Source organism: Grammomys surdaster, unplaced genomic scaffold, assembly GCF_004785775.1.
Source record: "Grammomys surdaster isolate TR1022 unplaced genomic scaffold, NIH_TR_1.0 125276, whole genome shotgun sequence".
In the NCBI taxonomy this organism is placed as follows: Eukaryota; Metazoa; Chordata; class Mammalia; order Rodentia; family Muridae; genus Grammomys; species Grammomys surdaster.
In genome coordinates this window covers 814,193-886,281 of record NW_021620156.1, presented here as the reverse complement: position 1 = coordinate 886,281, position 72,089 = coordinate 814,193, and the positions used below count along the sequence as shown (strand labels likewise).

Genomic DNA, 72,089 nt, shown 5'->3' with positions numbered 1-72,089 from the left:
TTTCTACATGTTGTGAGACATGGGGTAGTACCTCTCCTGATGCTTCAGCAAGAACCTTTGATGAAACAAATGAGGCTGTATTCATTGAAAGCTTTTGCTGCTTCTGATATAAGCATCTTCAATAAGTTTGGGAGCTATACACTTGGCTGTAAATGGTTAAATTAGAATCTGTATATTGCATGTAATACTTTTTCGGTACTATAAACATTCTCTTAACCTTTCTCTTTAGTTAATATGAAAGGTAATTCTTCTAGCTCTACTCTCCTTACTCAACCTGTGCTGTATAATTACTCTCAATTCAGATTTGCCACTAATGGTGTCTTCGTACTTGTGTTGTTTTTCATGGATGTGACAGAGTAGGCTGCCCATACAGAACATAATACTGAGGAGTTTTCAACAACAGGACTAGTCACATCCAACTCCTTTTTGTTTTCCTTAAAGGAGAGTGCCAAGATAATGGGAATTTTGTGGTAGAAATATTTTTTAGTGACTTTGAGTACAAACATATTTTAAATTTCCACAGAGTTGAAAGATCCATGTCTAACAGCATGCCTTGTCTCCCAAGTCTCTTCCAGGCCATCATTAAATATTCAGGAACTCCTGCTAGACAAATCTTAAACTCAAAACTTCAAAGGTCATTGGCCAATCTATTTACCTCTACTGGGTCCTACAGTGAATAAAATTTTGGTGGTAAATAAAATTTTACCTTAATTCATGTATGTTGAATGGAGCAATAAAATGTGTCATGTAAGAAAGATTATAAATTCTGTTGTTCTGTACATTTTGACAAAAATTTAGAATCACTGTACATAACATTACTGTACCAAGAATTATTGTTTACTGTCTTCATTATCTGTTCAAGAAGCTACATGATTGTTATTCTGTACAGATAAAAGCAACAGGGTTACCACATTCACAGTACTTATGGTTCCACCAGACTCATCAATGAAGGGAAAGCCACCCAAACAATTCTGATTGTAGTATTAACATTTATAACTTTTTATATCCCTGTTTTCATCTTACTAGGCTTCATGGTTCTTTCCCATAATTCTAGTTGGTGGCTAATAAAATTCACAGCATCAATTCTATGTGATTTTCTATTTTACTTCTCTTTGTCATGACATGTGAGTCCATAGTCTCCACATACTGCTTTTGCTCAATAAGGACTATAAAAATACCAGAACCTTATCTTAGATATATATATTAGAGCTTTTATACTTATTATTTAAAACTTAATTCATTCATGTCTTTTAAACAATCAGTCCTATAATGTATGAGGGAAAGTTTTAATATCATGAACCTTTCAAGGACTGAGAAGCATTTCAGGGCTCTGGTGGTTAGAGCCTACAAGTGACTCTATACTTCTATTCCTTGAAATTTCTAAGAAGTATAGCCATATATTTTGACCATATGAACAGTGAGAATTGTGGACTCCATCTCAATGAATGTGTCTTACATCTAATCATAACATGGTTGCTTATTTTTTATCATATTTATGTGCATTGTTGAAAAAGTGGGAAAGTAAATTTTGTAGTTCACAGGATTCACAGGTGAATGATATTGATCATATGTTTCTCCAGTAGAGTTCAGAGAATGTTGAATACTAGCCAGTGAATATATACTTCAGGTCAGTACCTGCTGTATTTCTCCAAGTTTTATGAGTCAAAGATCTTCTGATACACCTTCTGTGTAACAACCTATGCAAGTGCAAGTCAGACAATATCCCAGCACTGGAAGAAGGGGGAGATAAGCATTAAATCCCAACACTACATAGACTGACACTGTCATGTAATAGCTGCTGAGAATGAAAGACTTTTGGTTTGCTTTAACTTTGTAACCATCTGTTCACCATGTATTTTGAACACACTCAAAGCTAGGCCTTACGTTTAAGAGTAATGAAGCAAAGCAAATTAGATAAATTAGTAGAGACTTGGTGGTGAAACTGAAAATAAAAAGATGAAGAATGGTGAATATGATCAGAATATATGTATGAAAAATTCATGAAAAATATATGTATAAAGAATCAATGAAAACAATATTAACAAATGATGGAAGCCACTTGTCTTATTAAGGTAATTTGTAATACGTGTTTTCATATTTATTTTACTAATATTGATTTGTAGAGGGTGAAACCAGACGTGAATGCAGCAAGTTTTTAAACCTCTTATAACAAATACCTTGTTGTTAGAAATTTAAGTAGTTTTTCTTGAGGTTAATTGAATACTTTAGATCCCACTGCCTCAAAGAGACAAATTGGGAAAGAATTATATGTAGATAGTACTGAGAACTATGACAGTAATCAATGTATAGAAAATACCTGCAAGACTGAGAAAGTCATAAGCAAAAAATTATGTAGTAAGAGTAGAGACAAAATCTGAGGTATAAATCTTCCTTGTTTGGTGAGAAGATTTATACTCAAATTATCATAAGAATGCTTCATATTGTCAAGAGACCATCATGATAAGTCAACTTTATGTTTTATATTTCTTATAAGTGAATTTAGGGAACAATTTATTTTGAAGTGAACACTTATATTAAAGCTTTCAGACTTTTTGAGCCACAGTACTGAGACATCAAACATATGTCTATGGTATACATCAGACACTCTTATCAGGATATGTGGATGCTTACAACATTTTATGGGCATCTCATGACACTTCATAACAAATACAATTATTCTTGCGGAGGTCTTGAACTTTTCACAGCTTTTGCATCCTGAAACAATGATAGAAACTTCCTTTCAGTGGCCTCTCATTGACCATGCCTGAGGATGTGATGTTAAATTAAATATTAGCATCATGGATTTCAGAAGAGCTGTCATCTACTGGTGACATGGTCAGAGTGACAAAAGATGGCCTCCTTTTCCACCCTTCTACCAACTCTTGAATGAAGAATAGGAGGCTACAACAATGTAGGTTTATTATTGGTTGCTATATTGGCTTTTGATTAAGGATCAAAGGATTAAGAATTTTACTTGGCAGAACTGGGAATCATTCATATTTAAGGATGTGATAAGTAGAATTACATTATATATTAAAGAAAATCTCTCTTATATCAAGGTATGCTTGTGGTCAATTATATTTTTTAAAGTTTTTATTGTTATTATTATTATTATTTACTTATTTGCTTTACATCCCACACATATCCCCTCTCTCTGTCACCACCTTCCATTCTCCACTAAGAGCATGGGCACAGCCCCTGGGTATTCCCCACACTGACGCATCAAGTCTCTGAAGCTAGGTGCATCCTCTCTCACTGAGGACAGACAAGGTAGCCAGCTTGAAGAACATAATCAATGTTCAGTCAACAGCTTTTGGGATAGCCCCAGTTCTAGTTGTTTGGGACCCATGTGAAGACCAAGTTGCACATCTGCTACATATGTGCAGGAAAGACTAAGTACCACCTCTGTATGTTCTTTGGTTGGTGAATCAGTCTTGAAGAACCCCACAGGTCCTGGTTAGTTGATTCTGTTTCTCTTTCTGTGGAGTTTCTATTGTCTTCTGAGCCCACAATTTTTCCTCCTACTTTTCCATGAGTTCCCAAGCTTGATCCACTGTTTGACTGTGGGTGTCTGTATCTGTCTGAGTCAGTTGGTGGGTGGAACCTCTCAGAGGATAGCTATGCTAGGCTCCTTTCTGGAAGCATAACAGAGTACATTACTAGTGTCAGGAATTGATACATACCCATGGGATGGGTCTAAAGTTGGGCTGGTTATTGGTTGGCAGTTCCCTTAATCTCTGTTCTGTCCTCAATCCCTGCATTTCTGTTAGACAGGATAAGTTTTGGGTTGAAAGTTTTGTGGGTGGGTGGTATTCCTATTGTTCCACCTGGGTTCCTGCCTGGCCACAGTAGGTAGCCTCTCTAGGCTTCATATCTCCAGTGCTATGAGTCACTGGTAAGGACATTCCCATTGATTCTTGGGTGCCTCTGCTATCCCAGATTTCCATCTCTTCCTGGAGATGCACTCTACCTACCCACACCCATTAGTTGCAAATTTCCTGTGGAAGTTACCTAGATGTACCTCTATTGAAGAGTGGATAAAGAAAATATGGTACATCACACACTGCAATACTTTCCAACTATTAAAATCAGAGATATTATGAATTTTGCTGACAAATGGATGGATCTTGAGAATATCATCTTGAGTGATTGAGCCTAGTCCCAAAAGGACATGCATGATATGCAGTCACCGACAAGTGGATATTAGCCATAAAATGCAGGATGACCATGCTATGGTCCACAGACCCAAGAAGGCTGGGCAGGAAGGAGGGCACAATTGAGGGTGCTAGAGTCTCACTTGGAACAGGGAATGGAATAGCTGTGGAAGGAAGATTAATGGAGGGAACCAGGTGAGAGAGGAAATCAGGAGGGGGAATGGGAGGGTTCATGTTCAAGTGTGGGGAGGGGCAGGATGGATGACTTAATGACCATGAGAATGTTTGTTTTCTATTTGTTTTATTTTATTATTGTTTTGTTTTGCTAAGCTGAAAGATTCTATTCTATGTTTATCTATCCTATGTTGTGACATGAACTCTAATAAAAATTTATGGTCAGTGGCCTATTCTTACTTTGTGTTGTTTATTATGGCGGGGGATGGATTGGAACAGGTTGAGTGAATTTCCTGTAGCAGAAAACACAAAAACTCTTTAACCACTGCAGTAGCTACAAGGTTGGAAGAACTAATGTAACATTGTCATATAGTTGAGACTGTGAGGAATAGTATAGATCAGAAAGCCATGCCCTGTACCTCAAAATATGGAGAGGTTTAAAGACATCTACCAGAAGTTTAGAGACAAGGATCTTTCAAGGGGGCTTTCCTCTTGTGATGAACTTTCTCTATTTAGATTTCACATCCTAAACGTTCCAAAATTTCTCTAAATGATATACTATCTAAAACCATTTATTCTAAACCTGAATTTAGGGAGAATTTCATTACAACTATATCTGTCAAGAAAATGAATGTTTTGTTGAGATGATTTAAAGGGCAAGTAAAACCAAATGAGCATAGGAAAATCCAGCTATTAATGTTGAATAGCAAACATGCCTGATTGTCTTAGTTTTCTATTCATCTGACATCGCACCATGACCAAGGCAAATCATAGAAGAACACATTTAATAACTTACACCCTGCCTTGTTTGATGTCCACTTGACACAAGCAAGAGTCATCTGAAAGAAGGGAACCTCAATTGAGAAAATGCTTCCATAAGATCGAGTTGTAAGACATTCTGCTAATTAGTGATTGATTAGGGAGAGCCCAGATCATAATATATTGTGCTATACCTGTGTAACGGTACTGGGCTCAATAAGAAAGAAGGTTGGGCAAAGCCATAGAAGCAAGCCAGTAAGCAGCAGCCCTCTATGACATCTTAATTAATCAGCTCCTGCCTCCAGACTCCTACCATGGAAGGGTTCTTATCCTGACTTCCTTAATGATAAACAGTGCTGTCAATGAGTAAGCTGAATAAACACTTTCATACCCAATTTGCTTTGGTCATGGTGTTTCATCACAGCAATAGTAACCCTAAGGAAGACAGAGGTTACAGTTTCAGGGGTTAAATCCATTGCTCTAATGGCAAAGAAACCTCCAGCAATAAGATATCCATAACATTGTGGCAGTAGTTGAGAAACCACAGCTGATTCACAATCATGCAGCATGTGGTATGTGACAAAAAAAGAGCAAAACAGCAAATTGGGAATGTTGTGGACATTGAAACCTCAAAGTTAAATGTAGTGACACATTTTCTCCATCAAGGCTGCAGATTCTAATTCTTCCCCAAAAGTTTCAACATCTGGGTACAAAGCTTGTCATTCATTGTGTGCATTACTTACTTTTATTGTCATAAAATACCAAGGCCAAGAGAACTTGAAGTATGAAGAATTTGAGTAGCTCTATAGTCCCAGACAGAGTACACAATAGATGAATGGCAGCAGGTGGATGGAATGGGAAAATCAATGATTACAGTTTCATCCATACTTTAAACAGAAAGGTGTGTCAAATGGCTTGGGAATGTATATTCTGAAAACTTCCATAAATGATGAACTCCCTCCATTAAGGATTTATCAACTGAAAGCTTCAAATCCTCCCCCCAAAATGCCTGTGTCTATGACAGAAGTACACAAATGTTGAAGTTTATAAAGACATGTCTAAATCAGACCATTAGACAACCGTAGTATTATGACCATCTTGTAATTCAAATTGTGTTGTGTTGAACATCATCATCATCATCATCAACAACAACAACAACAACAAAACACCTTTATAAACTTTAAGAGTCTTAACATGATTTGAAATTCTGGAATCAAAAGTCTGCTTGGTGACCCAATGTACTCTCTTAACTGTGAACCCCAATAAAATACAAAGAGTCATATAGGACTTGTTACCCTCCTTGTATATATCTCCACTTGGCAGATATATCATGACTCTGGCATTCCAAAATTTAGAGAACTCAAATGAAACCTAAGCTCCGTTTTCACAGATTTTAGGAATGTACTTGGCCTCATTCTTATTTCTCTGTTGCACATAATCTTTCCTCAGTAGATGTGGAAAAACTTAGAGCAAGAATGCAATAATTATATGTATTTTAGTTTTTATGTTCCCAAAGATAGTATCCCATATATGACATTGCCCTTTTTGCATGGAGCCTCATTCTCCTAAACAGCTTTGTGATGTTGAAATAATTGCTTTCATGGAGTAAACAACCACGTAACCTTTCTCATTTCATAAGTTAGAGAAATAATTTGGTGGGATCTTCCATGGGGATTGTGTCTCATTCTTCCATTGCAGATTATGAAGGCTCTGTATATAGGATCTAATATCTTTTATGTTTCCTGTCTCTACTAGTATATGCCTTGACTGTAACATTACATTTCATAGTACTTATTTGCATCACATTGTACATTTTGAATTTCTGCCTTACCTGCTCTTTTTTTGGATATTTTTTTTATTTGGATGACATTTTTTATGGATGACATTTCAGATGTCATCTCCTTTCCCCTCCCTAGAACCCCCTATCTCATCCCTACTCCTCCTTTTTGCTTTATACCATTTTAATTACATGCATGTATTAAGGTCAGTCCTAGGTTGAGGGTCAAACAATACAATAGATGCAAATAGTCAAGGAACAAGCAATACAATAGACACAAATGGTCAAAAAAACAAGCAAGCTATTAAACACAATTATATGTACACTCTCAGAATCACTGTTTCTAAGGGCTTATCAGGATGACCATAGTATCTGAGCCAACTTCCCTCTCCTAGCCCAAAGTCATTTTCATGTCTGGAGCCTACTTCCTTGTTCTAGCCTAAAATTTAGATTCCTGTCTGAAATTACTTTTTTGTTCCAGCCTAATATTTACATTCCTGCCTAAAATTATTTCTTTGTTCTAGCCTAAGATTTAGATTCCTACCTGAAATTAATTTTTATTCTAGCCTAATGTCAGATTTCCAACTGAAGCTTACTTCCTTGTCCTTGGCCAATGTCATATTTCTGCAAAGCAATCCATTTCCTTGTTCTTGGACCATGTCAGATTCTTGCCAAGCTTCTGATTTGTTTGTCAGGTGAAGGTGTTCTCTGGAAGAATTTCAAGGTTGATCATGTATACTATTATATCATCTGCAAATAATGCTACTTTGACACATTTGTTTCACATTTATATCCTTTTGACATCCTTTTGTTGTCTAATTTCTCTAGCAAGAACTTAGAGTACTATATTGAACAATTACAGGAAGAGTGGGCAACCTTGTCATGTCCTTGATTTTAGTGGGACTGCTTCAAGTAATTTTTCATTTAATTTGAGATTGGTTGTTGATTTGCTGTTTGTTGCTTTCATCATGCTTAGGTATGGGCCTTGAATGCCTGATCTTTGCAAGACTTTTAACATGAAGGGGTGTTATATTTTGTCAATGACCTTTTCAGGATCTAATGTGATAGTTGTGTGATTTTTTTCTTTAAGTTTGTTTATATAATGGATTAAGTTGATGGATTTCTGCTCACATGTCTTTTTATTGGTGAATTGAGTCCATTGATGTAGAGAGATATTAAAGAGCAATGATATTTGGTTCATGCTATTTTTGTTGTTAGAGGTTACAGTATTGTGTTTTTCACTTCTTTTGAATTTGTTGTCAGATGATTAATTTCTTGTTTTTTCTTGGGTGTAGTTTTCTTGTTGTGTTGGAGTTTTCCTTCTATTATCCTTTGTAGGTCTGGATTAGTGGAAAGATATTGTGTAAATTTGTTTTTTTTTTGTCACAGAATATCTTGCTTTCTGTATCTATGAGAGTTTTGATGAGGATAGTAGTCCGTCCTGGCATTTGTGTTCTCATTGGGTCTCAATCACATCTGTCTAATAACTTCTGGCTTTTAGAATTTCTGTCTTTTAATTGTGTTCTGAATTTCCTAGATGTTTTGAGTTAGGAGCTTTTTGCACTTCATATTTTCATTGACTTTTGTGACATTATCTACTATGGTATCTTCTACTCCTCAGATTCTTTCTTCTGTATCTTGTATTCTGTTGGTGATGCTTGCATCTCTAACTCCTGATCTACTTCCTAGGTTTTCCATCTCAAGGGTTGTCTCCCTTTGTGCTTTTTTTATTGTTTCTAGTTTCATTTTTTAGATCCAGGACAGTTATTTCAATTCCTTCACCTGTTTGATTGTGCTTTTCTGTTTTTCTTTAAGGGATTTATGAGTTTCTTCTTTAAGAGCTTTTACCTGTTTACCTGTGTTCACTTGTATTTCTTTAAGGGAATTATTTATGTCATCCTTATGGTCCTCTATCATCTTTAAGAAATGGGATTTTAGGTCAGAATCTTGCTATTCAGGTGTGTTAGGGTACCCTGGGCTTGCTATGGTGGGAGAACTGGGTTAAGATGATGCCAAGTGGCATTGGTTTCTGTTGTTTAAGTTCTTCTGCTTGCCTCTCAACATCTGATTATCTGTGGTATTAACTGACCTTGCTATTTCTGACTGAAGATTCTTTCCTGTAAGCCTGGTTATGATGGACATCCTTGAGTAAGGCTGTCTCTGGGAATGGGATGGTGTCTGGAGCACCCAGTCTGTGAGCACATGAGCATGATTGTGATGGACTTTCAGGGATTCAAGCTATCTCTGGGTGTGGGAGGTGGTCTGGAGTCCTGCATCTGCTGGGTCCCATGGGGTTCCCAGTTAGGCCAGGTACTGGGGTAGGGGGTGTCTTGCCTTCGAGCCTGGTTGTGACAGACCTCCTGGGAGGTAAGTTGTCTTTGGGTATGAGCAAGGGGGTGGGAAGCTGGAGTGCCTGAACTGCTCCCAGGTTGTAGTTGTGTTCAGGAAGGAAGATGTTAGGAAAAAAAATTGAAATAAGTCCTAGCAAAGTTTTTTTCTGAATGTTCACACTGTCTGTTGTTGACTCCCTTTTACATTCTGATTTTATTAATTTAAATACTATCTCTGTGCTTTTTGGTTAGTTTGGTTAAGGATTTGTCTATCTTGTTGATTATCTCAAAGAATCAGCTCTTGGTTTTTTGATCCTTTGCATTGTTTGCTTTTTATCTAATTGATTAATTTTAGTCCTAAGTTTGATTATTTCCTGTTATTTACTCCTCTTTGGTTTGTTTGCTTTGTTTTTCTGGACCTTTCAGGTGTACTTTAAAATTTCTAGTATGAGAAATCTACAATTTCTTTATGAAGGCACTTTGTCATAAGAACTTTAATCTTATTACTGCTTTCATTGTGTCACTCGAACTCAAGTTTGAATATCTTATACCATCATTTACATTGAATTCTACAAATTCTTTAATTTCTTTATTAATTTCTTTTTTGACCCAGTGATCATTTAGCAGAGAGTTGTTTTGTATCCTTGAATATGTAGGTTTTCTATTATTTCTCTTCTTGTTGAAGTCAGGCTTTAATCCATGATAGTCTGTTAAGATGCAAAGGTTTATTTCAATATTTTTCTATCTGTTGAGGCTTGCTCTGGGACTGATTATGTGGTTAGTTCTGTAGAAGATTCCTTGAGCTTGTGAGAAGTGGGTATATTATTTTGTACTTGAGTGAAATATTCTGTTGATATAATTTAGGTCCATTTGAATCATTGGTCCATTAGTTTTATTATTTCTCTGTTTATTTTCTGTCTGGATGACTGTTCTTTGTTGAGAGTGGAGTGTTGAAGCTTCTCATTATTCATGTTTTGGATTGAATGTGTGATTTGAGATTTAGTAGGTTTCTTTTATGAATATGGATGCCCTTGCATTTGGGGCATAGATGTTCAGAATTGAGAAGTCTTGTTGGATATTTCCCTTGATGTATATAAAATATTCTTTCTAGTTTTTTTTATTATTTTTTTGTGGAGTGTCTATTTTGATAGACATTAGAATGGCTACTCATGCTTGTATCTTGTCTCCCTTTTCTTGGAAAACATTTTTTTTTATCATTTCATCCCTTTACTATGAGGTAATCTCTATCATTGTTGCTGAAATGTATTTCTTGTATAAAAAAGAATAATTCATACTGTTTTTGCATCCATTCTGTTAGCATGTTTATGTAATGGCCGTTTCTTTTGTAACGGCCTTCGGGTTCTGTTACTTTGTAAAGGCCGGCCGGTTCTGCTGCTCCGGTCCGCAGGTCAGGGTCTAGCAAGAGAGAAAGTGGGGATGGAGGAAGGGGAAAAAAGGGGCAAGAGACGCAAAAGATAGATACAAGCCAGAGTCCGGTGGAGTCTCTTCAAGTCTTCTTTATTCTCCTACTACTTACTACCTCTACCTCCTACTTTCAATCTCTACCTTCTACCTCCTCCTTTCTATCTCCTCCTCGACTCCTCTACTCCTCTACTCCCCTATAGAAGGGAAATCCTGGGTATTTATACCCTTTACCACGTGACTTGCCCTCGTGGACAATCTCAACTGAAGCCACTACGTCACGTGCCTTGTAGCCATGGATACCAGGAGCACCTGGCAGCTGGGGGCACTAAACAGTGTAACAAGATGTTTATCAGAGTGCGCTCAGCTATTGCAGGCTGTTGAAACAAGTCTCTTGTCAGGGTATATGGCTCGAGATGGCTGTAAAGATGATAGCCACTTTCGGCTAAGAGTCGGCTCCCAACATGTTTATTTTTTTTAAATTGGAGAAGTGAGTCCATTGATGTTGAAAGATAATAAGGAACACTTTTTCCTCATATTTTGATGTTGGTGGCAGTAGTGTGTGTGTGTGTGTGTGTGTGTGTGTGTGAGTGTGTGTATTTCTCTTCTTTTAGTTTTAATGGAATGGAATTATTTACTGTTGTGTTTTCTTGAGTGTAGTTAGCCTCACTGGGTTTGAATTTTCCTTCTAATATCCTCTCTATGGCTGGCTTACTTAAAAGATATTGTTTAAACGTTTTTTCATAAATATTTTGGTTTCTCTATCTATAGTGATTGAAAGTTTTGCTGGGTATAGTAGTCTGGCCTGACATCTGTGGTCTTTCATGGACTGCAAAACATTTTCCCAAGACTTTCTGGTATTTAAAATTTTTATTCAGAAGTCCGGTGTAATTCTGATAAGTCTGCCTTTACACATTACTTGACTTTTTCCTCATGCACTTTTTAAATGTACCTTTTGCTAAGTATCTTTCACCTTTTTTATGTGAAATTTGTATTCTGATTATTATGTGGTGAGAGTATTTTCCTTTCTTGTTCAATTTATTTGGTGTTCTGTAAGCTGCTTATACATTCATAGGATTCATAGGAATCTCTTTATTTAGATCATGGAAATTTTCTTCTATGGTTTTGTTGAAGATGTTTTCTGGGCCTTTGAGTTGGGAATCTTCTTCTCTTCCTATCATTCTTATGTTTGGTATTTTCATAATGTCCCAAATATCTATATGTTTTGTATCATGAACGTTTTAGATTTTGCATTTGCTTTGACCAGTGTGTAGATTTCTTTTACCATATCTTCTATACCTATGATTTTCTCTTCCATCTCTTCTATTCTGTGGGTAAAGCTTGTAACTGTAGTTCCTCTTCTCTTTCCTAGGTTTTCTATCTCCAGGATTGCCACAGTTTGTGTTTTCTTTATTGATTCTATTTCCATTTTCAATTCTTGAACACTATTTTCATATCCTTCACCTGTTTGATTGTTTTATTTTTCATTTTTCACTTATTTCTTTATATTTATTTCCCCTTTAAAGGGCACTAGCTATTTGAATATATTTCGTGTATTTCTTTAAGGGATTTTAAGAAAAATATATCTTTAAAGGACTCTTTCATCTTTATAATACTGGATTTAATATCATCTTCTTATGCTTCAGTTTCATTATGATATCCAGGGCTCGCTGTAGCAGCATTTCTGGGCTCTTGTGGTACTATAGTGCCCCTTATCTTCTAGACTGTGTTCTTACACTGCCCTTTAGCCATCTGGTTTTTCTGGTGTTGGCTGGATGGTTCTGGTGCCAGCAGGACTCCTTGAGTAGACTGAGTTAGTTAGGGGCCAAACAATGGAGGTCAGGTGGCCTGTCTCTGCTGGCTGTGACTCAGATGCACCTGATTGGTTCCTGGGGACCCCACAGGCCTCCACTGTGAAGCATAGTGTTCTTGAGTTCCTCCATGTCTCCTTGGGAAGGCAAAAAAAGCCCAGAGCCAGAAAATGGAGGTCAAAGGACCATATGCAGCTCAACTTTCCTGGCTGTGTCTCAGATGGACCCCACTGTCATGGGCTTGTTCCAGCATTTTTCCAATATGATTGTCTTCAAGACAACTGTGGGAGTCTACTGAGCAGCAGGATGCTCTTAGGGTCCCACAAGGCTCTTTTGGATTAAGAGGAAGCCCAGTCCTAGACAGGGTACCCCATCCATGTAACTTATCTCTGCTGATTGTGCCCCAGGTGGACCAAAGTGGGAAGAGATTGGTGGCACATGTTCCAGACTGGATAGTTTCTACAGATCTGGCAAGGAAGCAGATTTCTCTTTGGGTTCCCCGACAGTCATCAGGATGGCAATGTGAGACCACAGCCAGAAAATGGAGATCAGGGGAGCATACCTACTCACCTCTGCTATCTGTGCCTAAAATGGACTCTATTTTCGTGGGATTGGTGAGGCAGTATTCTACCCTGGTTGTTCTTGGGGTTTTGCAGTTTCCAAGGCTTCTCAGGATGACTCATAAATCCAGAACCAGACAATGCAGGTCAGGGTACCGCATAGCAACTCACTTCTTTGTACTGTGCCCAGCTTTTCTTATAAAAGCCTTTTCCCTAAGATTTGACATTTCTCTCTCTCTCTCTCTCTCTCTCTCTCTCTCTCTCTCTCTCTCTCTTTTGGAGGGGTCTGGGTTACGACACTCAAGATATTTTCTAGCCTGTTTATCCTTTGTATAAAGGAGGGCTACTGACTTTTTTTTTTTTTTTTTTTGGTTTTTCGAGACAGGGTTTCTCTGTGTAGCCCTGGCTGTCCTGGAACTCACTCTGTAGACCAGGCTGGCCTCGAACTCAGAAATCCACCTGGCTCTGCCTCCCAAGTGCTGGGGTTAAAGATATGCACTATCACCACCCGGCCAAGATTTAACATCTTATGTTTTGTCATTATTTACTATTTGTCCACAGACTTCTACATAATGCCATTAACTGAAAATAAAGAGTAAAACTGAGTCTGTTTGGGTTGTTTCATCTCCAAACTCTATCTCAAAGCATATAAGATATTTTGACAAATAAAATAATTGAAAAGCAGCAATATGTGGTCTCTGAAAGGTGAAATGAACTGAGAGGATAATGAGCATCTATCTGTTTTAACTGTGAGTTAAAAAAAAGTCAATGATTATAGAGTCATGGAATGTGGGACAGGAGTCACAGGATATGGGGAAAGGCAGTAATTATTTTCACTAGTAATTGAAAATTCCTGATTTCAGCATAATGTTTTTCAAGACTGTTGGTCAATGAGAAAACGTGATAGCTAAAACATGTGGTTATTTCATGGGGATAAATACAGGCCAAGGAGAAGGCAGACATAGTTGGTGTTTGGTAACCTTTGAAGAAGTACCTAAGGATAAGGAGGGTCTAGATGAAATCCTTGACATAAATAAAATGAAGGTACACCTAATAAAAATAATGGGATGTTGATTAAATCACACATTAGAAGAATTGGATGGATTTAAGTTACAAATAAAGTATGCAATAGAATTATAAAGAACACGTGGTTGTCATTTTGTCCTATAGACAGTATCCTATACCTTACAGGATCTTAGCAATTTTATGAGGTCCCATTTGTCAATTCTTGATCTTAGACCATAAGCCATTGGTGTTGTATTCAGGAACTTTTCCCCTGTGCCTAGGTATTTGAGGATCTTCTCCACCTTCTCTTCTACTAGTTTCTGTGTATCTGGTTTTATGTGAAGGTCCTTATTCCACTTGGACTTGAGCTTTGTACATAGAGATAAGAATGGATTGATTTGCATTCTTCTACATGCCAAACCAGTTGAACCAGCACCAATTGTTAAAAATGCTGTCCTTTTTCCATTGGACAGTTTTGGCTCCTTTGTCAAAGATCGAGTGACCATAGGTGTGTGGGTTCATTTCTGGATCTTTAATTCTATTTCATTCATCTTCCTGCCTGTCTCTGCACCAATACCATGCAGTTGTTATCACTATTGCTCTGTAGTACAGCTTGAGGTCAGGGATGGTGATTCCCCCAGAAGTTCTTTTATTGTTGAGAATAGTTCTAGCTATCTTGGGTTTTTTGTTGTTCCAAATGAATTGGCAAATTTCTCTTTCTATCTTTATGAGAAATTGATTTGGAATTTTGATGGGGATTACATAGAATCTGTAGATTGCTTTTGGCAAGATGGCCATTTTTACTATATTAGTCATGCCAATCCATGAGCATGGGAGATCTTTCCATCTTCTGAGATCTTCTTCGATTTCTTTCTTCAGAGACTTGAAGTTCTCGTCATACAGATCTTTCACTTGCTTGGTTAGATTCACACCTAGATATTTTATATTATTTGTGACTATTGTGAAGGGTGTCATTCCTAATTTCTTTCTCAGCCTGTCTATCCTTCAAGTAGAGGAAGGCTACTGATTTGTTTGAGTTGATTTTATAACTATCCACTTTGCTGAAGTTGTTTATCAGGTTTAGGAGTTCTCTGGTAGAAGTTTTGGGTCACTTAAGTATACTATCATATCATCCGCAAGTAGTGAAATTTTGACTTCTTCCTTTCTGATTTGTATTTGTTTGACTTCTTTTTGTTGTCTAATTACTCTGGCTAGGACTTCCAGTGCTATATTGAATAGGTAAGGAGAGACTGGCAGCTTTGTCTAGTCCCTGATTTTAGTGAGATTGCTTCAAGTTTCTCTCCATTTAGTTTGATGTTGGCTACTGGTTTGCTTTTACTATGTTTAGATATGGGCCTTGAATTCCTGATATTTCTAGGACTTTTACCATCAAGGGATGTTGAATTTTGTCAAATGCTTTCTCAGCATCTAGTGATATGATCATGTAGTTTTTTCCTTTGAGTTTGTTTTTATAGTAGATTACATTGATGGATTTCTGAATATTGAACCATCCTTGCATTCCTGGGATATAGCCTACTTGATTATGATGGATGATTGTTTTGATGTGCTCTTGGATTTGGTTTGTGAGAATTGTATTGAGTATTTTTTCATCGATATTCATAAGGGAGATTGGTCTGAAGTTCTCTTTCTTTGTTGGGTCTCTGTGTGGTTTTGGTATGAGCTTAATTGTGGCTTCATAGAATGAAGACCCTTGAATACCTAGGCACAGGGAAAAGTTCCTGAACAGTACACCAATGGCTTATGCTCTAAGATCAAGAATTGACAAAAAGGACCTCATAAAATTGCAACGCCTCTGTAAGTGTCCTCTGGACCCTGTTAATAGGACAAAATAGCAATCAACAGATTGGGAAAAGATCTTTACTAGTTCTACATCCGATAGAGGGCTTATACCCAATATATACAAAGAATTCCAGAAATTAGACTCCAGACAACCGAATAACCCTATTTAAAATGGGTTACAGAGCTAATCAAAGAATTCTCAACTCAGGAAACTCGAATGGCTGAAAATCACCTAAAGAAATGGCCAAGAAGCACCTGAAGAAGTGTTCAATATCCTTAGTCATCAGAAAGATGCAAATCAAAACAACCCTGAAATTCCACCTCACACCAGTTAGAATGGCCAAGATAAAAACTCAGGTGATAGTAGATGCTGGTGGGGATGTGGAGAAAGGCGAATACTCCTCCATTGTTGATGGGATTTTAAGATGGTACAACCACTCTGGAAATCAGTCTGGTGGTTCCTCAGAAAATTGGACATAGCATTAACTAAGGACCCAGCTATACCACTCCTGGGCATAAACCCACAAGGTTCTCCAACATATAGCAAGGACATATGCTCCGCTATGCTCGTAGAAGCATTATTTATAATAGCCAGAAGCTGGAAAGAACCCAGATTTCCTTCAACAGAGGAATAAAAATGGAAAATGTGGTACATTTACACAATGGAATATTACTCAGCTACTAAAAACAATAAATTTGAGAAATTATTAGGTAAATGGATGGAACTAGAAAATATTATCCTGAGTGAGGTAACCCAATCACAAAATAACACACATGGTATGCACTCACTGATAATTGGATAGCTCAAAAGCTCACATTATCCAAGATTCAACTCACAGACCACATGAAACTCATGAAGAAGGAAGACCAAGTGTGGGTGCTTTGGCCCTTCTTAGAAGGGGTAACAAAATACTCATGGGAGCAAATATGGAGACAAAACATTTGACAGAAACTGGAGGGGCTGTCCATAGACTGCTCCACCTGGCTATCCATCCCATTGCAGTCACCAATGGTAGACACTGATGTGGATGCTAGGAAGTGAATGCTGACAGGAGCCTGATATAACTGTATCCTTAGAGATCTGCAAGAGTCTGACATACACAGAGGTGGGTGCTCACAGCTAACCACTGAGCTGATCATGAGGTTCTCAATGGAGGAGTGAGAGAGAAGAATGAAGGAGCTGAAAGGATTTGCAGCCCCATGGGGAGAGCAGCAATATCAATCAACCAGAGCTCCCAGGGTCTAAACTACCAGTCTGGGAGCACATAGGGAGGGATCCTTGGCCCCAGCTGTATTCTTAGGGGAGGATGACATTGTCAGGCATAAGTGAGTGAGGAAGTCCTTGGTCCAGTGAAGGCTGGATGCCACAGTGTGGGGGAAATCATGGGTGGGGAGGTGGGAGTGGGAGGGTGGGTTGGGACATATCCTCATAGAAGCAGAAAGATGAGGGATGGGATAGGGGATTCCTGGGTTGGAGGGAGTGAGGAAAGGGGATAACTTCTGAAATGTAAATAAAATATCCAATAAATTAATTAAAAAATGAATATATGAATTATGAGATAGAATATGTTGCCATATGAACTCTTCTATTCTAAACCTGACTCCATTGTATAAGATACTATCCAAGAATACAGATGTAGAGTTGGATCATGAACAGCCAATTGGACAATATTCTGTCCTTTGATCTGGGAGAGATACAGTGAGTGCTGGATATCACTGCTCTTATAAACTCTGATTTTATCTTTTCAAAGCTGTCTTCTGCGTAGTGTAGGAGTCAGGAGAGATTTCATCCTCTCTAACTCACCAATAACATTTTCCAACCAAAGAAACAATAGACTAACTGAAGGCAATCACAGCTACGAAGTGGATAACATTCTCACACATTTAAAGTTATATTTAAAGCATGGGATTAAAATCTACAATGTAAGAAAAACATTTAGATGGAATAAGAAAATATCAGAGGGAGCTCTGTAGGCTTAGATTTTTGAACTCCTACTTTTAACAAGGGTTCTCAAGTGCTTTGACTCCCTTTTAGCCCACTGTCCAAGTAGTGGAGAAGAATGGTAAATGAGACAAGGAGGTATAAACCTGTTTTAGAAGTAGTTTTTTTTTTTCAGGTAATTCCAATATCTGACAGGATATCAGTAATCCAGTTCAGTAGTCTTAGGATACCAAACACAGCACGATCCAGAAGAAACAGCCATGCCTTTGTCAAATTGGCATGAGTCAGCAGGAGCAACCAGGACCAGATGAAATATCAGGAGATGTTCTTTACCATGCCTCTCTCAACAAAATGAAGATCAGCAAAGACATGAGACCAAGGAAGTGTTACAAGGCTAGTTATGTAAGTGTGTCATCACCGTCCATTGAAGCCTATTTATACTCTCTCCAAACATTACACACACTCCCATGGGTCTTGTCTCAGCAAAACTCCACTTTAGTCTTTATCACATGACACAACCAGAAGTTTCCACTTCAGAGCCCAATCTTTCTAAGCTTTTGATGAATAGGTGATCACATTCAAATACTAATAAGAAGTTTGTATTATTTGATATTTTCATGGTGAACAACTTCAATGTTTAATTTTCCTTCCACTAACTACAAGGGAATTTGACCCTTTTATTGACTCCTTTCAGATAGTTGGATCGGGCCTCCCAGCCTAGAGGAGATGTCAAAAACAAAATAATACAAACCAAACCAAATCAAACCAAAAACAGATACCTGTATAGAGTAAGGACTGCTGTTATTTCATCAATGATGCATTAATAATTTCACAAAAACTATGAAAAGTTCACTCCAGCTTCCATTACGAATATGACTGCTGCTGAAGCCACAGAATTCCTTCTCAAGAGGCCTTGACCTAGGAATATTTTCCAAGCCAGAAGAACTGTGAGAAACTTTCTTTCAGCCGTAACCTCCTAAAAACATATCCTAATGCTGCTTCTGCAGACTGCAACAGCTACTTTGCACTTTCTCATAGCCATATTGTATATTGTCTGTGCAAAATAAATTTTGATTAACAATGACTTATCATAATCAGGTAGTGATTGGTTCTTATGTAGGGATAATAATTAGTCCATGAATAAGAGTTGATAGCCATGCATGTAGTATTGGAAGCCATGAGCATACAGGAATATGATTGGAAAAACGTAATTTGTGTGTTCCACGTTATGTGTTTTAATGCTAGATAAGCAGGCTGTTCCTAATATTTTTAGATTAATCTGAGAGAATTCTCTCCTATTTCTGATGTGCATCAATCTACCATGCTGTAAGAGAAATTTCATGCATTAAAACCCATACACTACTTTCAAGGACACACATCTGACCTATAATCTGCTATCTCAAGTTAGGTCCCTCCACTACAGTTTCTAAAATCTTCACAAACAGTTCCATCTACTTGGTAATGAGGGTCAAAAACATGAGCCTGTGGAAGGGACATTTGATCTTTAAGTTGTATCAGTAAAAACATAGGCTTATTGGGATATGTAGAAATGGAGAGGGAAGAAATGTGAGAACAGGAAATAGAAGAGAACATGGAAGAGCAAGAGATAAGAGTGGATTAAAGGAGGACAGGAGAAGGGAAAAAAACCCTCTAGAGCCATTTATCACAGTCATGGTCCATGGTTGGAGCATATGTTAAAGTATGGGCAATTAAATATGCCTGAAAGTTGAGTATTATGATATCCTAAGTTTTCCAGTCAAGAGGACATCATGGATGGGACAAGATATTTAGGCTGAGGGCAGATATGATGCAAGGTGAAACCACTAAAATTGTCTTGGAGTTGTCTCAAGGGGCTAAACAAGGGTCTTTCTCAGAAGGATGACATGGTTAAGGAGACATCAAGTTTAATAGGTCTGTGAGGAAGCCAGGGATCTTGAGGTATCTAAAGTTTTAAAGGTCTTAGGAGATGGTTGATGAATGATAAAGCGGGTTTCTTTGATCATTATATCTACATCAGGTCTATGACCCGTCCTCCTCTGATTCAGGTTCCTAACTGTACTGGACATTGTCATCAGCAAGACTTATAACATTATCTTTTGCAGCATCTTTTGACATGATAACCTGGAATATTCTAGCTATAGATGCAGTATTGAGTATTGAAAGAACAGAGTTTTTATTTTAACCAGATATCTGTTGAGGTTGTGTCACGAAATACTCAGCTTGATGGTGGAATCAATCTATTGAGTACAGCAAAACCCAGTAAACTCACTATTTTATAGATCATCACAATGTAATAAAAATGCTCAAAATGTTTACTCATAATGTGGTAAAATAATGTAATTGTGTTGCAAGATGTTATGTCTGGAATGGAGAGATGAATGTGGTTAAGATACATTGTGTTTAATGATGTAGGAAGCTTTTAAAGAAAGAAAGCATCTTCAATAAATGGTGCTGGTCTAAGTGGTAGTATATATGTAGAAAAATGAAAAAAAATCCATATTTGTCAACTTGCACAGAACTCAAGTCCAAATGGATAAAGGATCTCAACATACAAACAAATACACTGAGCCTAATAGAAGAGAAGATGGAAAAGAGCCTCAAACTCATTGGCATGGGTTTGAGGTAATGAGGGGATTTTCTAAACAAAACTCCAATGGCTCAGGCTCTAAGATCAAGAACTGATAAATGGGAAACTCATGAAATTGAAAAGCTTCTGTAATTAAAAGGACATAGGATGAATACAAAGTGTACTTTCCAATCTTGTTTGATAACTTTTGGTTGAAAATCTATTTTATTGGATATTATAATGGCAACTCCAGTTTGTTTCTTGAGACCATTTGCTTGGACAATTTTTTTCAACTTTATACTCTGAGGTAATTTCTGTCTTAGTCTTTGAGGTGTGTTTCTTGAATGTAGCAAAATGTTAGATTCTGCTTGTTTAATCAAGCTGTTAGTCTAAGTTTTTTTTTTAATTGAGGAATTGAGTCCATTGATGCTGAGGGATATTGAAGACATATGAATATTAGTTTCTGCTGTCTTTGTTGTTGGAGGTGGGCTTATGTATTTGCAATTCTCTCCTTTTGGGTTTGTTGTAATATGATTAACTTTTTGGAGTTTTGTTTGTTTGTTTGTTTGTTTGTTCTAGATTGTCACCTTTTGTTGGAGTTTTTCTTCTAGAATCCTCTGTAGGGCTACATTAGTAGATAGATATTGTTTAAATTTGTTTTTCCCCCTTATGGGATATTTTTGTTTCTCCTTTTATGATGATTGAGGGTTTTTCTCTATATAGTAGTGCAGGCTGTCATTTGTCTTTTCTTTGGGTCTGCATGACATCTGTACAGGATCTTCTGGCTTTTAGAATCTCTGTTGAGAAGTCTGATGTAATTATCATAAGTCTGATTTTATATGTTACTTAGCCTCTTTTTTTAAACTTTCAATATTCTGTCTTTGTTCTGTCCATTTAATGTTTTGACTATTAAGTGACAAGAGAATTTTCTCTTCTTGTCCAATCTATTTGGTGTTCTATAGGTTTCTTGTACATTATATCCATCTCTTTCTTTAGGCTGAAGAAGTTTTCTTCTTTGATTCTGTTGAAGATGTTTAATGGTCGTTTGAGCTGCAAATCTTCACTCTCTTCTATTCCTTTTATTCTTAGGTTTGGTCTTTCATTGTGTTCTGAATTTCCTGATGTTTGGGTTAGGAGATGTTTTATGTTTTGAATTTTCTTTGACAGTTGTGTCAATATCTTCTATATGAGATAGAGTCACCTGAGAAAAAGGAATAGCAATTGAAAAAATGACATCATCATATACTTATTTTTTTTTAAAAAAAGTTTTAGTTATTTACATGCCAAATGTTACCTCCCTTCTGTCTTCCTCCAAGAGTTCTTCACCCAATCTTCCCTCCTATTTGCCTCTGAGGAGGTTCTCCCCATCTACCTACACCACCCACCCACTCATCCCACACCCTACTCACCTCCCCTTCAACTCTTGACTGGAGCATCATGTATCTATAGGATTAGAAACAATTCATCCAACTCAGGCCATACATGGCAGTCCTCTATTACATGGCTTGTGGCCATGAGCCACCTATTGTATGCCCTTTGGTTGGTGGTTTAGACTCTGCGAGTTCCCAGGTGTCCAGGTGAGTTGAGACTCTTGGTATGCCTTTGTGTTTGCCATCCCTTCAGCTCCTTCAACAGTTCTGGTAACACTTTCATAGATGTCCCTGACCTCAATTCAATGATTGGCTGAGTTTCTGCAACCTCTCTAAGTTACCTACTGGTAGAGCCTCTCAGAAGACAGCCATGCTAGGCTCATGTCTGCAAGCACAATGCAGCATTAGTAATAGTGTCAGCATTTGGGGTCTACCCATTAGATGGAATTCAAGTTGGACCTGTCAATAGATGGCCTTTCCTTCAATCTTTGCTCCATTTTTGTTGTATTTCTTTTTGACAGGAACAATTCTACATCAGAAAATTTGAAGGTAAGTTGCTGAGACTATCTCTCTACTGAGGGCTCTGTTTATCTACTGTAAGTGGTCTGTTCAGGTTCCATTGCCCCACTATAGGGCATTTTGGCTAAGGTCATCCCCATTGAGTCATGGGAGCCTCTAACATTCCAGGTCTCTTGTATTTTTTAGAGGTTCCTCCCTGACATACCACAGCTACATATTTCCATTCCTTTTCCTGGACCTCTAAGACTCTCTTGTCTCCCCTTCCCCCATTACCTAACCCTGACTCCTATTTTTGCACCTCCTCCCTTCTCCCACCTAGCTTCCTCTCTACCTCTACTTCCCATGATTGTGCATAGCATGCATGTCCTTTTGGGTCTGGGTTATCTTATTCAGGATGATATTTTCTAGTTCCCTCCATTTGCTTGCAAAATTCATGATGTCTTCATTTTAGGTAGCTGGGTAGTGACAGCTCTGGTGCTGCCTGTGGTACTGAGCTTGTGCATAGGCCTGGGGGATTAAAGAAAGACTCAGACTTGGGTCATCTATTTTTATTTTATAGGCAAATAGTGTCTGTCTTAGGTCATCTTCCATCAATACCAATTACCTGTCATTGGGAATCTCTGCCAGCCTCAAGGCTCCTGTCTTAGGTAGGTAAGGACTGTAAAGGAGTTGCCTGTCATTTACTAACTCTTCTTGGTAAAGGCTGTGCCAAACCTGGGCAGAAGGGTTCTCTCATGCCAGCAATACGAGTACCTGCTTAGTAATTGCCTGGGACTGGATCTGCTGTCTGTAAAAGTGGCAAAGAAATATCAATCCTGCTGTGGCTGCCCCAAAGGATAGGACTCCCAAAGACAAAGACCTCTAGCCCATCCTTTAAGGAGCCTTCTGGCCAGTTTGAGTTCTGCTAGAAACTTTTCTTCATAGAGAGGCTATATACAAGTAACATTAATAACTGATCAGTAACATGAACAATTGTTGGTTTCTCAAAATTAGCAGCAGCTTTTCCAGTAGTCTTGTTGGTGGGAACTATGACCAGCCAGGTTGAGCTGCTTATCTCCATTGATATCAGAATTGGGGGGTTCTTCATGAGGCCCCAGTAGGTCTCCACTTGGGTGAGGCTGCATAGTGGCAGGGCACACACAGAGCTCAGAAATCCAAACAAGACTTTCAGCATCTTTAGAAAAACACAAACAGAACCTTTCACACTGACTAACACAGAATGAAGGCCTTGCCAAACACTTGATGACAATTCTTTCCATTTCACTAAGCCCAGTGCCTTCTGGTCTCATTTCCAATGTCTGTCTGCTGAAGACAATGTATCCTTATCCACTAATAAAAAAATTAAAAATTATAAAATAAAGGGTAATCTTGCATGAGGTGAGGTAAACCCCTCCCTTTTTGTTTTTTCAAGATAATTTTTCAAAGTTAAATGTGTTCTTTCTCCTATAGCCTGGCCTTTAAGAGCTGAGCCTTCTCTCCAGCACTGAGTTACTAGTTAAACCAACTTTCTATTATCAAAATTGTGAATTTTAATCATACCCAATAAATACTTTTTAAACATAAAGCATAGTACAACAATCATTCAAACAATTAAATAAAAACAGACAATTAACAGATTGGCATGCCAAGGGCAAACAATAGACAGGGAAAGCAGAACTAAGGATTTCTTCAATAGGACCCAGAGAGAAACCAGGACGTATCCCAGGAGGGCTCTGAATTGCAGTATAAGGATGGAAACATGATGGGCAGAATTTTTGCTGCATTATCACTGATTAAACTCATGATGTACTCAATATTCCAGGAATAGAGTGCCTGTTCTGCCACCTGGAAGTGAGGGCTGGAAACATATTTGGCTAACTGTTGGAAAATAGGCTGCATGATCTTCACAATTCTGATGGTTCAATTACATCTAAAATTTCTTCTAATTCACTTAAGAACATTACTTCTTTTGGACTGTGAGTCTTTGGCCAGTATTTGAGAAGTGCCATTACTACTGGTTCAGTGAGAGTGCTGTTCTTCTCTAAAAACTGCATGACACAGTACGCCAGCTTGGAATGGTACACACTTAGGGACCTCACTTTGTGCAAGGGTAGCAACACCTTCAACAAGAAAATGTTGTGCTCTTCCTTTAGTGGTAAGGCAAATCCATTAATTATACTTCCAAGGATCTCCAGTAATTCTGTTATGCCACTGTGGTGCTCTATCTCATAGATAAATCTATAAAATATATTATTTATCTGTTTTCTGATGTAAGCACGCAGGCCTAAGAACTGTACATAGATTCTGTGCAGGGTTGTTTTTAGAAAATCTCTTTCCCAAGGATCCTCGTTGTCAAAGAGTTCTAGAAGCTGCAATAGAAACTTCTGATCAATATATTTCTTTGCTATATTGGGTTGGAAATCTGGAGACTCTAAAAATCTTAAGAAAAATTCATAAACAAGCTGCAGATGAGGCCAGGCTGCTTCTAACATTGTTTCATCTCCTCCTGGGTTGAATTCTGCTCCCATAGGATTGGAGGAGGGTGCGAGGTTCAAAACATACTAACTACAACCATGTGGATGGCTTTGGGGTAAATGGGCTCTGAGATCGCATTCCAGTTGTGTGTGATATGCTCCACCATTTCGCTTAGCACAGTTCACTTTACTTCTTTCCACTTCAGGTCACTCAGTGGGTAAGAAGCAAAGTCAACGAAGGCACAACACTGATGTAGCTTCTGGATGAAAAGCTTCTCTTGACCTGCAGGAGGAACATCTTGTAAAGATGGGAGTTTTTGCTGTTCTCTATTACTGCTGGCATTAAACTGTGAGGAGTTCTGCCATTTGTCTTTCTTCACAGGGACTACGATTGGCTGAGGGATTTTATTTTAGTAGATGTCGAAGACTGGACAGCTGCGAGGCTGTTTTTCCTGCTGGCGTTCTCTGCTTCCACTGTATGTTGTCCTTCTTTTGAACTTTTTCTACTTTTCACCAGTTTCATGGTTCTTTCTCTTTCTTGTTTTTATTCAGCATGGCTGGTGTGGGCCACGGTCTCTGTAGTTCCTGTAGCCACCCACCACCACTGCTGCTGCAGAAATGTCCCCAGCCTGGCCATTGTGCTCTCCCAGCTGCCACCGCTGTCACCCAGGGACTGAGTCGCTTGTCCACTCTCGCTTCCCCTTTTCCCTTGAATTTCTTCAATTTTTCCTTTTGTAAAATTTCTCTCTCATCCTCAGAACTGGAGCTATTCTCCACCTCATGCAAGGATTTCTTAGCTGCATCATCCTGTGCCACTACATGTAGGAAAGAACTCCTAGTTCCCATGGTACAATCAAAGTGGTCAAACTCATGTAGTGCTACTTACTACTTTCAGTTTACTCACTGAGCTGGCCGGCTTTTTCCAGTAATGATCCCGTCAGGTTCTCCTCTCCTTCCCGCTCTTGGTGGGACCTCCACTTGACAGCTCAGAGCTGCCTGCAGTACTGAGCTCAGGTGTAGGCCTGGGGGATTAAAGAAAGACTCAGACTCGGGTCATCCATTTTGAGAGAATGTCAATGCCTTTACTGGCCAGGTTCAATATATACACCAAGCCAGGGAAGGAAAACAAACTCAGGAAAAAATAGGAAGTCAACTGAGGGGCAATGGGATGTCAAGTGTAAATTCCCTTCCTGCGGCATCATCCTTCAACAGGATATTTTGTTGAATGTCAAGTGTAAATTCTCTTCCTGGGGAACCATGCCTTAGTCAGGATGTTTTTGATCTTAGAGGAACTGCAGAATGTTACTTAGTAGACAGCAGCACACAGAAAGTCTCAGCCAGGATATAACAGCCCTTCAGGATCCTACAGGGTAGCATTCCATTGTGTAATTGAACCACATTTTTTTTTTTTTTGTATCTATACTTCTATTGAGGGACATCTGAGTTGTTTTCAGTTTTTTTTCTATTACAAATAAGGCTACTGTATACATAGTGGATCATATGTCTTGTGATATGGTGGAACGTTTTTTGGCATATACCCAAGAGTGGTATAGCTGGGTCTTCAGATAGGGCTATTTCCTATTTTCAGAGAAATTTCCAGATTGATTTTCAGACTGGTTCTACCAGTTCGCAATCCAACCAGCAGTGGGGCAGTGCTCCTCCTTCTCCACATCTAAGGGTAACCTGTACTATCATTTGAGTGTTTGATTTTAGCCATTACGATTGGTGCAAGGTGAAGTTTCAGGGTCATTTTGATTTGCATTTCTCTGATGAGTAATGATGTTGAACATTTCATTAAATGCTTCTCAGCCATTTGAGATTCCTCTGTTGAGAATTCTTTGTGTACCCATGTTGGGTACATTATCTCCCATTTCAGCCCACAAGGAAGCCTTATGTGCCAAGGGCTGAAATTCAGAACATTCATGTTCTTTTTTTGGTGGCTCAGCTCTAGATGCTGCCAGGGGTAGAATTTAGTTACCTCTGTTCATCTTCCTGTAGAGTTGCTATCCTCTTCAGGGCTTTCAATCCTTCTACAAACTCTTCCATAATAGTCCCTGAGCTCAGACTTATGTTTGGCTATTGCTGGGGACTGCATACAATAACAGGGACTGCCTGAAGGAAGCCAGGATGGAGATGTCTCATTAGCTCACAGCAGCTCCTTGTAAAGAAGATAGTGTCTGTGACCCTGAGAAGTGGGAGACACATCCCTCCAGTGGACCTGCTATCTGAAATAAGGGATTGCCTGTAGTAGGCCAGGATAGAGACATTTCAGTAGCCTGTGGCAGCTCTTTGTAAAAAAAACAGTCATTCCCATTTCTCCTAACCTTAGCCCTGGACAACCACTGTATAGATTTCACTTGTGCATGATTGTTTTTCAGTTGATTTTGGTGTGCATAGTTATTCTATTATTTCTGACTTTCTTATTTCTTTCTCCTTCTGCTCTAGTGAATTCTGTGAAACTCGATGTTCCTTGATGTAATGATTCTCAAACAATTAAAATTGAGGCATGAGGAACAGCACAGCAAAGTCCTAATATCCCAGGTCCATGCTATGTGTTCTCATATAGGAAACAATGCAATAACTGCACAATGGTGGTTCCAGATTAATGCTTGACTTGCAAAGAAAATTTGAAGAAATTATTAGAAAATGAAATAGAGCCAATGTGGGACCCCCAAAAAGGAAAAATCTATTGAAGTTATGAAAAATATTTTGCATAACATTTAAGAGTGGTTCCTGTCTGAAGCCTACTTCCTTGTTCTCGGCTAAAATTTAGATTCCTGTCTGAAATTACTTTTTTGTTCTAGCCTAATATTTAGATTCCTGCCTGAAATTACTTCTTTGTTCTAGCCTGTCATATTCCTGCCTGAATCCTACTTCCTTGTCCTTGGTCAATGTCATATTCCTGCCAAGCAGCCCATTTCCTTGTCCTTGGCCCATGTTAGATTCCTGCTAAGCAGCCCCAAAGGCTCTCTGGCTCTCCCCTTTTTTATTTCATAAACAAGTCTGAGCCTGTCTTAGGTCATTCTGACAAGAATGCCTTCCTTATCCATCATTGAATATGCATTATCCAAAGCAATGCATTTCTGTCTTAGGTTGGTAAGGCTCTGTGTAGAATCTGGAAGTTAGCTCAGATATTTGGTCATCCTGATAAACCCTTAGAAATAGTGATCATGGGATTGTTCACAGAACTGTGTTTAATGCTTTTTTTTTGTTGTTCTTTGCTATTTGTGGTTATTGTCTTGCTTGTTCCTTGATTATTTGGATCTCTTGTATTGCTAGACCCTCAACCCAGAACTGACCTTAATACATGCATGTAATTAAAATGGTATAAAAGCCAAAGGAGGAGGGGCAATGTGATTGGGGGTTCTAGGGAGGGGAAATGGGAAAGGTGATGACATCTGAAATGTAAATAAATAAAATATCCAATAAAAAATAAACAACAGAAAAAAAGAGTGGTTCCTGGATAAGCAAGTATAAAATGTATAAAATTATATATTAGTAAAACTAAGTCAAAACACTGGGACTCTTAGGAGAGTCATTGTGTGCAATACACAGAAGTAGAAAGCTAATGGAACTACTGAGCTAAGGGTTAATTTTATCCTTTCTGATCACTTCCCAGAAGCTTTGTCCATGTCATTTATCATTAGAACTTCACAGGAAAATGGAAGTAGCTCACCTCAGAGCTCTGAGGTCTGAAGTATAATAAGTTAAAAGTTAAAGTTTAACTAATGATAAATTTGCAATTTGTATTATTTTGGCTACAGGCCTCGGAATAGGGAAGCTTGAAACTTTGGGGAACAATTTTAATTCTTAATTCTTTGTGGGTTGTAGTTATGCTTATGAATTTTATTTGGTAATGATGATACAATGTCTTTTTTCCTGTCTCTTCCAACACCTGAGAATGTTTCTTGGACCCTCTTTCTTGTTTTACATTTTTGGGTCTGTAGGTTGTTTCATTGTCATCCTGTACTATATAGCTAATATTCACTTAGCAGTGAGTATATACCATGCATTTCATTTTGGGTCTGGATTATCTCACTCAGGATATTCTCTAATTCCATTAATTTGCCTGAAAAATTCATGGTGTCCCTGTTTTTCAATAACTGAATGCTATTCCATTGTGTAAATGAACTGCATTTTGGATCTACTTTTTTGTTTGTTTGTTGAAGGACATGTCCATTTTTGCTAGTTACTGGCTATTACAAATAAAGGTGCTATGAACATAGAGCAGTATGTGTCCTTGTGGTATGGTGGAGCATCTTTTGTGTATATACCCAGGAGTGGTATAGCTGGGTCTTTAGGTAGAACTTTACAGAGAAGTTTCCAGATTGATTTCCAGAGCGATTGTACAAGTTTGGTGTCTCACTAGCAATAGAGGATTGTTCTACTTATTCTACACCCTCACCAGCATGTGCTATTGCTTCTTATTTTTTTGTACTTAGATATTATGATTGTTGTAATATGGAATCTTGGGTCATTTTGATTTGCATTTCCCTGATGACTAAAGATGTTTAACATTTCTTTAAGTACTTCTCAGCCATTGAACATTCCTGTTTCAGACCTTCACACTATGTTAAATATGGGGTTAGTGAAGATCCTTTCCCAATATGTAGGCTGCTGTTTCATCCTGTTGACAGTGTCTTTTGCCTTACAGAATACTTTCAATACCACGAGGTCCCATTTATCAGTTGTTGAACTTAGAAACTGAGGCATTGGTGTTATGTTCAGGAAATTGTTTCCTGAATGTGTTCAAGGCTATTTCCTACTTTCTCTGCTATTAGATTTAGTGTATCCTATTTTAAGTTGAGATCCCTGATCCACTTGGAATTGAGTTTTGTGCATGAAGATAAATATGGATCTTTTTGCATTCTTCTACATGCATACATCCAGGTAGATCAGCACCATTTATTGAAGATTCTTTCTTTTTCCACTGTATAGTTTTGTTTTCTTTGTCAAAAATGAAGTGTGTGTAGGTGTGTGAGCTTATTTCTGGGCCTTTGATTAGATTCCATTGGTGAACCTGTTTCTATACACAAACCATGCATTTTTGTAAAAATCAATATTGCTTTGCAATCCAGCTTGAAATCAGAGATAATGATACATGTAGAAGTTCTTTTATTGTTCAGGATTTTTTTTTTAGCTATTGGGGGATTTTATTTTTCCATATGAAGCTGAGAATTGCTCTTTCAAGGTATGTAAATAATTTTTATTATTACTTTTATTTTTTACAGTCTAACTTTTGCCACCCTCCTTGTCCCCCTCCCACAATTTCTCATCCCATTCCCCACTCCTATCCCCTATCTCCAAGAAAACTTCCCCTCTGCCAGATCTCTCCAAACTCTGAGGCCTCACAAATAGTGAGTGTGAATGCAAAGCATACTGTTTTTCATACATTCAGAATAAACTATTATTTACCATTCACCTCGAAAAGAAATTATCTTTTGTAGTATCTTTCACCAGAGAACACTCATGCATTGCTTGTATGCCATAAAAATTGTATAGCCACTATTGAAATCAATAGGGCAAGTCATTAAAATGTTGGAAATTCATGTACCATAATATCCAACTATATGACTCTTTGGTGTATTCACAGGATACTTCACCGGACTCAAGGGCAATTGCTCAAACAAATTCATTCCTGCTATATTCATAATAACCAGAACTTGGAAACAACTCAGATTCTTCTAATACAAATAAGAGAGGATGAATAAAATGTGGAACATTTATATGATAGGGACTGACACCCTGAAATTTACCATCAAATGGGTGTAGCTAGAAAAAAATCCTGTGTGAAGTAAACCAAACTCACCCCCAAAATATGGTCTCTCTCTCTCTCTCTCTCTCTCTCTCTCTCTCTCTCTCTCTCTCTCTCTGTGTGTTTCACTCTCTCTCTCTCTTTCACTCTCTCTCTGTGTGTGTGTTTGTGTGTGTATGTGTGTGTGTTTGTCTGTGTGTGTGCATGAGCACTAAGTAAATTATTACTATGCTATGATGCATAGGAGAGGTCAGATGTAAATGAAAAGATTTGAGGGAACACATGGATCTTCCTGGAAAAAAAGAAATATAATAGATTTTTATGGGTAAACTGGGGACAAGAGGTAGGAAGGGATTGTGGGGTGGAGAGGAAAATAGGAGATAGGGTAAATGGAAGAATGTGGGGAGAGATATGTAGAATTGGGGGCCTTTGAGAAATGACATAGAAATTTTGTGCAGTGAAAATTTCCTAAAATATATTAATGCAATCCTAATGAAGTCTCCAGATAGTGATGGAGATTGAGTCCCAACTGGTGATCTCTTGTCACCAAACAAAACTTCCATTACTGGGACTGAGTTACATCCAATAAAATTGTTGAAGAAATGGTCCTAGAGAAACTGCAAATAACCCAAGCTGTTGCCAAGATAATAGATTGTTTTCCAGAAACTGACAGCAAGGCACCATTGCTGAAGACAGTACACATTCAACTCATAGGACATGAAGAAGAGCTGATGCTGCATAGAGCTTTCATCCTTATGTTTAAGTGTCTTTGACATGGAATATGCTCTTCAGTCTACCAAAAGAGAAATGTAAACACAAATCAGGGCAAAGGAAAACCTTTGATGTACATTATATCCTACCAAAAGTTTGTGCTGTGGTATGGTGGCACAAAACTTGTTGGAGTAACCAACCAATGCGTAATTAGACTTAAAGCCTACAATATGAGATGGAACCCATACCTTCCCCTGATGAAACCCTTTTCCGATGTTGCTTGGGTGACCATTAACAGAGACCAGATATCCTAGAGATTCAGAATAAAACCAAATAATACTGAAAGCAATAATAAAATGACTCCTAATATTATTCTATACATTTATGTCAAAGCCTTATTCAGCCTTTGTCAGAGAAACTTCCTTCTGTAGGAATCAAATACTGGGCCCAATATCCAGACATTACACTGCAAGATAGAACTTGGCAGCATAACTATAAATGGGATGTCTCCATAAAATCCCTTCCTTCACAGCTCAAAGAATCCCATAAAAGAAGAGGTAGAAAAAATATTTAATTAGCAGAGGGTTTAGAGGACACGCGAAGATAAAGGCCCTCTAAATCAAAGAGGAGCAAAGCTCATATGAACTCACAAGGGATGAAGCAGCAAGTACAGGGCTGACATGAGTCTACATCGGGTCCTTGGTGTATTTATTATAGATTTCAGTTTAGTATTTTATAGGAATACTGAGAGTGTGAATGAGTGTCTCTGATTCTTATGTCTTCTCTTGGGGATCTTTTCTTTATGTTGTATTTTCTTGTTTAAGTTCAAAGAGATCCTTCCTTTATCTTATTATATTTTATTGTTAGGTTTTGTTATTACAACTTAGAAGTCTATAATTTTCTAATGAGATATAGTAAGGGTATGTATTCAGATGAGAATGGAAGTGAGAACAACTATCAATAACATCAGGAGGGTAAACTGTAGTTAGAATATACTGTGTAAAATGTTTTTAATTAAAAAAAAGAAAGACATCTCAAACACTGATAATGGAGAGCACTATTATGAGTACTTTCTAAAATAAGAGTCTGTTTGTGATTAGATTAGACTAAAGCTTACACATCAAGCATCTCATATTTATGTCTTTGCCTTCAAAGATAAAGTTCAAAATTTCTATGAGAGTAATAAATTCAACCTGGTGACCTCCACCATCATGTGCTTATTAGCAACAGATCAACTCTGCTCATATTCATACTTGATTTTTCTGGGTAGCACTATTAACAAAGCTATCAAAACATTACTAACGTTAATGAAAGACATTTAGATATACCATGAATGTGTAGAAGAATATCTGCTGTAAGATCCAGGTTAAAAAACATAAAACAGGAAAGCAATGATCCAATATCTTAAAAGTTAACACAGAGATAAAACTATGTACTAACACCTCCAATTTCACAAATAACTAAACAGAGCTATTACTGGTGTAATAACTTAGAATTGCCATAAAGCTAGTTGAAAATAATGTATATTTCTCACTTTGAAGGGTTTATTTAAAACAAGTTCTCACTTTGTAATCCAGGATGATCAGGAACCTTCCACAATCCTCCTGCTTCACAATATGATTTCCTGGTACTGTTATGAACAGCAAATATATTGTGTCTTGATATTCTAGATAGGTTTCATTAATTATTCTAGCTGAACTGTAAGCCCATAACTTCTTGTTTGTTTAATTGAAAATTAGGTATCATGAAAATAGAATCTGAGTTCAATAAAAGCATCATCAAATGTGCTTGCATTGTTGCTGATTACTCTAGTTGCAGACCATGAGCCCAAGCCTGAACAAGCACCTGTGAATATCAGTTGGGATGTACAGTTAGAGCTCTTTATTAAGTTCATTAGAATATTGAATTTAATATTTATTTTCTGTGTCACATGAGTACTCAGATTTTCCTACAATGTCTCTACATGAGTTCTGTGTTGACTGAAACAGATGGACAAACTCAGAGCAATGATATTGATGAAATCACTGACCTAGAATTAAGTAGTAAGAAATCTAGGAGTAAGAAAAAAATCAATAGTAATTTCTACAAAATAAGAATGGCACCCTGGAGACATCTTTAGAGAAGGTGGCTACAAAGTGAAATGCACTCAGTGTTACACAATCAAGTGTAGTGTTTCCAACTATCCTTCAGAGAGACAAGAAAGCAATGATTCAATAGACAGAAAACAAAAATTTCTATCAGAACACAGAGATGAATGTATAACTCCTACTTCCCAATCTGGGAGTCTGTTTGACAGCTTCCAGTAACTGACATGCCTTGTGAGTGATAAGATTTTGCATATGAGCACATAGTGAACCTGCACTTATCCAACTATAAGGTACTTTTACTGATATATACTTATAATTTTATCATGTTAAGAAGTTTTGTGAAACTAAATTGAAAACTGCAAACAAATGTGTTATAATCCTGCTATATTTATGTTCTGGTACTTTCTCTAATTTGAATAACTATTTGATATAGACACATGGTTCTGCTTATTACCAAGACAAGAACTGAGAAAATTCCTGGTAAATGTCTTTCTAGGCTGTTAAGTATTTTTTGGGAATGAGAAGATTTGAAACACCAGGGTGTATGCAAAGGAAGTTACCTAAGTTTGAGATTAAGAAGATGATGTCAGCTACAACTTCAAACACTCAACTTCCATAAAAGATTTTTCACATAAAATGCATTTTATCCTAAATTAATGTCATAATATAAAAATACAGTGTTAAAGTTTTAATCTTGTACTGCTAGTAAGTGTCCCTGTATTACTAGAAACTGTCTCAGTACAAGTTCAGTTTCCCTCAAATATATTTACTTGTTCCAGGAAAGGAAACAGTTGTAAGTATCAAATAAATGATTCTACTTTAACATTCATTTATAAAACATGAAATCTAACTTGCAATAAGATATTGTGGCATATAAGCTAAGTCACTTCTCTTGAGATCTCAGTGTATGTGCTTGTTTAAGGAAACTCTGAACTTATTGTAAACTATGAGTGTGGTAGAAAGTTTTTCTCACAAGTTGCACTTCTAAAAAGAATTAGTTGAACTATCATAATTGGATGTACTTGAAAACAAGGGTATAAAGGGAATGCCCTCACAAGTCCACAGTATCTCTGTGGGAAACATGGAGTCCTGGGAAGAATATACTGGGCTCTTTAACATGATGAAATATAATAAGACATAAGACCAGGTTTATTCCCTTGCTGCTCTTATTTTGTTTAAGCTAACTGTAAATACCACTTCCTAGAATGAAAGATACTCATCTGACTCTTTCCTCTGAGGAATAGTAGGCGCATGTACCTGATTGTATAATAGACAGCATTGGGAGGAAGGGTGCTATTAGGGATAAAGGTCTGTGACTTAAGTTCCCTTCTGAACTACAAATTTTTGTTTCATTTGCAACAATAATGACGGCACCATCATTAGTAGGCAAAAGCTTTCTAAAACTTTTGATTTCATAATTACCAAAACAATTATGAGTGTCTTCTGAAAGTTTGCAAAGCAAAACTATTCTTAACAAGGTTCTTGTTGTTTTATTATCTCCCAAAGGCTGACATACTTAATATGGAGTTTGTAGGAAATAAAGAAATCTGTCATGTGAGAGAATTGTTTTGAGATCTGGGCTTCTCTCTAGACTCCAGCCTTCACAAAGTTCTTCTATCCAACAACAAAGTCAAAACTTCCTAACACCTAAGTTATGGGACTTAAAATCACACCACAGTAGATAATAGTCATTTGTGAATTCTTGGCAATCTGATGGTGAATTAGTAAAATGAGAAGCACAATGCTGTAATCTACAATTAAAATTATTATACTCTTCATACAATGCAAAATAACTGGTAATGCTGATATTAAAATATTCTGGAAGTTGCAGCATCATATCTGAAAATACAGGGTCTGAAAAAAGCCCTATCCTAGAGGAATTTATATGTTTACTATTTCTTAAAAATTATTCCAGCATCACATGCCACATGAACTAATATTACCTTCTTAATATAGAAGTCTAAAATGGATGAGAAAAAATTCTAAAATTAAAGAGGAAAATGATAATTATTCATTGTTCAATAATTAATAAAGAAAAAAGTTATTGGCTTAACATTTGCCTTCTGTCCACTCAGTGTCTACCTTAGAAAGTTTTAAGCCAACAGAGAAGTGAAATACTATCTTTTTGACTCATCTATAAGTCATTTTTCTTTTGCTGTAAGTCTATAATTAATTATAATGAGTTGGAAGCACAGAGAGCTATTGTGCTCAGGCTGTTGGCTTACACAAAGAAAAGGAGAGTAGTTGAACCCAGGCAAGGGATGAAGCATATGGAACAAGAAGCAGAAGATGTTCTAAAACAGAATCACATATTCTCAATGACTGATCTTCACTTCATCCAAAAACACTGGACAGGGTGACAGAGCACAATAACAAATTGGGAGAGTGAAGTAAAAATCTCTTCAATACTTAGGGAAGTGGGCTAGATGGGCTCACACAGATGTACTCTTTTAGGAAACAGAACTACTGAGGGCAGCTTGTGAATGATAAGAGTGTTAAAGAGTGTGAGTGTTGTTAGGCATTTAAAACACAGTAAACTGAGGCTCTACCAGCTGTGAACAAGTACTCTTTTTTTATTCAAATTGAGCAGCTATACAAGTCAACAGGAGGAAATTAATATCTGAACAATGATCATGGAAAATGTTTTTTTCTGTCTGTAGCTAAGGACAAAGTTATGATCTGTGTTACTGTGTTTAAAAGCAACAGAAGAGGCAAGAGTGGATGGTGCACAGTAGTGGAAGATGTAGCAACAGATCAGTGATGAGGAAGAATGGGTAGAGTTGAGACCTATGGCCATGCTTGTTTCACATCTTCTAAGAATTTTAGATACCATGTGTTCCATTACTCATTTAAAGTAAACATCCAATTTCCTTATTACACACGTTGAAGTTTTATAAATATTTTTATTGTTTTAATATCTTAAATGCACCATAGTTTTTAGGTGTTCCCCATGATGTACTTATAGAGAGTCTTCATAATCTGATATTGTGTAGCAATTTTCCTTGAGAAAAGTCTCCATCTTGAATGGAAGAGTATAAAGAATCATGATGTTCAAAGAGAGATAGAAGCATTCCATCCTACATGGAATCTTGTAAACAAATCAAATCCTTCAGAAAGTCTCTCAGACTGATGGATTGTTTAGACATATTCTCAGATAAACTGAGTTGCCTTGAAGAAGCAATGACCAGTTGACCTGCAAAGATGAATATAAGAACAGCTGACTTAATGGAAAGAACACTCTCCCACTTGTTGAGATGTGCAGTGCTCTCACATTTACAGTTTTTAGGATATGTCACTCATATTGGTCATAAAATTTGAAACATTTATGATGTTGTAGGTAATGCTTTGCCTGTATTTTTCTGAGTAACTCCAAAAGATACTTTGGTTCTCTAAATTGGATTTTGGTTGTAACTTTATTTTGGTCTGTTATCAGTTTTCTATCTAGAATGAGTACACATTTTCTCATTCACATCTCTACTCGAGATGATGGGGATTACTTAAGAGTTACAGGTAAGGAAACTTGCTAAAGTACAGATGGCTGTTAGGACCTCACAACCAAAATTCCCAGCCAACTGAAAACAAAATTCAAGAGGACTCTCACAACTCTCAGTGGAAAAAGGGAAATGTGAAAATTTTTGTATTTTCATGATTCAAGCTGATATATAAATGGACTGTGTATAGACAGTACCATACTTTATTTGGTATTTGGTCAGCTTTGAAACACTCCATGTTCAGATAGTCCATCAAAGTTCCCTAACATGTACATACTTGTCTGTTCTGTAAGTTAAATCATTTATACTGAAGTTTTCACTACTATGCTATTATTTCATTTCTTTTTTTTCTTTTGTTTTGAGGTAATTCTTCATTTTTTTTTCTATCTGGAGGACCTCAGTCCTGTCTCAATTTAACTTTAGTCATTCCAGAAAATTGATTTAACCACTATTTCTATCTGTCATTTTCTTGACTACATCTGGTCCAAATTCAAACATTTAAGCCTATGAAATTCTCCTATACCCTCTATGAATAACAACCATGAAAGTCAAGTTTCTTTCAGGAATTTTTAAACTCCTGAAAAACTAATAAATACCCACCATTTATAGGCCCTTATCTTGAACATTGACCCATACTCCATGACTCTATAGTAACTTGCTTTTACCTTGGTCATTTTTGCCTATTGAAAATCACTAACTACTTAGTCTAGCTTAGTAGGAGAGTTCCTTGCAACTGAGAGACAATGTCTCAAGAGCAATGAAGTTAAAAATATCTTAAAAGGATTAAACAAAGATGACACCTGCCAGAGAAGTAGGTAGGCTGACTGCAGATTGTGACCTCCTTTCCTGCTCCTCTAGATCCAATGGCCTAGTCTCATTCCCAGTTTCGTAGCTGAAGATATGTGGTTTCATTTTCCTCTCTGACATCATCAATGAGTAGGATCATGAAGATCATCTCCTACAATCTTTATTCACTAAATTCATACCATTATTCCAGCCTCTAACAACAGCAGGCATTCTCATGGAACACACAAACTAAGGAAGTCATGGGAACAGGTAAGCTAAATGATGGTGCTAATCACTCTCCCCTCTCCAACAAATTCAATCCCCAGTCTCATACCTGGATTGGCAAAAGAACACCTGGTGCAGTCTTCCATCCCTCTGGCTTGATCTTCTGTGGATTCTACAGACCTATCTTTACTATCCTCACTCCACCTGCTTTATTCAAGCCCTGAACACCAGTAGGCACTCCCTAAACTATAGGCTACTACTGCCAGCGAACCAGGTAGAATGACAATAGATTTTTACCTCTCTATCTGTTTCTTCACATCCAGTGCCCCAAGTTTCATCATCAGGCTTGGGTTTTCCGTAGAACCCAACTGGATGCCTCCTCTTTATCCTACCTTTAATGCATCCTACAGATCTTACCCTTCTAACTACCTTCCTCTATTCACTTCTTTATTCCAGGTGTCAACTCCAATAGCCACTCCAGGCAAACCCAGAGGCAACCCCTTCCAGGGAAGCAGGTAGGCTAACTGCAGATATTCCCCTTTTCTCCCAATTCTCCAGATTCAATCCCAGAGTCTAGTCCAAAAGTCTATAGCAGACCTTCTGGTGTAAGATATCTTCACTGTCTGCTTTGGGTATAAGGAGACTAAATGAGAAAATCTTGGTAGAGCAGTACTTTCACTTCTCCCGTGAAACCAGTTAGATCTCTATCCTATTCCAATTACTAAATACTAGCTTCAATACATGGAAATATCTTTTACTTGGAACTCCAAGTGGTGACACCCAATTGTGTTATGTGTATGTGCATGTGTATGTATGTGTATACATGTATATGTGGTAGACAACACAACCACCATATTCTCCTAAATCCAGATAGGGAACAGAAAACAACAACAACAACAACAACAACAACAACAACAACAACAACAACAAAACCCTATCAATACAACAAAGATAAAACCAGACCTCAGCCTATAGAACTAAAATCTTCCTAATTCCAGATTCCTACATGCCAGAGTGAAAACACAATTAACAATACTAAGAACAATATGTCTGTACTGGAATCCAACAACACTATCACAGGAGCCTTAGTATTTTAACATAGCTAAAGCTATAAAAAGACCTTTAAAACAGCCTTATGAATATGGTATTCTTAAAGAGGATGTAGATAAATCCTTCTTAAAAATCCAGAAAAACAAACACAAAGGTAGTAAAGGAAATTTAAAAAAAATCTGAACTCCTGAAAATGTAGATAGCATCAATACAGAAAATTCAAACTGAGGGAATTCAGGAAATGAAAAAATTAGAGACTTCAGGGAGAAACTGCAGAGGCAATCATAACCATCATAATATAGGAGATGGAAGAGAGAATCTCTGTCATTGAACATATGATAGAAGAAATAGATGCTTTGGTCACAGAAAATGTTATATTTAAAGTATTCATGACACAAGAATCCTAAAAGTCCTGAAAATCTAGGAAATTATAAGATGACAAAACCAAAGAATATTAAGAATAGAGGAAGGAGAAGAAACTCTGGTCAAAGGTCCAGAACATATTTTTGACAAAATCATAGAAGAAATTTATCCTATACTAAAGAAGGAAATGCCTATAATGTATATGAATTATTCAGAACATCAAATATAGTGACCCATCAAAGAAGATCCCTTTGACACATAATAGTCAGAATACTAGATATACAAATGAAAGAATATTAAAAGCCACATATGGAAAAATATGAAAAAACATAAATGCAGACCTATAATGGCTATACCTAAATTCTCAATGGGTACTGTAAAAGCCAGAAGAGCATGAGCAGAAGTACTATAGACTATAAGAGACCACATATTCCTGCCCAGCATCTGGACAACAAAATGTACAATCATTTTATTTTCAATTCTGCTGTTTTGTGATATCTAGACTGTTTCCAATTTCTGGCTATTATGAATAGAGCAGCAATGAACATGGTTGAACAAGTGCCTGTGTAATAGGAGAAACATGTTTTGGGTATATGTCCAAGAGTATTATGGCTGGATCCTGATGAAGATTGATTTTCATCCTTCTGAAGAGTCCCTACATTGTTTCCATAGTGGCTCTCCAAGTTCATTCCCTCTAGCAATGGAGCAGTGTTCCATTTATCCTATGCTTCCTAGCTGCCACTTGCTTTATTGGTTGTGGCTATTCTTATTGGTATAAGTTAACATCAAGTTAACTTGTACAAGTTAACACAGCCGTTTTGATTTGCATTTTCCTGATGATGGATTTTGATCATTTCTTTAAATGTTTCTCAGCTATTTAGATTTCTATTATTAAACTACTATAAATTGTCTGTTTATATCTGTAACCCATATATAAACTGAGTTGTTTTCTTGATATCTATGTTTTTTACTTTTATATATTTTGAATATAAACTCTATATCAGATGCTTATATGGTAAAAATCTTCCTATTTTATATCTTGTCCTTTTGTCCAAATGAGTGGTCTTTGCAGTTCAGAAGCTTCTCACTTTCTTTCTTTTCTTTCTCTCTTTCTTTCTCTGTCTCTTTCTTCCTTTCTTCCCTCCTTCCTCCCTCCCTTCCTCCCTCCCTCCCTCCCTCCCTCCCTCCCTCCTTCCTTCCTTCCTTCCTTCCTTCCTTTTTTCTTACTTTTTTTTTTATAATATATTTTTTTTATTTTCTTTTTTTTTTGAACATGAAATGCTTTTTTATAGCATGTTTTACAAGGGGAGGGGGTAAGAGGGTCCAGGTGGTGGAAAAGTACAAAATCTTCTTGGCCTGTGCCTTGAAACATGTCATGGTCTATATGGTACACTGCCTTGAATTATGATCTACCTGCAGTTCTTCAGAAGATATGGTACACTGCTTGAGTTATGGTCTCCCTGCTATTCTTAAGAAGACATGGTACTCTGCTTTGAGTCTATCTGCAGTTGCTAAGCAGGATCTTGCAGCTGCCAAGCTTCAGAGGACATTATGCAGGTGGGGAAAGGTAGGGGGTAAGGGTAAGGGCGAGGGTCCTGGCTTCTGGCATCTCCCCCTTCTCTGTTTAGTTAGAGAGGGCGTCTTATGTTCAATCCCAACTATGTGAGTTTTGAATTTGGATGTCTAATTATGGGGGGTCTTAGACAAGTTCACAACCCCAAAACACTGATGTGAGACAAGTCACATCGATGGTTGAAGGCTTTAGGCTGTCGATGATGGGCAACGTCAAGGGACTCTGATGTGGGTGAAAGGAGGGTGAGAGCCCTGTCTTAGGCCATGTAGGCTGCATCCACTCCCAGCACCACGCACTCCTTTTCGGCTGCATTGGGTGGGCCCCTGGGAAGTGGACCTACAATAATCCCGTCATTGGGCTAACTCACAGCCATCCTAGTCTCTTGTATATGTTCAAGTTACCAACCATTTGTCAGTTTGGGGTGTAATATTGTCATAAAGGAAGGCTCCCCAATGTTAGCGGCCATATCAAGGGTGGCCTTGGTTTAGGAAAAAGCCAATTTTTGTTGTGGTGATCAAGAGGCCAAGCTCTCTAGCGAGAGAAATGAGGGCAAAGCCAGGCATACCAGGTACCCTTCTGGAGGGCGTGGAAGTCTAGGGGTCGACCATAGGGGGAGGCAGGGGAGCTGACAGCTGTGTCAGTCTCCTGCGGAGTCACTTCTGGATCCTCTGCAATTTTCAGCTGATGGTAATGAACTTCAACTGCCTTCTTGATGGCAGCATCAACCTGGTTCCGTGGACGACAGGTCACGGGCGATGATCTCTGTCTTGCTCAATCTTGATGTCGTGCGCACATCCTCTCAATGAGGGTCCGTCCGGATGGGTCCTTGCCTCGAGCCCCACGTCTGGGTGCCACTTGACCCGACCGGCGGGTCCTGGTTATTCGTGGGGGCGAGGAGGACTGCAACCTGCTATTCTTCAGAAGATATGGTACACTGCTAGAGTTATGGTCTCCCTGCTATTCTTCAGATGATATGGTACACTGCTTTGAGTCTATCTGCAGTTGCCAAGCAGGATCTTGCAGTTGCCAAGCTTCAGGGGACCTTGTGCAGGTGGGAAAAGGTAGGGGGTGAGGGTAAGGGCGAGGCTCCTGGCTTCTGGTCCATCTGGGTTAGAACTTCTAATAGCAGGCATCACGGGTGATTCAATTTTACCTGGAAAGAAAAAAGAAGGGGATTCTCAGGGAGATTTCTCTTCCCTGGATGTAAATTGTTATTCATCGTATTTATGATTGGGCCTGGCTTTGTGAGGGTATCTATTTTTTTCATTAATATTTGTGGTAGCCGGTTAGCTGTGCCTTCTGTGGTATTGGGCAGGCATATCAGTCCTCAGCTCCATAAGGGAACTGGGACTGGGGCATTCCCTTTACGGGTATGAGGGTCCTTCCCCATATCTGTGGCAAAGTTTTGTTGGTCTTGGTGGTGCCCGAGGTCACCAACATGGTCAGCAAGAGATTTGCCATGAGCTTTCAGCTTTAGAGAGAGAAAAGTGAACAAGGCATGATGGAGAGTATTTCAGGGGGACTCCTTCTGAGGGGGTACCGTTCCCCCTCTTTTGTTTTTAAAGCCAATTTTTCAGAGTTCTTGTAAAATCAGGGCAGAAGCGCCAACAGTTGCTCCTTCCACACTCAGAGAGTCATGAAGGCCTTATTTAAGGATATATAAATCTATATTAATAATCTTTTGTCAAAGGACTTTTATAGCTCCACTGACAATTAATCAGACTATATGATATATCGATTAGAAATAGCTTTTTCTACTTTTTGTGAGATTACCTCTCTTTTGTCAATTAACTGTTGAGGAAGTTAGGGTTTACCTCTCTCTTGAGAATATTGAACAGAGATTTAAATTCTTTTGTGGAGAGCTTAAAATAGTATCTTAGCCAATTTGCATCTCCTAGAAACTTTTGAAATTAATTTAAAATAAATAGACTCCCTTTTTTTAAAATTCTTTATCTGTGTGGGGTTTTTATTGGGTATTATACGTATTTACCTTTCAATGTTGTCTCCTTTCTCATTCTCCCCCCCAAATCCCTTATCCCCTACCCCTTCCTCCTAATTTTTGTGATGGTGTGCTCCAAACATCCTCCCAGTCCCATCTCCCTGCTCTCGAATTCCAACACAGTAGGGGATCCAAACTTTTGGGGACCTTGGCCCTCCACTTTCACTGGAGTCTAACAAGGTCACCCTCAATTCCCTATACAGGTGCGTGAGTCCCTCCCTTTTTGCTCTCTGGTTGGTGGTTTAGACTTTGGGAGTTCTGGTTGAAACTTTTGATGCTCCTTCTAAAAAGGACCAACGCATTCATACTTTGGTCTTCCTTCTTCTATGTGAGTTTTATGTGGTCTATATGAAGATTCTTAGAAATTGTGAGCTTTTGGGCTAATATCCACTTATCAGTGAGTGCATACCATGTATGTTCCTTTGAGATTGGGTCATCTCACTCAAGATGATATTTTCCAGCTCCATCCATTTGCCTAGGAATTTTGTGAACTGATTGTTTTTAATAGCTGAGTAGTACTCCATTGTATAAATGTACCACATTTTCTGCATCCATTCTTCTGTTGAAGGGCATCTGGGTTCTTTCCAACTTCTGGCTATTATAAATAAGGCTGCTATGAACATGGTGGAGCATGTGTCCCTGTTGTATGTTGAAACTTCTTTTGGGTATATGCCCAGGAGTGGTATAGCTGGGTCCCTGGGTAACGCTATGTTCAATTTTCTGAGATACCGCCAGACTGCCTTCCATAGTGGTTGTACCAGTTTACAATCCCACCAACAGTGGAGGAGTGTTCCTCTTTCTCCACATCCTCGCCAACATGTACTGTCACCTGTGTTTTTGATCTTAGCCATTCTGACTGGTGTGAGGTGGAATCTCAGTGTTGTTTTCATTTGCATTTCCCTGATAACTAGGGATGCTGAACACTTCTTTAGGTGCTTCTCAACCATTCGAGCTTCCTCAGTTGAGAATTCTTTGTTCAGGTCTGTGCTCCATTTTTTAATAGGGTTCTTTGATTGTCTAGAGTCTAATTTCTTCAGTTCTTTGTATACCTTGGATATTAGCCCTTTATCAGATGTAGGGTTGGTGAATATCTTTTCCCAATCTGTTGGTTGCCACTCTGTCCTATTGACTGTGTCCTTTGCTTTACAGAAGCTTTGCAGCTTTATGAGGTCCCATTTGTCAATTTTTGGTCTTAGAGCACAGGCCATTGGCGTTCTGTTCAGGAACTTTTTCCCTGTGCCTATGTATTCCAGGCTTTTTCCCAGTTTCTCTTCTATTAGTTTCAGTGTGGCTGGTTTTAGGTGGAGGTCCTTAATCCACTTGGAATTGAGCTTTGTACAAGGAGATAAGTATGGATCAATTTTCATTTTTCTACATGCTGACCACCAGTTGGACCAGCACCATTTGTTGAAAATGCTATCTTTTTTCCATTCGATGGTTTTAGCCCCTTTGTCAAAGATTAAGTTACCGTAGGTATGGGGGTTCATTTCTGGGTCTTCTATTCTATTCCACTGATCCTCCTGCCTGTCTCTGTTCCAATACCATGCAGTTTTTATCACTATTGCTTTGTAGTACAGCTTGAAGTCGGGGATGGTGATTCCTCCAGAAGTTCTTTTATTGCTGAGAGTAGTTTTCGCAATCCTGGGTTTTTTGTTATTCCAAATAAATTTTAAGATTGCTCTTTCTATCTCTGAGAAGAATTGAGTGGGAATTTTGATGGGGATTGCATTAAATCTGTAGATGGCTTTTGGCAAAATAGCCATTTTTACTATATTAATCCTTCCAATCCATGAGCATGGGAGATCTTTCCATCTTCTGAGATTGTCTTCGATTTCTTTCTTCAGGGGAATGAAGTTCTTGTCATACAGGTCTTTTACTTGCTTGGTTAGGTTCACACCAAGGTATTTTATATTATCTGTGACTATTTTGAAGGGTGTCATTTCCATAATTTCTTTCTCAGCCAGTTTATCTTTTGAGTAGAGGAAGGCTACTGATTTGCTTGAGTTAATTTTATATCCAGCCACTTTGCTAAAGTTGTTTATCAGGTTTAGGAGCTCTCTGGTGGAAGTTTTGGGGTCACTTAAGTATACTATCATATCATCTGCAAATAGTGAGATTTTGACTTCTTCCTTTCCAATTTGTATCCCTTTGACCTCCTTGTGTTGCCTAATTGCTCTGGCTAGGACTTCCAATACTATATTAAATAAGTAGGGGGAGAGTGGGCAGCCTTGCCTAGTCCCTGATTTTAGTGGGATTGCTTCAAGTTTCTCTCCATTTAGTTTAATGCTGGCTACTGGTTTGCTGTAAATTGCTTTTACTATGTTTAGGTATGGACCTTGAATTCCTGACCTTTCCAAGACTTTTATCATGAAGGGGTGTTGAATTTTGTCAAATGCTTTCTCAGCATCTAGTGAGATGATCATGTGGTTTTTTTCTTTGAGTTTGTTTATATAATGGATTACATTGATGGATTTCCGAATATTGAACCAACCCTGCATTCCTGGGATGAAGCCAACTTGATCGTGATGGATAATTGTTTTGATGTGTTCTTGAATTCGGTTCGCTAGAATTTTATTGAGTAATTTTGCATCAATGTTCATAAGGGAGATTGGCCTGAAGTTCTCTTTCTTTGTTGGGTCTTTGTGTGGCTTAGGTATGAGTGTAATTGTGGCTTCAAAGAATGAGTTGGGTAGTGTACCTTCTGTTTCTATTTTGTGGAATAGTTTGAAAAGAATTGGGATTAGGCCTTCCTTGAAGGTCTGATAGAATTCTGCACTAAAACCGTCTGGTCCCGGGCTTTTCTTTGTAGGGAGACTTTTAATGACTGCTTCTATTTCTTTTTGGGTTATGGGACTGTTTAGATGGTTTATCTGGTCCTGATTTAACATTGGCAACTGGTATTTGTCTAGGAAATTGTCCATTTCATCCAAATTTTCCAATTTTGTTGAATATAGGCTTTTGTAGTAGGATCTGATGATTTTTTTAATTTCCTCAGTTTCTGTTGTTATGTCCCCCTTTTGAGTTCTGATTTTATTAATTTGGATACTGTCTCTCTGCCCTCTGATTAGTCTAGCTAAGGGTTTATCTATCTTGTTGATTTTCTCAAAGAACCAGCTCCTGGTTTTATTGATTCTTTGGATAGTTCTTTTTGTTTCAATTTGGTTGATTTCAGCCCTGAGTTTAATTATTTCCTGCCTTCTACTCCTCTTGGGTGTATTAGCTTCTTTTTGTTCTAGGTCTTTCAGGTGCTCTGTCAAGCTGTTAGTGTATGCTCCCTCCAGTTTCTTTTTGTAGGCACTTAGAGCTATGAATTTTCCTCTTAGCACTGCTTTCATTGTATCCCATAAATTTTGGTATGATGTGTCATCATTTTCATTAAATTCTAAAAAGTTTTTAATTTCTTTCTTTATTTCTTCCCTTACCTGATTATCAAGGAGTAGGGTGTTGTTCAGTTTCCATGTAAATGTGGGCTTTCCATTCTCTTTGTCATTTTTGAAGACCAGCCTTAGACCATGGTGATCTGATAGGATGCAGGGAATTATTTCAATTTTCTTATATCTGTTGAGGCCTGTCTTGTGCCCAATTATATGGTCTATTTTGGAGAAGGTACCATGAGGTGCTGAGAAAAAGGTATATTCTTTTGCTTTAGGGTGAAATGTTCTATAGATATCTGTTAAGTCCATTTGGTTCATAACTTCTGTTAGTTTTACTGTATCTCTATTTAGTTTCTGTTTCCATGATTTATCAATTGCTGAGAGTGGGGTGTTGAAGTCTCCCACTATTATTATGTGAGGTGCAATGTGTGTTTTGAGCTTTAGTAAGGTTTCTTTTATGAAATTCGATGCTCTTGTATTTGGCGCATAGATATTCAGAATTGAGAGTTCATGTTGGTTGACTTTTCCTTTGACAAGTATGAAATGCCCTTCCTTATCCTTTTTGATAGTTTTAAGTTGAAAGTTGATTTTATTCGATATTAGAATGGCTACTCCCGCTTGTTTCTTAGTGCCATTTGCTTCAAAAATTGTTTTCCAACCTTTTACTCTAAGGTAGTGTCTGTCTTTGTCACTGAGGTGGGTTTCCTGTAAGCAGCAAAAAGCTGGGTCCTGTTTGCGTATCCAGTCCGTTAGCCTATGCCTTTTTATTGGGGAATTGAGTCCATTGATGTTAAGAGATATTAAGGAGAGGGTGTTCTTGCTTCCTGTCATTTTTGCTAATAGTGGAGACATCATTTGTGTGGTTATCTTCTTTTGGGTTTGATGGAAAAGGATTATTTTCTTGCTCTTTCTGGGGTATGATTGCCCTCCTTGTATTGGAGCTTTCCTCCTATTATCCTTTGTAAAGCTGGATTTGTGGGAAGATACTGTGTAAATTCAGTTTTGTCATGGAATATCTTAGTTTCTCCGTCTATGGTAATTGAGAGTTTTGCTGGGTAAAGTAGCTTGGGCTGGCATTTATGTTCTCTTAGGGTTTGTATGATATTTGTCCAGGATCTTCTGGCTTTTATAGTATCTGGTGAGAAGTCAGGTGTAATTCTGATAGGTTTGCCTTTATATGTTATTTGGCCTTTTTCCCTTACTGCTTTTAAAATTCTGTCTTTGTTTTGTACATTTTGAGTCTTGATTATTATGTGACGGGAGGTATTTCTTTTTTGATCTAGTCTGTTTGGCGTTCTGTAGGCTTCTTGTGTGATTATGGGCATCTCATTCCTTAGGTTAGGGAAGTTTTCCTCAATAATTTTGTTGAAGATATTTACTGGCCCTTTAAGTTGGGAATCTTCACTCTCATCTATACCTATTATCCTTAGGTTTGGTCTTCTCATTGCGTCCTGGATTTCCTGGATATTTTGAGATAGCAACTTTTTGCATTTTGCATTTTCTTTGATAGTTGTGTCAATATTTTCTAAGGTATCTTCTGCACCTGAGATTCTTTCTTCTATCTCTTGTATTCTGTTGGTGATGCTTGTGTCTATGACTCCTGATTTCTTTTTTAGGTTTTCTATCTCCAGGATAGTCTCCCTTTGTGATTTCTTTATTGTTTCCACTTCCATTTTTATGTCCTGGATGGTTTTGTTCAATTCCTTCATCTGTTTGTTTGTGTTTTCTTGTAATTCTTTAAAGGATTTTTGTGTTTCTTTAAGGACTTCATCCTGTTTTCCTGTGTTCTCCTCAAGTTTTTTGATAGTGTTATTTACTTCCTTCTTGTAGTCCTCTAGCATCATCATTAGAAATGATTTTAGATCTGGTTCTTGTTTTCCTGGTGATATGGGGAGTTCAGGACTTTCTAATGTGGGAGAACTAGGTTCTGATAATGGCAAGTACCTTGGGTTGCTGGTGCTTGTGTTCTTGCGCTTGCCTTTCGCCATCTGGATCACCTTTGTGCTATCAGAGCTGTCTCTGACTGGGGCCTGTCTTTCCTATTATCTAGGTTGTGTCAGAACTGTTTGGGATGGGTTTTGCTGCTTGAGTTAGAGATGAGGCCCAAGATGTGCTCGGTGCTCAGGTGGAAACCGGAAGGGGCCGGGGCTCCGGGTCAGGAGCGGATTCCTGGATCCCAATGAGTCCCAGTGGGTCCCAGTGGGTCCCAGTTGCTCCCTGATTGGGGGCGAGCACTGCCACCTCCTAGCCTAAGAAACTGCTTGAGCTAGCTTGAGCCACGGAGAGCCCCGCTCCCTCTAGGTTCTGTGAGATTGGGTGCAGAGCTGACTCCCGGGATCTGCTCTGGCACAGACCGGAAGGAACCCACGCTCCGGGCCCTGGAGTGAACTCCTGGGTCCCAGTGGGTCCTAGCCACTCCCTGTTTGGGGGCAAGCACTGCCACCTCCTAGCCCAAGACCCTACTTGGCACAGAGGTCCTGCGAGCCCCGCTTCCTCTGGAGTCTGCGAGATTGGGTGCAGAGCTGCCTCCCGGGATCCGCGAGTGCTCGGGCCTCGACCGGATGGAGCCCGCTCCAGGCCAGGAGCGAATTCCTGGGTCCCAGTGGGTCCCTGTTGCTCCCTGTTTGGGGTGAGTGCTGCTTTTTCCTTACCTGGGATGCTGCATGAGTTCAAGCTCCTGGGAGTCCCTGTTTTTCTTGGTTTTCTGCGGTTGGGTACGGAGCTGCTGCCTGCGACCTGCTCTAGGCTCGGTCCCAAACCGGAAGTCGCCTTTTTTCTTTTTTCTACTCTTTTCATTTCATTTTTTTCTTTTTTCTTTTTTTGAGTAAGACAGTTTAATCAATGTTTGGTATGTTTTAGCTTCTAATTTTATTTTCACTGAGAGGTCTCCCAAAACCCTCCCTATGTTTATATACACTAGGAAACACTCAAAATGGTAATGTAGTTTGAATATGATGTTTTTCTTTTTTAACCTATCACAAATTTAACATTTTTATTTTTTATTTGATATTCTATTTATTTACAATACAGATGTCATCTCTTTTTCCCATTTCTCCTCCCTAGAACCCCCTATCCTATAACCCCCTCGTCCTTTATGCTTTTATACCATTTTGTTTACGTGCATGTGTTAAGGTCAGTTCTATGTTGAGGGTCTAGCAATGCACTAGATGCAAATAGTCAAGGAACAAGCAATACAATGAACACAAATAGTAAAAAAAAAAAAAAAAAAAAAAAAAAAAAAGCAAGGCATTAAACCCAATTACGTGAACACTCCTGTGATCACTGTTTCTAAGGGCTTATCAAGATGACCAAAGTATCTGAGTCTACTTCCCCGTTCTAGCCCAAGGTCATTTTCATGTCTGAAGCCCACTTCCTTGTTCTAGCCTAAAATTTAGATTCCTGTCTGAAATTACTTCTTTGTTCTGGCCTAATATTTAGGTTCCTTCTCAAGATTCCTTCTTTATTGTAGCCTACAATTTAGACTCCTACCTGAAATTACTTCTTTGTTCTAGACTAATGTCAGATTCCTGCCTGAAGCCTACTTCTTTATCCTTGGCCAATGTCATATTCCTGCCAAGCAGCCCATTTCCTTGTACTTGGCCCATGTCAGGTTCTTGCCAAGCAGTCCCAAAGGCTCTTTACCTCTTCTTTTTTATTTTGTTAATAAGAGTGAGCCTGTCTTAGGTCGTTCTGACAAGAATGCCTTCCTTAGCCATCACGGAATATGCATTATCAAAACAATGCACTTCTCTCTTAGGTTGGTAAGGCTCTGTGCAGAATTTTACCCTTCCTTGGCTTGCCAGCCTGTTAGATTAATAACTCTGTCTGAGAGTCCATTATCAGGTTCAAGTCATGTACTTTGGCTGCCGGCCTGTTGATATAGTTAGAGATAAGGTTTAACATTATGGGCAGGAATAAAAGTATTTTCAGGACAAGAAGGGCTAGCCTGATCAATCTATATATGCTATTCTTGAGGTTTGACCAAAATGGAAATACTGAGCTCAGGCCATGGATAATTTTATTGGCATTATCTGCAGCATCAAAGCTCAACAGAGCAGCATTCTTTAAATTCATAATTTCACTATGCAATGTTAACACACCCCAGAGAGGTGTTAGGATTATGCCAAATATCCTACAGGTGTCTTTAAACTTTTTTCTAATTATAATGACAATCATTGTGAATTTCAAAAGTAATACTACTCCAATGATATTTGTCATGATACTTGGGTTGGCTCCTAGCACTTGAACACTGACCTCCTTCAGATAATTTGAATAGGTTATAGAACATCATCCATTGTAACTGCCGTTTCTTTTGTAACGGCCATCAGGTTCTGCTACTTTGTAAAGGCCGGCCGGTTCTGCTGCTCCGGTCCACAGGTCAGGGTCTAGCAAGAGAGAGAGTGGGGACGGAGGAAGGGGAAAAAAGGGGCGAGAGACGCAAAAGATAGATACAAGACAGAGTCCGGTGGCGTCTCTTCAAGTCTCTTCTTTATTCTCCTCTCTTCTTACTATATTCTCACTCCTTCAGTCTCCTGACACCTCTCACTTTCTCACTCCTTCTTCTACTTCCTACTTCCTACTACCTCCTACTACTCACTACCTCCTACTTTCTACCTCCTACTCCTCACTCCTCAATAGAAAGGAAATCCGGGTATTTATACCCTTTACCACGTGACTTGCCCTCGTGGACAATCTCAACTGAAGCCACTACGTCACGTGCCTTGTAGCCATGGATACCAGGAGCACCTGACAGCTGGGGGCACTAAACAGTGTAACAAGATGTTTATCAGAGTGCGCTCAGCTATTGCAGGCTGTTGAAGCAAGTCTCTTGTCAGGGTATATGGCTCAAGATGGCTGTAAAGATGATAGCCACTTTCGGCTAAGAGTCGGCTCCCAACAATCCATTGTTCCAGATACGTATATAAATCCTTTTGTATACTCAATATATAAATAACATTTTCTTGCTAGATAGTTAACAAAAATAGTTGTCTTAACTCCTTGTGTCAATGCTGTTACAGAAGCAGTGGTGCTAGCAATTAAGGGAATTGAAGCTGTTATACCAGTAATAATCAAGCCTGTTACTCTTTTATTTCTGCTTAAAGCCTAACTCACTTCTTCCAGCACTTTCAAGCTTTTTTCAGTGAATCAAGATTTTTTTAATATTCAGGGCAGTAAGACAAAAGCTAGTTTACAGGCCCACATAACAGATATGCCAGGTTTCAACAGACTAACACAATTGGAAATTATACAGTTAATGCAACTTACAAGAAATACGGTAGAAGAGACAAAACCAATTTTAGCTTAACAAAAGAGCCTTAAAACATGCATTAACCCTTGTTTGAAATTCATATCCTGTCCCAACTTTATCTCTTGCTATGATAACATCATGGTGAGATACAGCTAATTTGAAATATTTATCTGACAATGTCCAGATCCAGTCTTCCAAAAGTAGAATACAGTATTTCCAATAGTGTATTGACTTCTAGACCAAATTGAGTCCTAATAACTGGTCACCTTTAAGAAGAATAAAAGATACATTATAATTTCTCTTTTTGATCCTCTATCCCACAAAGTCTAAAAACTTGAGGCAAGGCAGCTTGTCCCATCTGGGATATAGTCAAACACAGGTGGGTATGGAACATATGTCCAATACAGCTCCCCAGTCATCCTTGTCAGGGCACTCAGCAAACTCACATATCAGCATAATTCTTTGTCTCAGCAACAGTATGTCTTCTCAATCTTTTTAAAGTTCCATGGACCTCTTCCACAATACCTTGTCCTTGAGAATTATACAAAATCCCCATAATAAATGGTTGACAAATGTCTTGACTGCTTGACTACAATTGCCAAGTCCATTATCTGTTTTTTAATTGAATATTTTATTTATTTGTCTTTCAATGTTATCCCCTCTCATTCCCCCCAAAACCCCTTATCCAATCCCCCTCCTCCTACTTCTATAAGGGTGTGCCCCCACCATCTATTCATCCTTGCCTTCCTGCTCTCAAATTCCCAAACACTAGGGAATCCAAACTTTCAGGGACAAATGCCCTCTTCTTCCACTGATGCCATACAAGGCCATCCTAACTACCTATACTGGTAGAGCCATGATTTCCTCCCTTTGTGTTCCCAGGCTAAAGGTTTAGACCCTGGGAGCTATGGTTGAGTATTGAGATACTCCTTCTAAGAAGGATCAAAGCACCCACACATTGTTATTCCTTCTGCTTCTTGAGCTTCATGTGTTCTATGCATAGTATCTTAGGTATTGTGAGCTTTTGGTCTAACATCCACTTATCAGTGAGTGCATACCATGTATGTTCTTTTGTGGTTGGGTTACCTCACACAGGATGCCATTTTCCAGTTCCATCCATTTGTCTAAGAATTTTATGAACTCATTGTTTCTAATAGCTGAGTAGTACTCTATTGTGTAAATATACCACATTTTCTATATCCATTCCTCTGTTGAAGGACATCTGGATTCCTTCCAGCTTCTGGCTATTTAAATAAGGCTTCTATCAACATAGTGGAGCATGTGTCCCTGTTGTATGTTGAAACAATTTTGGGTATATGCCCAGGAGTGATATAGATGGGTCCTCAGATAATGCTGTGTCCAATTTTCTGAGGAACATCCAGATTGCTTTCCATAGTGGTTATACCATCTTACAATCCCATCAACTATGGAGGAGTGTTCCTCTTTCTCCACATCCTCACTAGCATGTGCTGTCACCTGAGGTTTTGATCTTGGCCATTCTGACTGGTGTGTGGTGGAATCTCAGTGTTGTTTGATTTGCATTTTCCTGATGACTAAGGATATTGAACACTTCTTCAGGTGCTTCTTGGCCTAAAACAGATCTTTTCCCAATCTGTTGGTTGCCGCTTTGTCCTATTGACTGTGTCCTTTGCTTTACAGAAGCTTTGCAGTTTTATGAGATCCCATTTGTCAATTATTTATCTTAGAGCATTAGCCCTTGGTGTTCTGTTCAGGAACTTGCCGCCTGTGTTCATGTGTTTGAGGCTTTTCCCCATTTTCTTTTCTATTAGAATCTTCTTTAGATTCAGTATATCTGGTTTTATGTGGAGGTCCTTGATCCACTTGGACTTGAGTTTTGTACAAGGAGATAAGTATGGATCAATTTGCATTCTTCTACTTGCTGACCTCCAATTGAACCAGCACCATTTGTTGAAAATGCTGTCTTTTTTCCACTATATAGTTTTACATGCAGTGTGAAAACTCCTTTATTAAAGATAAAGTGATCATAGGTATGGGGGATCATTTCTGGGTCTTTATTCTATTTCATTGACCTTTGTTACTGTTTCTGTACCAATAACATGCGGTTTTTATCACCATTGCTTTGAAGTTCAGCTTGAAGTAAGGAATGGTGATTCTTCAAGAAGTTCTTTTATTGTTGAGAATAGGTTTCGCTATGCTGGTTTTGTTGTTGTTGTTGTTGTTGTTTTATTTGTTATTCCAAATGAATTTGAGGATTGCTCTTTCTATCTCTGTGAAGAATTGATTAGGAATATTGATGGGGATTGCATTGAATCTGTAGATTGCTTTTTATAAGATGGCCATTTTTACTATATTAATCATGTGAATTCACGAGCATGGGAGATCTTTCCATCTTCTGAGATCTTCTTCGATTTCTTTCTTCAGATTTGAAGTTCTTGTCATACATATATTTCACTTGCTTGGTTAGATTCACACCTAGGTATTTTATATTATTTGTTACTATTGTGAAGGATGTCATTCCCCTAATTTCTCAGCCTGTCTATTCTTCGAGTAGAGGAAGGCTACTGATTTGTTTGAGTTGATGTTGTATACAGCTACTTTACTGAAGTTGTCTATCAGGTTTAGGAGTTCTCTGGTGGAAGTTTTAGGGTCACTTAAGTATACTATCATTTCATCTGCAAATAGTGAAATTTTGACTTCTTCCTTTCCTATTTGTATCCCCGTGACCTCCTTTTGTTGTCTAATTGCTCTGGCTAGGACTTCCAGTACTATATTGAATAGGTAGGGAGAGAGTGGGCAGCCTTTTCTAGACCCTGATCTTAGTGGGATTGCTTCAAGTTTCTCTCCATTTAGTTTGATGTTGGTTACTGGCTTGCTGTATATTGCTTTTACTATATTTAGGTATGGGCCTTGGATTTCTGATCTTTCCAAGACTTTTATCATGAAGGGGTGTTGAATTTAGTCAAATGCTTTCTCAGCTTCTAGTGATATGATCATGTGATTTTTTTCATTGTATTTGTTTATATAGTGGATTACATTGATGAATTTCCATATATTGAACCATCCCTGCATTCCTGGAATAAAGCTTACTTGATCATGATTGTTTTGATGTATTCTTGGATTCGGTTTGCTAGAATTTTATTGAGTATTCTTGTATTGATGCTCATAAGTGAGATTGGTCTGAAGTTCTCTTTCTTTCTTGGATCTTTGTGTGGTTTAGATATGAGCTTAATTGTAGCTTCATAGAATGAATTGGGTAGTGTTCCTTCTATTTGTATTTTGTGGAACAGTTTATAGAAAATTGGTATTATGTCTTCTTTGAAGGTCTGATAGAACTCTGCACTAAAACTGTCTGGTTCCAGTCTTTTTTGGGTAGAGAGACTTTTAATGACTGCTTCTATTTCTTTAGGGGTTATGGGACTATTTAGATGGTTTATCTGGGCCTGATTTAACTTTGGTAACTGGAATTGGTGTAGAAAATTGTCTAATTCATCCAGATTTTCCAATTTTGTTGAGTATAGGCTTTTGTAGTAGGATCTGATGATTTTTTAAAAAATTTCCTCAGTTTCTGTTGTTATGTCACCCTTTTCAGTTTGGATTTTATTAATTTGGATACTCGCTCCCTGTCCTCTAATTAATCTGGCTAAGGGTTTATCTATTGTATTGATTTTCTGAAAGAATCATCTCCTGGTTTTATTGATTTTTTTATATAGTTCTTTTTGTTTCTACTTGGTTGATTTCAGCCCTGAGTTTGATTATTTCCTGCCATCTACTCCTCTTTGGTGTGTTTGCTTCTTTTCATTCTACAGCTTTCATATGTGTTGTCAAGCTGCTAGTGTATGCTCTCTCCAGTTTCTTCTTGTAAGTACTTAGAGCTATGAGTTTTCCTCTTAGCATTGCTTTCGTTGTGCCCCCTAAGTTTTGGTATGAAGAACCTTCATTTTCTTTAAATTCTAAAAAGTATTTTATTTCTTCCCTGACCACATTATCATTGAGTAGAGTGTTGTTCAGTTTCCATGTAAATGTGGGATTTCAATTGTTTTTGTCCTTATTGAAGACCAACCTTAGTCTGTGGTGATCTGATAGGAAGCAATGAATTATTTCAATATTTTTGTATCTTTAAACACCTCTTTTGTGACCAATAATATGAGGTGCTGAGAAAAAGGCATATTCTTTTGCTTTAGGGTGAAATGTTCTATAGATATCTGTTAAATCCATTTGGTTCATAACTTCTGTTAGTTTCACTGTATCTCTGTTTAGTTTCTGTTTCCATGATCTGTCCATTGCTGAGAGTAGGGTATTGAAGTCTCCCACTATTATTGTGTGAAGTGTAATGTGTGCTTTGAGCTTTAGTAAAGTTTCTCTTATGAAAGTGGGTACTCTTGCATTTGGCACATAGATGTTCAAAACTGAGAGTTCATATTGGCTGACTTTTCCTTTGAGGAGTATAAAATGTCCTTCTTTATCCTTATTGATAGCTTTAAGTTGAAAGTTGATTTTATTTGATATTAGAACTTCTATCCCAGCTTATTTCTTAGGACCATTTTCTTGAAAACTTGTTTTCCAGCCTTTTACTCTAAGGTCTGTCTTTGTCACTGAGTTGAGTTTCCTGTTTGCAGCAAAATACTTAGTCCTGTTTGTGTATCCAGTAGTCTTGTCTGTGTCTTTTTATTGGGGAGTTGAGTCCATTGATGTTAAGAGATATTAAGGAGAGGAAATTGTTGCTTCTTCTTATTTTTGTTATTAGAGGTGGCATTGTTTGTATCGCTAATTTTTTGGTGGGGGTTTGTTGGAAGAAGATTACTTTCTCGCTGTTTCTAGGATATAATTTCCCTCCTTTTATTGGAGCTTTCCCTCTATTATCCTTTGTAGTGCTGGGTTTGTGTAAATTTGGTTTTGTCATGGAATATCTTGCTTTCTCCGTTTATGGTAACTGATAATTTTTCTGGGTAGAGTAGCCTGGGCTGGCATTTGTGTTCTCTTAGAGTCTGTATGGTATCAGTTCAGGATCTTCTGGTTTTTATAGTTTCTGTTGAGAAGTCTGGTATAATTCTGATAGATCTGACTTTATATGTTACTTGGCCATTTTCCCTCACTGCTTTTAATATTCTTTCTTTGTTTTGTGCATTTGATATTTTGACTATTATGTGACAGGAGGTATTTCTTTTCTTGTCTTGTCTATTTGGCATTTTGTAGGCTTCTTGTATGGTTATGGACATCTCATTCTTTAGTTAGGGAAGTTTTATACTATAATTTTGTTTAAGATATTTTTTGGCCCTTTAAGTTGGGAATCTTCACTCTCATCTATACCTATTATCCTTAGGGTTGATCTTTTCATTGTGTCCTGGATTTCCTGGATGTTTTGTGTTAAGAAGTTTTTTCATTTTGCATTTTCTTTGACAGTTGTGTCTGTATTTTCTATGGTATCTTCTGCACCTGAGATTCTCTCTTCTATCTCTTGTATTCTGTTAGTGATGCTTGTGTCTATGACTCCTGATTTCTTTCCTACTTATTTTTATCTCCAGGGTACTCTCCATTTGTGATTTATTTATTGTTTCTACTTCAGTTTTTATGCCCTGAATGGTTTTGTTCAATTCCTTCACCTGTTTGGTTGTATTTTCTTCTAATTCTTTATGGGATTTTTATGTTTCCTCTTTAAGGGCTTCTACCTGTTTATGTGTGTTCTCCTCAATTTCTTTGAGAGTGTTATTTATGTCCTTCTTAAAGTCCTCTATCATCATCATTAGAAGTGATTTTAAATCTGAATCTTGCTTTCCTAGTGATATGGGGAATTCAGGACTTTCTATTGTGGGAAAATAGGTTCTGATGATGTCAAGTACCCAGGGTTGCTGATGCTTTTGTTCTTGTGCTTGCCTTTCACCATCTGGATCTCCTTAGTGCTCCCTGTAATGTCTCTGACTGGAGCCTATCTTTCCTATTATCTTGGTTGTATCAGAACTGTTTGGAGTGGGTATTTTTGCTGGGGTTAGAGCTGAGGCCCAAGAACTGCTCAGCGCTTGGGAGCAGATTGGAAGCAGCCAGTGCCCTGGGCCAGGAGTGAATTCCTGTGTCCCAGTGGGTCCCAGTTACTTCCTGTTTGGGGTGGTGTTGCTGTCTCCTTACCTAAGATACTGCCCAGGTTAGGGCTCCTGGGAGGCCTGCCTCCCCTGGGTTTTGTGAGATTGTGTGCAGAGCTGAAGCCCAGGATCTGCTTAGTATTGGGGCGCAGACCGGAAGTGCTTCTCACTTTCATGAGGTTCGATTTGTTAATTGTTCTTAGTTCTTCTGTTAAAGATTTTTTGTTTAGAAAGTGTTTTCCTGTGCCTATGAGTTCAAAGCTATTTACTACTTTCTTTTCTATCAGAAAAAGTGTATCCATGTTGACAATCTCCATTTGTTGAAGTTGTTTTCATTTTCTAGTGTGTGTCTTTATTTGTTTTTAAGAAAATCAATGTGGGGCGTTATATTTGAATCTTCAACTCTATTGATCAATGTCTGTATAGAAGTCTCCTTGTCTTATTGAACTACTAATGGGATTCAAGAAAGCCCTACAATAAATGTTATTGATTTTGTGATTAATTCTGTATCCAGGAGCTGAGCTGATTTTTCTTTCTTTGTTTCTTTGTTTGTTTGTTTGTTTCTTTCTTTCTTTCTTTCTTTTATCCTTTTTTCTTTTTTTTCTTTTTTTTGGTCAGCTGTAGAAAAGTTTTCATGGTGTTTTAAGTGCCACTTGTGTATACTGTTATACTATCTACAATTAAGAATACTTTGGTGAACACAGTTACCATTTCTGAGTAGGTTGTGCAAAATAGATTCACAGTTGTATAATATACAAGTTGAAAAGGCAGGAGACTGTATCAATTTGTTAACTTAAGTATGAAACTATGATTTAACATTTAAGGTTTAAGATTAAGATCTTGTAAATCATAGATCTAGTTAGATTTCTCAACTTGACACAGCCAAGTTATCTGGGAAAAGCAAACTTCAATTGAGAAAATACTTTTATAAGATTGGACCATAGGCAAGGTTGTGAAGGCATCTTTGTAGTTACTAATATGTGATGGTCAAGACCACTTTGAGAAGTGCCAACCCTGAGTCAGTGGTCTTGGATTATATAAAAAGCAGGCTGAACGATCTTATACCATATTAAATAACAAGTCAGCGGAGTTCCTCAATGGCCTCTGCTTTAGTTCTGGGCTTAAATTCTTGTCCTTTAATTTGTAAGATGAAATAAACCCTTTACTCTCCAAATTGTTTTGGGACATGCTAAGACACTCATCAAAATAAAAATTCCTGGAACAGGAGAAGTAAGTTTTCACTTTAAAACTTCTTAAGAGTCTTACATCGAAGTATTTCTGAGTGATAGAAATTCTAATCCCAAAGACCAGATTGTTTAAAAGGAAATTTATTAATCATTTTGACCCTGACAGTGACAGTGTCTCTTAAGGACAGGTACAAATTTTAGGAGACACACCTTTGGATGATTGACTTCATTGTGTAAACACAGGACAAATGCACAAATAAAGATAGTTATATTTCTAGATTACATAACCATATGTCATCTATGTCTTACATTATTTGTGTACTCCACTCACCAAAGTAGTATGTGCTACATGACTGTATTTAGCAAGCTCCAAGCTCAGCAGTAAGAAGAAGGATTGAATTCTATGGAGACCATATCTCTTTCCTCTCCTGTGTGTGGATTACATTTGCAGCTCCTTTCATACTTGAAAAAAGAAAGGTCATGGAAGTTGTTGCTGACAACCCAAAGGTACATCAACTACCAATTCAATGAGCAGCATAGCAAGGTCATCTTGTCCTAATCCTCGAAGGAAGAATCCAACAAGTTCTGCGTTAGCCAGCCTCAAGTTGGAGGTGACCCTATCTGTGTAAAATGCATGAAACAGCAACAGTAAGTAAGGCATTGCCCATCATAGAGAAGCCAGCTTTTGCAACCCTCTAACAAACTGAAATCTGATGTCTCCTACAATTCTTGTTTCAAAACAGTGACAAGAAAGTGCTGAATTAATTGAAACCAATCTCTTCCATCTGTCAAGGTAAAAGAGAAAAGCTTCACTCAACCATGTAGCACAGACATGGAAAGCATTGGTTTTGGGAGCCCAGTTGAAGTATATGATGAAGTGGAGTTTCAAATATTTTACCCAGGTGCATAATCATGACCACAATCAGTGTTAGAACAGCTTCTTCATCCCAAGATGTCTATTATCTATCACAGCCCCTGACATGCACCAAACATGCTCATTGCTGTTAATATACAAAACCTACTCACATTGAATGTGCTAAACTTAAGTCCACATGTATGCATACAGCTGAGATACAGCCATAATTAAAGGAATCCATGTGTCCATCAACTCTAAAAAGTTCTTCTCTTCCTATGGGGTTGCAATCCCCTTCACCTCCTTCAATCCTTCCCCATAGGAGGAAAAACAATATCAATTAATTAAACGACCCAGAGCTTCCTGAGACTAACACTAATCAAAGAGTATATACATGGATTTGTCATAGCTTCAGCTACATATGTAGCAGAGGATGGCCTTATCTGGTATCAGTGGGAGGGGAGGTCCTTGGTCCTGTGGAGGTTTTTTGCTCCAGCATAGGGGGATGCTAGAAGGGTGAGGTGAGAGTGGGTAGGCGGGTGGGGGAGTACCCTCTCTTAGAGGCAAAAGGAAGAGGGAATGGGATGGGGGGTTGCAAAGGGGAGAACAAGAAGGGGATAAGATTTAAAATGTAAATAAATAAAATAACCAATTTATAAAAAAACTCACTCTTTTCTGTTAAAAAAAAAGAACACTTTGGGTTCTTCTTTGGCATTTTATATTCTTTTATCTCTGCCAGTTGTCTTATTGGCCTCACTAAAATTGCAACTATTATATCATATATTTATGGACAGAATAGACATTGTTTTCCAATTTTTGTATAATTGCTTTGATTTTTCTCTCAATTTAAATTGACATTGGGAATGGGCTTGCTATAAACTGTATTTTTCATATTTAGATATGCTCATTTATCCCTAATTTCTTCAGGATTTCAACCTTGAAAGGGTGTTGGATTTAGCCAAAGTCCTGTTCTCTATCTAATGAGATTACCTTGTGATTTTTGTCTTTCAGTTTGTTTATATGGTAGGTTACAATTACTGATTTGTATCTCTGAACCTCTGGGATAAAACATATTGACCAGAGTTTCCTGTCCAATCTTTCTTTTTTGAGTCTTTATGAAGTTTATTTATCAGCATAATACTGGTTTAAGAAAACAAATTTGGTGATGTTATTCTGTTTCTATTATGTGAAATAATTTGAAGAGTGCTTGCCTTGTTTATTTTTGAAACTCTGGCATAATTGAATGCTAAAACTGTTTGTCCCAGGGCTATTTTTGGGTGGTGGGATTCTCATTACTGCTTTCATTTTTTTCCCTAGGGGTTATAGGTCTGTTTAAACTGCTTATTTGATCTTGAGTTTAATGTTTGTTCTAGTAGGTATTGAGAAAATGAGCATTTCTTATAGATTTTTCAATTTGATGAAGAGCATAATTTTAAAGTGTGTTCTTCTGATTTTCAGGAATAACTTGTTTTCTGTTATTATGTCCCCCTCTTCATGTATAATTTAGTAACTTGGTCATTTTCTCTCTCTGTAATTTACTCAATTTGATTATAGGTTTGTAAATCTTATTTATTTATTTATTTATTTATTTACCAAGAACTGACTGTGTTTCATTTATTGCTTTATATTGTTTTCATTTATTTTTATCTGCTCTCTTGGGAATAACTTGTTCTTTTGTTTTATACTGTTAGTGCTATGAACTTGCCTCTTATAACTCACTGTATAGTATTAGATATGATTGGGATTGGTATGTTTCTATTTTTCCTTAAGTTTACATTCTTTTGTTTCTTTCTTAATTTCTTCCTTAACACTTTTATTTCTTTTAGTAGGGAGTTGTCTAGTTTCCCTGACTATGTGATCTTTATGTTGTTTGTGTTGATGCTGATATTCATATTTAATCTGTGATGAACAGAATGCAGGGTGTTATTTCAATTCTCTTATTTGTTGAGATTTGCTTTGTGTTTGAGAATATAGTGAATTTTAAAGACAGTTCTATATACGTCTTAGAAGATATATTATTTTGTATTTGGATCAAATGTTCTGTAAATAGCTGTTAGGACATTTTGATTTGTATATCAGGTAGTTCTCTTTTTATTTTTGTACCTATATGACCTGTGTATTGGTAAGAACAGGGTAATGAAGTTACCCTGTCCATTTCTGAGGGTCAGTATATGATTTCATCTGTAACAGTGTTTTTTTTATTGTAATTTGGGGGTACTTAATACATAGATGTTAAGAATTGGAATAGTCTCTTGGTGGATATTATAATAAACTCTTGATGGAATTTTCCTTTTGTGAATAATTAGCATCATTCCCAATCCTGATTTGTTTTGCCTTGAAGTCTATTTTCTCTGACAAATATTAAAATAGCTCCACATACTTGTATAGGTCCATTGGACTGGAATAGTATTTTTCTTCATTTCACTCTCAGGTTATTCCTATCTTAATGGTAAAGTGTGTTTCTCAGAAGCAGAAGGATAGATCCTTTTTGCCCCATATAGACTCTGTTAGTCTGTGGTTTTTGATTTGGGCTTTGAGATCATTGATGATTAGAATTGTTAATGAACAGTGTTTGTTGATTGCTTTTGTTTTGTTGTTGTGGAATGTGTGTTTTTGCTCTTCTTTTTATCTTCAGGTCTGGGTTTACTATTCCTTATGTTTACTTGGAATAGGTATGATTAAGCTCTTCAGACTGAATTGTTTCTTCTAGTGAATTCTTTGAATGAATGCTTTAATTTGTTTTTTTAATCATAGAGTATCTTTTCTTAATCCTTTTGATTGAAAATTTTTGCTGAGTATGTTAGTATTATCTGGCATTCATCATCTCTTAAAATAGAAAAACTCTTCAGGCCATTCTGGCTCTTATGGTCTTCACTGAGAAGCCAGGTGTAATTCTAGAAGGTCTGTCTTTATATTTTATTTGCTCTTTTTCATTTCAAATTTTAATATTCTTCTCATTACATGTTTTGATTATTATGCCCTATGTGAGTTTCTTTTCTGGTCCAGTCTATTTTGCTTTTTTTTTAATGGTTTTTTAATTTGATAAACATCTCCATCTTCAGATAAGAAAATTTTCTTCTATGATTTTGTTAAAAATAACTTCTCTGTTTTTAACCTGAATTTCTTTTCAATCATATATTCCTACTATATTTAGATTTTTAGTTTTATTATTGTTCCATGTTTCTTGCATATTTTGTTCCTTAAGTATTTGAGATTTAACATTTTCTCATCCATGGCTATGTCTATTTTGTCTTCTCTTTTCCATTTCTTATTTTCTGTTGGTAGGGTTTGCCTCTGAGCTTCCTGTTTTAGTTCCTAAATTTTTTGATTACCTACCTCCAGTGGACCCATTTATCCCAATTCATTTGCCATGCTTCAGATACAATCACTAGAAACATATTATAGCCAGAACTCTCTATGGCCCCCACCTCATAGGATCTCAGAAGAAATCTTTACTTTTGTTAGGCAAAACATGGTCATGAAAACACTGCTGAGAAAGAGAAAGGGCAGCATAATGCAGGCAAGCAATAGACAAGACTAGATATGATCATGTAGAATTTCAGTCTTCCCAAAGACTGAAGCGTGCATAACAACTTACACAAAGTCTTAAATTGGTTCTTAAATAAAGGTCCTGATAAGTCTTCATGTTGATATAACAGGGAGCTATGCAAATGTAAGCCTGCAAATATGTGGGATTATAATCTCTGCAGAGCAGATTATTGCCTTTACAGCTGTATAATAAAGTTGTTCATACTGTTGAGGTCAATAATTTTTTTCTCAAATATTCTCTTTAATTATCCTGCTTACCTTCTGTGCACAGGCTGAACATTTCCTGAACTGACAGAATAACCTAGAGCTTCTTGCACCTGTGGCAACAACAACATCAGAAGCATCAAGATTTAAGAATTTTTGGTGAATACAAAAAATGAAGGAACATCTCGTAGAGTTTACAGGATGCAGGGCACATCACAAATGAGAAGGGTCAGATAGTTGTAACAAATTATGGAAGTATTTGTGTTTCTGAACATGATATGGTTGATGAGGGGAATTAGGTGGATTGAACAGTTTATTCAACAGGCAATTGATTCTATTGTACAGGACCCTTGACAAGTTGCATCTATAAAATTATCTCATGAAGTAGCTCCTGAAACAACAGGCCTTATCCCTGCACTGGAACAGATGCACTAGAGCCTGACAGTAACTCTGTGATTTGGTTCTAATATCAGCTTGTAAGGTTAGGGAAACAAATTCTAATCTTCTTGCTGGAAAAGAATCAGTGGAAGAAGAGACATAGGAAAGAACCAATACTAAGAGCAGAGATTATTGTTGAAAGTAAAGAGTATGTAAAAGGTTAAGAATGAGGTTTTGTCAGCAAGAAACTGTGTACCATAGTTTACTCCTTGTATCAGTCTTCTCACTCAATAGCATTTTATTTCTTAGAGTTAATATACTGTAACAAAAATGTTAAAAGCATCATGTATTATGTACTAGCCATACATCACTTTGTCAGAAACAGTGCAGGAATATAAAAAATTCAAATGTCAAAGTTAAGTTATATAGTTATGAATTGTTCACTGATACATATTTCTGACAGTGACATGCAGAACTGTATGACCTCATACTGATAATAAGGGCTCAAAAATTGTTTGAAAAGAGTAAATATGCTAATCCAATATGCAATGATTGCTTAAAGAAGCCTGTGTACCCAAGCTCTGAGCTATACTAGGATACTACTACAATGATCTATTGTGTTCTTCTTATAGCAATCAACCAAATAACCAGTCTTCAGTGTAGCTCTTGAAATAACAAGCCTTATTTTTCCAATAATGATCAGTTATTTTACAATAATAATTTCATGTTTTATTAGTTACTTTTCTATTTATGTAATGAAATACCATGACCATGGCAGTTATTTCATGTCAATTATTTGGTGTATCCAGTTTCGTAGTAATTAGAGTCCACCGTGGCTGAGAAGCAAGGCAGCAAGCAACAGAGAACTAGCAAGAGTGGAAAGCTTGGAGATGTCCTCTTGAACCATGAACACTAAGCAAAAAATCAAAATAGGGTGAGACTATGAACCATTAAAATTAAAATTCCCTGAGTGACAACATTCCTTCAGCAAGATTGCATATTCCAAGACTCTCCAAAAACCATTACCAATTGTTTATAAAGTGTTCAAATACTCAAAAGTATGGGTAAAGTTTGTTATTGTAGCAAACACATAAATTATTTTGAAACAGTTTCAAACTTTAACATAGGTGTTCCGAACATTTGATTTGGTTAGGTCTGAGCATAGAGCAGGTCACAGGTGGCAGCTCTTTACCCAACCTCAGAAAACCAAGAGAAAGAGGGTCTCCCAGGAGCTTTAACTCAGGCAGCATCCCAGGTAAAAATGAATCACCCATGATGTCTGTTGTTAGAAGTTCTAATCCAGATGCTGGCCTCTGAACTTATATTACTCAGACCTTTGAAGGGCCATCAAGAACATCAAACAGCTAGAGATTGACATCACTAATCTGAAGAAATCCCTTGTTTCACTGTCTGAAGAGACCTCCTAAAATCGCAAAGATCGTTATTGGACTTAATTTACTCTATTACAATAGAAAAGGCTGTGTACAGCTCGTGACTGTGTACAGCCCTTAAAGAAGAAGGTTGCCTTTACATAGACAAGACAAGGAGGGTTAAAGAGAGCATAAGATATGTCAGTGAAGGCCCTAAGAAAAATCAGAGAGAGAAAGAGACAGATGAATGCTGGTACAAGAATTGGTTTTCAGCTTCTCCAAGGTTGTCAACCTTATTTCCTCCCATCTTGGTACCATTATTTGGGTTCTTTTTGCTTATTTCTGCTGGTCCCTGGCCCTCAAATAGGCAGACTAACTCTGTGATACAATAGATAAATAATTTGGTACCAAAACCTATTCAGATACATTATCATAAGTTAGCTATGGAGGACCACGAGACCCAAGATGAGGTTGCTTCTTTATACAGGGTGTTTCCAAAATCCATCTCTACACAACCTAAAAGGGGGGACTTCTGCCCCTAGACCAAGCAAAGAGGGGTCACCCAGAACCCCCTCTGACAGGCAATCTGAATTCTTGCTTAGGCTGCGAGGCTAAGCACTGTAAGGGAATATAAATAAAAGATAAAAATATCTCTCTGGGTTCCCTGAGGGACAAGACTGACTGCATAGGGGTTGATGTCAAAAGTATCCCCTCTCCAGGAAAAAGACAACGGGATGGGTATGGCCCTCATGCCTCACTGGACAAAGACAGGGGGACTGGAGTCATTACAAGGTCTCCTTCAAGTACTGGAGATCAGGCCTCTATCCCCGCCTTTGCAAGATTAGAATTGCCACAACCCTTCTATACTTAGAGAAGGGAGGAGATGTCAGGGGCAGCCCTGATTACACACTGAAGGCCTAAAATCAGCCATAGGCCTAAAATCAGCAATAGGCCTGTCATACATGTATACTAACACCATGTCTTGGGTCTCAGTGGAAAAACATTGAAACAGATGGGTATAAACTAATGTAAACAGGCAGCTTTTGTGGAAATTTACAAGCTTGAGTAGTCATAGACTACATTGGCAGACAATACCAACTTAGATAAGGACAAGCGAGTCATAGGCAGAGTCATAGTGACTTGTTCCCTGAACCTTCACCCAGCCGATACCCGGTTCTGAAGATATCTGTATTCCCCCTGAACATCCACACTCCATTGTCATTCTCTTCCCCACATCCTGCCTTTCTGTGTTTATAACACCTGTGTGAATGAATTACAATTTGAGAAAAAATAAATTATAAAAAAAACCAAAACAAACAAGAAAAAATCTTTAACATAGAGAAGGACTTCTAGCTTATGTGATATTTAAACAAAAGAGTTTGGAGAAAGAATAATAGTTTAGAGTATCTGATGTTCTTCCATAAGGCCAGAGTTGAATTTTGAGCACTCAGATGAGACTCTAAAGTGTCTGTAAACATTATTCCAGTTGCTCCAATTCCCTTTTCTGGTCCCTTAAGTACCAGCACAGATGTGGTATACATACACATACACACACACACACGTACATAAATTTAAAAAAACAAATATTAAAAACAAAGAAAAGGACAGATGCTTTAAATAATGAAGACCTCTGTGTTTTAGAAATAAGGTTCTGTTTTGACTTCTTATCATGATTAAGCTGATATTTGTAACTCTTTTTAGCACATTTGCATATCATATCTTCTCATTTAATTTTTATTCCATTGTGCAAGTAAGATTAGCTCCTTCTAGTGTAGCTACATGTATTCCTTTCACCCATTATTAAGTAGACATCCCTGTATTCCTAACTGTCTTTGTTCTACTCTGTGCTCAAAGGTTGTGCAACCTTGGCTATGAAAATCAATAAGTAATTTGATTTCAAGTATATTGACAGAGCATGCCTTAGAGTCTAGTGAAATACAGAGAGCTTTCTAAAAAAACATGCATACATAAGAACTCGATTAAGAGCTGGAAATATTTCAGAAAAAGTTCTTGACTCCAAAACCAAAGCTGCCATTGCCTCCCCAGATGAAATGAAATTTACAAAATGATGGTTCTAGATAAAGGAGAGGACACAGTCACAGGCCTATATCTCAGGCTTATGCTGCCACCCTCTCCTATAGTCTGGTTGGAGACATATCTCTTTGCACTATTTCTTTGCACTCTGAGCTAAAGGTTCTTCAAAAAGTAGTCATGTGAACTCCATGTATTTCTACATGTAGGCAAAGCAAGCAAAGTGAGTGTTTATGCCTAGGAAGAGGATTCTAGGATGGAAATACATAAAGTTAAAAATTCAATAAAAGAGAGGAAGTCTTTCTGTGCTCGGAGCTAAGCTAATGAAGAGAAATGTATTCTCAACTTACATTATACCCTCATGGACACAATACAATGTGATAGAATTTTCTCTGATCTTGCATATGGGACCTGGTAAATCATGAAATCTGACATCAAAAGCAATTAAAAACTGTAATAATTGTGTCATTCACTTTTCCATTCTGACATTATTTTTATGAATCATTGTATAGTATTTCTGTATATTCACATAGATAATGGTATAACATTTTCATATGAAATAAGTAATATGATAAAAAAATTTTTCATCTCTCCCTGCAAAGAATCCAAGATTTGAATCCGCATTGGAAATTTAAAAACAAATATTATTTTAATCAGGAGTAAAAGATTCAGGAGATGTGGAATGGCTGTGTTTCGTAAAAGTGAATGGTGTGATGAGAGCTGAGGTTACCTAACCTCCTGAGCTTGAAATCAAGGTGTTGAAGGGATGGTGGCAAAATAATTATGAGTATTTCACAACTAGAATAAATTGGCCATCTGTTATTTTCACTGATTTAATGATGTTTCTATGTTACTCTCTTTATATTAAATACCAATTTTGACATTTTATATTTGATTGTTTAAGTAATGTTTTTAATTCTTCATTTGTTGCATATCAATAGCTAATATTGTTTTTTATATATACCACTAAGGTCTTCTTTGCAGAAATAATAAAAATATGTTAATAAATGATTATTTTGTTAACATAAAAAGTTGCATTAATCAATGGAATTGAACTGAAGATGTAGAAATAAGTCCAAATGCATATGGACACCTGCTGTTTCATGAAGAAGCCAGAATGACACAATGGAAAAAAGACAATATCATCAACAAATGGTGCTGGTTGAACTTATTCAGATAGAAGAATGAAAATAGACCCATATTTATTACCACACACAAAACTTTAGTACAAGTGAATCAAAAATCTCAAAATAAAACCAGAAATACTGAACCTGGTAGAATAGAAAGTAGATTATAGCCTTGAAGACATCAGTGCAGAAGACAATTTCATAAATAGAACACCCATAGGATAAGTACTAAGATCAATAATTAATAAATTGGACATCATGAAACTGAATGTGTTCTATAAGACAAAGATCCTGTAAATAGGAAAACACAGCAGAATAGGAAAATATTTTCACCAACTTCACAATCAATAGATGGCTAATATACAAAATTTTTAAAGAGTTGAAGAAACTAGACACTAACAAAGCAAACAATCAAATTTAAAAATGTGGTATAAAGGAGAGCCCAAAGGGTGAATGTTTATATCCTACTAAAAAGTGGAGATATAATAGACAGTGGGATGGATGGAGGGAAAGAGATGTGTGGGGAAAGGGGAAGGGGAAGAGGAAGGGGAAGGGGTGATGTATGATCAAACTAGCAGAGGACACAGGGAGAAGGTACAGGAAGACAAAATTAAAATGAGTGGAGACATCTCTGAAACAAGCTAGAAAATAGGACAATGAACATTTCCAGGAATCTATGATAGAGACTCTAGCTGAGACACTTAGCAATAGGGGATATGGAACCTGATACAGCCATGTCCTGTAACAACAACAAAACAGTTTCAATGGAGGAGTTGGGACATAAACCCAGCTACAAAACCTTAGACCCATAATATATCTTGCCTATAAGATGTGCAGGGATAAAGATGGAGGAGAAGCTGAGTGAATGGCAAGCAAATGCCTTAAAGAATCTTAACCATGATACTATTAATGATATTACTCTATCCTTTCAAAAAGGCACCCAGGATAACTGTTATCTAAGATGCTTCTCCAAGCAATGGATAATAGATGCAGAGCCCCACAGCCAAACATTAAATTGAGATTGGAGAATCCTGTGGAAGAGAGGATAATGAGCTGAAGGAGCCATACAGGTCAAGGACACCACAAGAAAACCTACAGAATCAACTAACCTAGGCTGATATGGATGTACAGAGACTTAACTGTCAAAGTAAGAGCATGCATGGTTCAGACCTAGGCTCACAGCACATATGTAACTGTGGTGCAGTAGCAGTAGCAGGATCTGTCTCAGACTCTGTTGCCTGCCTTTGGATCTCTTTCCCCTATCTGGGCTGCCTGTCTACACTCAATAGGAGCAATACTTAGTCCTACTGCAATCTGATATGCCAAGGCTAATTGATAACCATGGAAGCCCTCCCCTTTTATGAGGATAAAGGGAAGATTGGAAATTTTGAGGGATCAAGAATGGAGGTAAGGGGAGGAAGTGGTAATAAGGATATTAGTAAATCAATAAGTTCATTAATTTTTACAAATGGGGTATAGATTTTAACAGAGAATATGTCACTGATAATCTCAAATGGCTGAGAAACAGTGAAAGAAGTGCTCAGCATCTCAATAACACAAATGACAGCTCATTTTGATGAGGATAAAGTGCAAAGGGAACATTCTATAATTGGTAGGAATGACATCTTGTTCATCTACTATGGGAATCAACATGGCTTTTCCTCAGAAAATTGGAAAATGATTTATGTCAAGATCCAGCTATACAACTCTTGTGCATATACCAAAACAATGTCCCATCTTACCACAAACACTCACTCAACTATGTTTATAGAATCTGCATTCATAATAGCCTGAAATTGAAAAATACTGAGAGGTCTCTGAACAGTAGAATGAATAAAGAAAATATGTGTAAATGCACAACAACATATTAGTCAGCTCTTAGTGGAAAAAGCCTTATGAAACTTTCAGCCAAGTAGACACAACAAGAAAAATGATCCCCCTGAGTGAGGCTACTCAGAATGACAAACATAATATGTACTCACATGTCATTGCATATTATTATGCAAAGGCTAATTTCATTATAATCTACAAACCCAGAAAAGAAAGATAAAGAGAAGACATGTAAGGGGTAACACATGGATCTTCCAAGGAAGGTGAAATAGAAAATATTTTTTGGGTAGACTGCGGATGAGTGAGGATAGGAACCACAGAAGTCATGAGGAGCTTAGAGGGTTAAAGGGTGAAAGTACAAGGAGAGACAACTGGAATAGCTGGGCATTTAGAAGGTGAAGTGGAAAATTACTGAACATATAAGGCTGACCCTAAGAAGGACTACTAGTAATGGAAAATGTGGAGCCTGAAGTAGCCATATTTTATAACAAGCTAGGCTGCCAATAGAGGGACTGTAACAACAACCCAGCCACAAAACCTACAACCCATAATCTGTCTTGACTGCAAGATATACGGCAACAAGGATGATTTGATGTGTGTGGGGGTGGACAATTAACAGCAGGTCTAATTTGATACATAAGCCATGAGAGGGAACTTATGCCTGACACTGCCTAGATGTTCAGGATCTGGAAGTTAGATGGCTCAGAGACCATAACAGAACCAAACACAATTGACCAAAAAATTGCCAATGAAATTATTACTAATGACATTCTGCTATACTCATGAAGCCCATACTCATCAGGGAAAACTCCTCCAGTAGCTAATTAGATATGGAGACCCAGGGACAATTACAAGCAAAGCTTAGGAAATCCCACAGAAAAGGACAGATTATAGAGGGGTTTAGGTTTTCAGGAAGACAGAGACCACTGAATCAACTAAGCAGGGCTCCCAGCAGCTGAAGTGCCAACTACAGTGCCAGCATAGAGATGCTCTAGGCCATCTGCATATATAAAATATGTATTGTTCATCTTGGGGCCTTGATGGACTCCTAATGATGGTAGTGTGAGTGTCTTTGACAGTTTTGCCTCTTCACAGGACCCTTTTCCCCCTACTGGGTTGCCTCATCCAGCCTTGATGTTTGAATTTATTTTGTCTTATTTCATCTTGTTTTGTCATGTTTAGCTGATGTCACTGGGAAGCCTGGATATTTCTGGCAGGAAACAAAGGATTAGTGGATTTTTCAGAGAGAGGATGTACAGGTAGGACTGACATGAGTGCAGGTATGAGAAGCAGCAATCAGGATGTATGAGAGAATAGAAAAGAAAAAAACTGAATATTGTATCGGTCTTATAGTCATCAAGTCAAAACTGAACAAGAGGATTTATACATGTATTCACAGTATATATAGAAAATTACATTTTTAATGGTAAGCAATTATTTGAATGCTTTAAAATGTGGCTTATACAGAGTTATTGAACACAAACTCATGTTGGTCTCTTTGCTGGCTGCTTGAAGATGTTCACACATTTCCAGTGTCCACACTGCCAAGTATGGCCTTCCCAATTTAGATAACCATTTCCCACATAGTCTCTTAGTGGTGTCTTGTAAGTAAAATCATTGTATCTTGTAACAGTTATATAAAGCAAGAAGGTGCTACAAAACTTCAGTCTTATCCTTGATATGTGCATGGTTTGATTTTCTGTAGGAAGTCCCTGAACATAATGAAGCCTGAAGGAAGTACTCATTTATCCAACCTCAATCCACCCAAAAGGTAAAATAAAACATGATGAATTGATTCATGGTCTCAGGTGTGGCCAGGAAGGCTGGAAATGTTACAGTTCTTAGAAGAGGAGGGGAGAGATTTGAGTGGGCTGCACAGCACAGGTAGCTGATTTTCTACTACATCAGCAACACCATTGTCAGTAGCAGAGGTGGTGGCAATGGCAGTGGCAGTGACAGCAGTGGTGGCAGCACCTCTGCTAGTGGCTGGGTCAGAATGGGCATGATCCTGGATTTCCAGGCAGGTGCAAAGTCCATCAAGGAATGTTTCAGGGGAAAGAATCCAAGGGTTACAGGTCAGTAAAACAGACACTCCCAGATGATTCTCAGTGAAATAACTCATGTACTTTATTCCATGTAGACAGGTACTATATAAACATTGAGGAGTAGGGTGGGATTTAAGAGTAGGTGTTTTATATTG

The 72,089-nt window shown here is 37.7% G+C and overlaps 1 pseudogene; it reads right to left on the bottom strand.

Annotated features, from left to right (window-relative positions):
• Nucleotides 1-23,857: 23,857 nt before the first annotated feature.
• LOC114637330 lies at nucleotides 23,858-25,197 on the bottom strand (annotated as a pseudogene).
• Between the last annotated feature and the right edge of the window lie 46,892 nt (nucleotides 25,198-72,089).